The following is a 72,089-nucleotide window of genomic DNA, read 5'->3' on the forward strand; positions in this document are numbered from 1 at the left end:
TCAAGAAGACAATGATGGATTTCTATACAATCAATGTAATTAATTCCACCTCCTTTGGAGGTATTGTTACGCTTTTAATCCTTTGGCCTTTCTACTGTCTCTCCAATTTTCATGCACTATCGTTCTTTTCACTGGCATTTGTAGATCATATCATAGATTTTCTCATCTTTAAACTGACTGCAAACTATAAAACACACAAATGCTTGCTTTATAATCACCAACATTTCTGTTTTTTTTATCTTAACCTGTTGCACGTTTTGCAAAATCGCATCCGTCCCATTTTATTTAGAACTACAAAGTAACTTATGTTCTCTAGTTGGGGTAATTCTTCAATATTTTGCTGCCAGAAAGTCACTTCACCTGTGACTTTTATCAGCAATCCTTTTCTAAAAGGTGAAATAAAATGTTCATTGAATGAAACATATTTTGCTGCTATTTATTTCAAACTGCAATAAAAGTTTTAGTGCTTATTCATAACTTGTCTGTCTATAAAGCATCCTGCCTAGAGAATGGCTAAGACTGTTTATGGTTTGATTTTATTTCTGAATAATGAGAGTCACTTCAAAATCTTTCCCATCTTTACCTTTTCAGGCGCTCCTTTTTCTGACTTACTTTTGCTTCAATTACAGCAGATTACGGGACCAACTTAAGTCCCCATCATAAGTACCACAAACCCGTCTCAGACCTAGAAATTAAGGACATGTACAGCTTCTTTCATATGTGGTGACTACACAGCAGCCTCCAAATTCCATGGCCTCATTTCTCAATTTGATGCTTTGCTTCAAGACACCTTTACAGATTCTCTAGATACAGGCTCTCGCAATCATGGCAGACAATGCTTTCTTGATTGTCTATAATTCATGTATTGACCATTAGCAGTGTGGAGAGCTTGACTGCAGATTGTTATTATTGCCTGAAAATCTAATTTTTGAAATTTGGGTTTGCATTGTTTTTGTTGTGTGTTCCTTTCAACCTTTAATTGTATTCCCTGTCACTGGTTTGATTCACAGAGCATTATTTACACCAGCTTTGTGTGTGCGCGGCTAGGTACTTGAGCAACATTGTTGCAGATGTTTTCACAGCTCATCAATTATTCATTATTCTGACAGCCCAACCTTGTGCATCCCAGCTTTCACAAAGCAAATGGACTAAAATTGTATACTTCTGCTACTACATAAAAAAAACAATAACTTAAATCCTATTCATTGCACTTTTCGTGGAATTGAAATTTGAATCCATCAATTTTATATCTGAGATCAGCTCCCTTAAATTTGAATAACACCCATTCGGCAACTTAACTGCATTTAAGATCACAGCAACTCTTCATCCAACTTCTAATACCAATACTATGTGGCTGAAATGAAAACTGCACATCCACAAATATGTATTCACTAATTCTATGGGTTCACTCAAGTAGTCAGTTATAAAAAGACATTCACAGGAATGAAATAGCAATCAAGCCTGATTTACTAGTCACTAATATCTTCTGGGTTTGGATCTTTTGGCAGAATCAATGTAAACACTATAGCTTAATGACTAGAGAAAGATAGATTTTGTTGTCAACAAAATTGAGTTTTTTGCTTCCAGTGGGCCCTAATGCTCTTTGTGCAGGTGTTCACCATATTGGCTTCGCATTCAGTTTTCTTTAATCACAGCTGAGCAAAGGTTGACCTTTTTGACCTTAGATTGTTTCATCAATCATTGCATCAGTGCACTTAAGTTTCCTTTAGTACAATAATTTGTAGAATTTATTAAAAAATAATCCCCTGATTCCCAATGGACAAATGAAAATTTACTCCACTCATTAGTCAGAACTGTATCAGCCACTCCTGCCTTGTGAGATAATCATCAAGCATCAGTAGCTGCTTTAAGCTATTCACCATGTATTGTACAGCAATCAGTGAAAGGACAAAAATCAATGCTAACATAAAACCAATTTCTTTACTTATAATATGTGTTCCTGTTACCCATACATTGTAAACTACACGTTCTTTTTGTTTATCTCCAAAAAAGAGACAATAAGCTGTCAGTGTACTATATGTGCAGGAAGTGAAGAATTGAAAGGAAAACAAATGTTTGGTAACCTGATTCTGAAGCATATTGTATTCTTGATGTGTTGTGGGAATTACTTTTTCTACTGATGGTGGAAAACATGTTATTTTTGGCAGCTACAGTTTTGTGACTTAACTGAAGAATAGATATACCACAAATTGTTATCTTTTGCTGGCATAACTGGCATTTTATTAAATTTTTAAAGAAAAAGGATATGTGTAAATGTTAACTTATTTCTTCATTTTTCTACTCTTTACCTAAGATTTTGTGCCTAGGCACCTTGTACCTAAGACAGAGAGTGAGTTTGTATGAGTGAGACCGTGAGTGGTGACATTTTAACCTTTTTACTGTACTCCTGTAACCCTGCACTTGAGTACACATGACAATAAAACCTAACTTCAAGTCTAAACTCCAAGCAATATGTATAGCTTTTGTATAAAGGTTGCATTTACCTTGGGGCAATGGTGATGGCTATGGCTTAGATCTGAAGTTCAGTAACATGGCCACTATTCTTCATTTTCTGAAGTGACATGAATAATGGTGAGCATGATAACTTAATCAGTTTTGACTCCAAAAATCAGATTCTCACTGTGAGAAAAATTGTTGTAGCTAAGCCCTTTCTCCTTGGATGGCAAGGTCAATTTTTTGCTGCCAGGTAGCAAAATGCCTTTTTGCATTTCATTAAATACACCGTTCAATGCACTTAATTCCCCTTCCCAATTAACCCTCTTCCGCACCATCCCCATCAAGAAATTTCATGCTTCAAAAACTCAACATTAAAAACCAAGTGCACATCTGTTGAGTTGTTTGCCCTGGCTTGGATACAGGTAAATTCTTATCCGTCTTGGCCATCTTCCTTCTCCTTACTATAGATGGGATCACTACAACTATAGCATGTACCTACATAGTCAATCAGCATGGTGTCTTCTTGGACACTCCATCCACATAACTGGGTAATGGACATGAGCCTGACAACATCAGGTTGCTTGTTATGGGTAGGCTCAGGTAGCATTTGTTTTCTCAAAGCTAGCCTTTGTAGGAAGGCCCAGGCAGCAGTCTCTGGCTATGAGGTAGAAATTTAGTGGGGAAAGAAAGGAAACCAGTTTGTGGCCAGTGGAAATACTGATGTGGATGTGTGATAGTAGTGGGGCGAGGGTGTTAGAGGAATTTGTCGTTGTGCATCATGGTGCTGCATCAATGTTAGAGCTGCAGCCTGAGCCAGCAGCTTATGTGCAGATATAGTGCATGAACTTGACGATGTGTGAAAGTTAATAAGTCAATGGGGGCAGCGGTCCATTGGTCAAAGGTGAGCTCCAGTCAATCAGGGTATACTGCTACACTTAGTCCAGGGATCCAGGGGTTGATGGAAAGATGGCCGTAATCAGTCAGGTGATTGGTCCAATACAAGTCCACATAACCATGAGTTACAATAAGAGATTGAACCATATTCAGTTCCACTAATCCAGTAAAAACAGTCCGAGACTTGCAGTTTAGTAACCCAGGGGGTATTATTGCAAACTCAGTCTGTGGGCCGAGAGACAGTTTATGAGGGGATCTAGAGGTGTGTTACACATGATTCAGGGATTAGCTCATAGCAGTAGGCAGTTCGAGTCTGGAGACTGGCCTCATCATATTCAGTGTAAAGTGATCTGGCTGTCCTCATGCACCAGGGAAGATGCTGGCCTGCTGGTGTTATCGCTGGACAATTAACACAGACACCTTAATAATATTCTAGGGTCTCAGGTTCAAATCCTGCCACAGCAGATGATAGAGTTTTGAATTCATTAACTATATGGAACTCAGGGTCTAATGATGACCATGAATCCATGTGGCTTGTCAGAAATTGATTCACTAATATCCCTTATGGGAGGAAATCTGCTGTCCTTAACCAGTCTGGCCTACATGTGACTCTTGGCCCACTAAAATGTGGTTGGCTCTTAACTGCCCTCTGGGAGATTAGGGATGGACAATAAATGCTGCCTAGCCAGTGACGCCCTCATCCTGTGAATGAACAAAGGTAAGAAATGAATCGCAGCAAGCTAGTCTGCAGGTCCACCAGGTATTATGGAAGGTGAAGAGATTTTTGGCATTTATTAGTAAATGGTTAGTGTATAAAAGTACAGAAGCGTTGCTGCAGCTGGCAAAGACATTAATGAGACTGCACCTAGAATAGTGCGTCAGTTTTGGTCCCCTTACTTGAGGAAGAATGAAGTTGTATTGGAGGCATTTCAGAGGAGGTTCACTGGCTTAATTCCAGAGATAAGGGATTCATTTTGTGAAGAATCATTAACCAGGTTATACCCAGATTCTCCGGAATTTGGAAGAATGAGAGGAAATCTAAATGCACTATATATGATGCTAAGGGAGCTGACAAAATAGACTCAGAAAGTATGTTTCCCCATGTATGGCAATCTAAAACAAGAGGTCATAGGTTTAGGATAAGACATAACACATTTAAAACAGAGATGAGGAGAAATTATTTCCCTCAAAGGGTCATAAATCAGTGGAATTTGATTGTCCAGACTGTGGTGGATGCTGAGACATTGAATAAATTTAAGCAGAAGGCAGAGTTTAATTAGTAACAGTTTGAAGGGTTATGGAAAATGCGTAGGAAAATGGACTTGTGGCTGAGATGAGATCAGCCATGATCACACGAAATGGTAAAGCAGGCTCAAGGGGTTGAGTTGTCTACTCCTGCTCCTAGTTATTATGCTTGTGTGAGTGGACACTTTCTATATTGTTAGTTATAATTCACTTTGTGCAGTGGGCAGACGGCATTGTGCCTGGCCTACTCCACATTGAATACTGATTTACTTGCTTTCATTGTTTCTTATTCAATGCAATAAAATTATCGGTTCATCTTTCAAATGTGAATGTCTCTCTAAGCGAGTGAGCCTAAGCAAACCTTACCCTAGACCATTGTTAGTCGATAAATGAGCCATGAAACAATGACCAAATCCAACATACCATGGCTCTGGATGTTTGCTCTAAATAATCCTATTCCAAAGACATCAGAGAGATTTCCCTCAAAAGGACCACCAAGTTGTCCCTCAACCTGAAAATGCTTCATCTGAGCTTTCAATATCACATCACTCCAATATTTCAGAATGTTATGAGCCTTGTGAAGACAGTTTTTTGTTTATTCTTCTGTATTTTTAATTGCAGACTGAAATGAGAAGAGGACTGTTTAAAAACAGCGTTGCGAAAAGGGATGCTAGACTTTTTAAAGACAGAGTACCTGGCACTCATTGCATGTGCTGTTTACAGAGCTATTTGTTCAAGGTGAGGGGCAAGTCCAGATACAGGTGACCTGGAGTCAAGGGGAGATTCAGGCAACTGCAAAAAGCGACATAAAAACCCAAAGAACAGCAGATGCTATAAATTAGGAGCAAAAACAAAGTTGTGGGAAAAGCCCAGCAGGTCTGGCAGCATCTGTGAAGGAAAAGCAACACTTCACCCTTCCCCACAATCTAGTCTACTGCATTCACTGCTCACAATGCGGTCTCCTCCACATTGGGGAAACAAAGCACAGACTTGACATCCTCTTTGTAGAACATCTACCTTTTGCTTGTAAGAAAGACCCTGAACGACCTGTTGCTAGCCATTTTAATGCACTGCCCTGCTCCCTGGCCAACATTTCTGTGTCTGGCTAGCTGTAGTGTCCTAGCGAAGCTCAATGCAAGCTGGAGGAACAACACATCATTTTCTGGTTGGGGACCCTACAGTCCTCCAGACTCAATATTGAGTTCAATAATTTTAGGGCCTAAACTCTCCCATGTCCCAGCCCCTAACCCACACACCAGGCTTTGTTATCACATAGCCAGCCAGTACACACCCGCTGTTGTTAGCCACTAACAGTCCCAATTAACAACTATTCACCCTCCCAGCCTGATCGGTAGCAACTCCTTTGTCTGTCCAACTGTCTTTCTCTCTCTTTGAGCTCTAATCTATCGTTTACTCCCCACCCACACACCTCCCTATTTTCTGCACATAAACTGACGTTTTCCCAGCTACTGACACAGTATATAGATAGGCCAAGAAGAGGTGAGGCAACATTGGATTTGGTACTGGGTAATGAACCAGGCCAGGGGTTAGAATTGGAGGTAGGTGAGCACTTCAGTGATAGTGACCACAATTCGGTTATGTTTATTTTAGCAATGGAAAGGGAAATACCGCAGGGCAAGAGTTATAGCGAAAAGCAATTATGAGGTGATCAGGCAAGATTTAGGATGCATAGGATGGGGATGGAAACTGCAGGGTCTGGGTACAATTGAAATGTAGAGCTTGTCCAAGGAACAGCTACTGTGTGTCCTTGATAAGTATGTACCTGTCGGGCAGGGATGAAGTAGTCGAGTGAGGGAACTGTGGTTTACTAAAGAAGTTGAACCTCTTGTCAAGATGAAGAAGGAAGCTTATGTGTAAAGATGAGGCATAAAGGCTCAGTTAGGGCACTTGAGAGTTACAAATTAACCAGGGAGGACCTAAAGGGAGATCTAAGAAGAGGCAGGATCAAGGAAAAGCCTAAAGCTTTCTATAGATATGAGATATGTCAGGAACAAAAGAATGACTAGAGTAAGGTTAGCGCCAGTCAAGGACAGTAGTGGGAAGTTGTGCATGGAGTCCGAAGCAATAGGAGAGGTGCTAAATGAATATTTTTCATCAGTATTCACACATGAAAAAGACAATGTTGTCGAGGAGGATACTGAGAAACAGGCGATTAGACTAGACGGGATTAAGGTTCAGAAGGTGGAGGTGTTAGCAATTCTGGAAAGTGTGAAAATAGATAAGTCACCTGGGCCGGATGGGATTTATCCTAGGATTCTCTGGGAGGCTAGGGATGAGATTGCAGAGCCTTTGGCTTTGATCTTTATGTCACCATTGTCGACAGGAATAGTGCCAGAAGACTGAAGGATAGGAAATGTTGTCCCCTTGTTCAAGAAAGGGAGTACAGACAACCCTGGTAATTATAGACCAGTGAGTCCTACTTCTGTTGTGGGTAAAATGTTGGAGACGATTCTACGAGATAGGGTTTATAATAATCTAGAAAGGAATAATTTGGTTATGGATAGTCAACACAGTTTTCTGAAGGGTAGCTTATGCCTCACAAACCTTCTTGAGTTCTTTGAGAAGGTGACTAAACAAGAGGATGAGGGTAAAGCAGTTGATGTGGTGTATTTGGATTTCAGTAAAGCGTTTGATAAGGTTCCCCATGGTAGGCTATTACAGAAAACAGAGAAGCATGGGATTGAGGATGATTTAGCAGTTTGGATCAGAAATTGGTTAACAGTAAGAAGACAGAGGGTGGTGGTTGATGGGAAATGTTTACTAGTGGTGTACTGCAAGTATCTGTTTTGGGGCCACTGCTGTTGTCATTTTTTTATAAATGACCTGGATGAGAGCGTAGAAGGATGTGTTAGTAAATTTGCAGATGGCACTAAAGTCAGTGGAGCTGTGGACAGTGTGGAAGGATGTTGCAGGTTACAGAGGGACATAGATAAGCTGCAGAAGTGGGCTGAGAGGTGGCAAATGGAGTTTAATGCGGAAACGTGTGAAGTGATTCACTTTGGATGGAGTTACAGAAATACAGAGTACTGGGCTAATGGTAAGATTCTTGGTAGTGTGAATGAGCAGAGAGATCTCAGTGTCCATGTGCATAGATCCCTGAAAGTTGCCACCCAGGTTGATAGGGTTGTTAAGAAGGCATACAGTGTGTTAGGTAGAACGATTGGTAGAGGGATTGTGTTTCGGAGCCATGAGGTCATGTTGCAGCTGTACAAAACTCTGGTGCAGCCGCAATTGAAGTATTGCGTACAGTTCTGGTCGCCGCAGTTTAGGAAGGATGTGGAAGCATAGGAAAGGGTGCAGAGGAGATTTACCAGGATGTTGCCTGACATGGAAGGAAGGTCTTATGAGGAAAGGCTGAGGGGCTTGAGGCTGTTTTCGTTAGATTGAAGAAGGTTAAGAGGTGACCTAATAGAGACATACAAGATGATCAGAGGATTAGATGGGGTGGAAAGTGAGAGCCTTTTTCCTCGGATGGTGATAGCCAGCACGAGGGAACATAGCTTTAAATTGAGGGGTGATTGATATCGGACAGATGTCAGAGGTAGGTTCTTTACGCAGAGAGTAGTAAGGGCGTGGAATGCCTTGCCTGCAACAATAGTAGACTCGCCAAGTTTAAGGGCATTTAAATGGTTATTGGATAAACATACGGGTGATAATGGAATAGTGTAGGTTAGATGGGCTTCTGATTGGTTTCACAGGTCGGCCCAACATGGAGGGCCGAAGGGCCTGTACTGCGTTGTAATGTTCTATGTTCTATCAGTCTTGAGGATGGGTCACCAGATCTAAAATATCAATTCTGTTTTTTACTTCACAGATACTGCCAGACCTGCTGGACTTTTCAAGCAACTTTGTTTTTTTGTCACAGCAAATAGCTGATTGACCTGGAGATGCTGTCCAGTTAACGATTACAAAGGCCTTCTGCCTGCCAACGGCAATATGATTGGCTCCCAGGTTGCTGACCACCTCAAAGTGGAAGAAAGCCAGGTTATTCCCTCTCATTAGTTGGTGTAAGCTGTTGCATTTACCCAACAAGTCAGTGATGTAATCAGTCTAAACAAGTCATCCTGTACCTACTGCAAATGAAGGAAAGTATCTAGAGAAAGAAAATCAAGGAGACGCAGGCCCTGAAAAATCAAAAAGATCATTTCAGTAAACACTATAGGCAGGGACCACTGACCTGTCTAACCAATCTTTCCCTCTACCGTTTTCTTTTATTGTGCCTCCCTGTTTGTGTGTCTGTTTATGTGTGAAGATTGAGTTTTAACTGGTAGAGTTATACATCATAATTATTAATTTGTAGCTTGAGCCAATTTGTTTGTTATAATCAAAAATTATTGTTAAGTACAGAAACCTTGTCCATTCTTTCTGTTAAACTAGGGAGAAAGCAGGAACAAGGTACTGGGTTGGATGATCAGTCATGATCACATTGAATGGTGGTGCTGACTTGAAGGGCTGAATGGCCCACCCATGCTCCCATTTTCCATGTTTTCTAAAAGATAGGTAAATTGGGGAATTGTGAACATTTTTATAAAATCTTTAACTTCTGTGATGTTTCTAGGAATAGTGGGGTTTGATTTCTTGGATCAAGTGACAGCCATCCTCTCGCAGCATCTGAGAATTGGAGAAAGTGATGGCCTAGTGATATGATCACTGGACTGTTGATCCAGAAACCCAGATAAAGTTCAGGGGACCTGGGTTTGAATCCCGCCACAGCAGATGGTGGAACTGAATTCAATAAAATATCAAATTAAGAATCTAACGATGACCATGAATCCATTGTTGATTGTTTGGGGAAAAACTCATCTGGTTCACTAATGTCCTTTAGGGAAGGAAATCTGCCATCCCTGTCTGGCCTGCATCTAACTCCAGACCCACAGCAATGTGGTTGACTCTGAACTGCCCTCCAGGCAATAAATGCTGGACTGGCCAGCAATGTCCTCATCCTATTAATGAATGAAAAAAAAACCTCAGTGGCAATGCTTAAAGTACAATGGGCTGTATCTTCTGAATCTGTCTTCTCCAGAGCTTTGTGAAATGACAGAAATGTTCCTCAATCAAAACAAAACCAAAAATAGCTAGAGAACCTCAGCATTCTGGTAGCCTCTGTGGATAGAAAGCAGAGTTAACAGTTCAGGTTGAGTGACCTTTCTTTGGAACACTCTGGAAGCATGGATATGGTGGAATATTGGGGAGTCTTTTTCTCAGGGTGAAAATGTCAAATAATAATGGGAATAGGTTTAACATGAGGGGGTAAAGTTTAAAGGAGATGTGGGAGGCAAGTTTTTTTACACAGAGGGTGATAGGTCCCTGGCTGCCAGGGGAGATGGTATAAGCAGACAATAGCAATGTTTCAGAGGCATTTAGGCAGACACATGAGCAAGCAGGAAATAGAGGGCAACAAAATGTGAGGCTGGATGAACACAGCAGGCCAAGCAGCATCTCAGGAGCCCAAAAGCTGACGTTTCGGGCCTAGACCCTTCATCAGAGAGGCGGATGGGGAGAGGGTTCTGGAATAAATAGGGAGAGAGGGGGAGGCGGACAAAAGATGGAGAGAAAAGAAGATAGGTGGAGAGAGTGTAGGTGGGGAGGTAGGGAGGGGATAAGTCAGTCCAGGGAAGATGGACAGGTCAAGGAGGTGGGATGAGGTTAGTAGGTAGATGGGGGTGCGGCTTGGGGTGGGAGGAAGGGATGGGTGAGGGGAAGAACAGGTTAGGGAGGCGGAGACAGGTTGGACTGGTTTTGGGATGCAGCGGGTGGAGGGGAAGAGCTGGGCTGGTTGTGTGGTGCAGTGGGGGGAGGGGACGAACTGGGCTGGTTTAGGGATGCAGTTGGGGAAAGGGAGATTTTGAAACTGGTGAAGTCCACATTGATACCATTAGGCTGCAGGGTTCCCAGGCGGAATATGAGTTGCTGTTCCTGCAACCTTTGGGTGGCATCATTGTGGCACTGCAGGAGGCCCATGATGGACATGTCATCTAGAGAATGGGAGGAGGAGTGGAAATGGTTTGCGACTGGAAGGTGCAGTAGTTTGTTGCGAACTGAGCGGAGGTGTTCTGCAAAGCGGTCTCCAAGCCTCCGCTTGGTTTCCCCAATGTAGAGGAAGCCACACCGGGTACAGTGGATGCAGTATACCACATTGGCAGATGTGAAGGTGAACCTCTGCTTAATGTAGAATGTCATCTTGGGGCCTGGGATAGGGGTGAGGGGGGAGGTGTGGGGGCAAGTGTAGCATTTCCTGCGGTTGCAGGGGAAGGTGCCGGGTGTGGTGGGGTTGGAGGGCAGTGTGGAGCGAACAAGGGAGTCACGGAGAGAGCGGTCTCTCCGGAAAGCAGACAGGGGTGGGGATGGAAAAATGTCTTGGGTGGTGGGGTCGGATTGTAGATGACAGAAGTGTCGGAGGATGATGCGTTGTATCTGGAGGTTGGTAGGGTGGTGTGTGAGAACGAGGGGGATTCTCTTTGGGCGGTTGTGGCGGGGGCGGGGTGTGAGGGACGTGTTGCGGGAAATACAGGAGACGCGGTCAAGGGCGTTCTCGATCACTGTGGGGGGAAAGTTGGGGTCTTTGAAGAACTTGGACATCTGGGATGTGCGGGAGTGGAATGTCTTGTTGTGGGAGCAGATGCGGTGGAGGCTGAGGAATTGGGAATAGGGGATGGAATTTTTGCAGGAAGGAGGGTGGGTGGGTGGAGGTGCATTCTAGGTAGCTGTGGGAGTCGGTGGGCTTGAAATGGACATCAGTTACAAGCTGGTTGCCTGAGATGGAGTCAGTTACAAGCTGGTTGCCTGAGATGGTTCACCTGCACATCTGCCAATGTGGTATACTGCATCCACTGTACCCGGTGTGGCTTCCTCTACATTGCGGAAACCAAGCGGAGGCTTGGAGACTGCTTTGCAGAACACCTCCGCTCAGTTCGCAACAAACTGCTGCACCTCCCAGTCGCAAACCATTTCCACTCCCCCTCCCATTCTTTAGATGACATGTCCATCATGGGCCTCCTGCAGTGCCACAATGATGCCACCCGAAGGTAGCAGGAACAGCAACTCATATTCCGCCTGGGAACCCTGAATCCTAATGGTATCAATGTGGACTTCACAAGCTTCAAAATCTCCCCTTCCCCAACTGCAACCCTAAACCAGCCCAGTTCGTCCCCTCCCCCCACTGCACCACACAACCAGCCCAGCTCTTCCCCTCCACCCACTGCATCCCAAAACCAGTCCAACCTGTCTCCGCCTCCCTAACCTGTTCTTCCTCTCACCCATCCCTTCCTCCCACCTCAAGCCGCACCCTCATCTACCTACTAACCTCATCGCACCTCCTTGACCTGTCCGTCTTCCCTGGACTGACCTATCCCCTCCCTACCTCCCCACCTATACTCTCTCCACCTATCTTCTTTTCTCTCCATCTTCGGTCCACCTCCCCCTCTCTCCCTATTTATTCCAGAACCCTCACCCCATCCGCCTCTCTGATGAAGGGTGTAGGCCCGAAACGTCAGCTTTTGTGCTCCTGAGATGCTGCTTGGCCTGCTGTGTTCATCCAGCCTCACATTTTGTTGTCTTGGATTCTCCAGCATCTGCAGTTCCCTTTATCTCAGGAAATAGAGAGATATGGACCATATGCAGGGAGAAGTGATTAGTTTAGAATGGCATCATCGCTGGCGCAGACATGGTGGGCTGAAGGCCCTCTTCCTGTGCTGTGCTGTTTCATGTTCTCATTGTTTAATTCACAATTCTCCACCTGCTTTATTTTCAGCAATGTGATAGAGGATTCTCAAGAATAGCAATAATACAGGGAAGGCTCACGGCACTCAGAAGCCTTGAAAAGATGTGAGGCAGTAATGGCTCAGAAGGAACATTTTGAAAATTAGTGATAACTTGGAGGTCTCCATGTCACAGTGCACTCCCTAATCTGATTCATACATCTTTGTCATGCGGTCATTCTAGTGCAAAGCTCCAGAAGCATGATGAAGTGGAAGTGCTGACTGTATCATGGCGTCCTAATCACTAATACTGCTCATTGGCAAGGCTGGCATGGGCATCTTCACTTCAGGGGTGAGGAAATCAGATACACATTTCATTGCACAGTGCAATGAATACTGAAAACAAGTAAATCAGTTAACAATGTGGTAAACACCAGGCACAGGGCTTTCTGCCAACCGCTCAAATGAAATTATCATTAGCAAACACAAAATCTTCATCAGGCTCAGACATCCCAGGAGTGGGGGATTGGAAAGTTCTCTCTGGCTGCTTCGGTCCTCTGTCCTTGTGACTGTGTGCCTCGGTCAATTCAGAAGATGAGATTGTAACTGAGAGTGCTTTGTTCAATTGAATCTTCTTGATCTCAGAGATCACTAGGCTGTAATCAGTGGGTACAATCTACCCATAATATTTAGTTCATGAATATATTTCATGAAATGTTTTAATGAATGTTGACTTTCAGATGACTGTAAATTGAAGGTAGCTGAATAGCAGTGTTTATTTAGTGCAGTCATGATGAGAGCCTCATGTTACAGTGTTCCACTCTATACCAATGGAATAAACAGTAATTTACAGCTGCCACTTCGGGGGCACAGTTTTCCACATTGAGACCTGATTTGCATAGTTGATTTTATGATCAATAATGTGAAGTTCTAACACTCCATTTGAGTGAGGGCCCTATCGGTTCTGCCCATGACCCACAAATTACCATTCAATCTTTGTATTCGATCTTGTAATGCAATCTTGTGGTTCCATATCACTTCCTTGCTCACACTGCTGGGCTGAGCTTCTTGACACAACTATTAATGTCCCTGTTTTACACTGGAGCCCATGTCTGTAAAGGTGCCAGACCATGGATGGCTTTGATTCTCCATCCCCCGACATCGATTCTTCTCAGACCTCTCTGATACAACACCAGGTCCCAACCTACTATCTACAATTGCCCTCTAAATCTGTGACCATTCCCTCAGTGACTGGATACTTATGAGGTTAAACCCGAGCCTCAAACAAATGACCAACTTCGACACCATTATTGTCTGAGTCCTGAAAAATCTCTTGATTATGTATGATCCACAGCCATGACTGACCATGGCCCACCCTCTGTTTGCAATATAACTCCAAGTTAGCAAACTGCATGGCCCAGTTCCCTGAGACTAGAATTGTCCAGCCGTCAGACTCCCCATGGCAATACCTGCTGGCTACGTCAATTCCAGAGCCAGCCCCACTTAATAGTTCTTCTCTTTGACATTTACACATCATCATTCTCTTCAAGCACATGCTGTGAGTTTGGCATATTTGCTGCAATCACATGCTGCCTCTCTGATATTGACGCAGCACAGTGCTCTACATTGACATGTTCCCTCTTCTCCATGACTGTTACACGTCCTCTTCCCTGTTTCCCACTGCCACAATATTCCTTTCTCTCTTTCTCTGCTAGATTTCTATCTCTGAGCCATTGGCTCCCCCCTGAACTTGCCCACAAAACCTAACTATAAGAGGATAAATGCCAGCCTGAGCCTACCGAGTAACAAGCAATGTGATGTTCTGAGGCTATAGCATTGCTGTTACCCAGTTGACAGGACAGTGGGTACAATGAGACATGGTGTCCATTTATTATGGAGGTGTCTGTTGCTGCTGCTGGAGTGGTATCATCTAAAATAAAGGAAGATGGCCACGCAGCCATGGATTCTCAATGGCATGCACCAGAGCAGCCAACTCAACAGCCATCTACTCAGTTTTTACCGTCAAGGTTTTGAAGCTCAAGGTTCTGGATTGGGGTAACAGTATGATGAGTTTAGTCACTAATAGGATAAAAATATGTCCAAGTAAGCCTCTCATTACCTAATAGCAAGAATTTGATCTTGCCATCTAAAGAAGGGGATTTAGCCTTGGCAAGTTTTTACAGGGGTGATTATTGTTTAAACTGTCATTATTCTTGCCACAACAGGAAGGCAATCTTTTTTTATTACTCATTCACATAACGTGGGTATTGTTGGCTGGGTCAGCAATTATTGTGCATCCCTAGATCCCCCTGAGAAATTGGTGGTGAGCTGTCTTCTTGAACCACTGCACAGAGTCACAGAGTCATAAACATCTATATCACAGAAAAGGTCCTTCAGCCCATATTGATCAGTCAAAAGCAACCTCAACTATTCTAATCTCACTTCGAGGGCACTTGGCCCGTTGTCTTTTATAGTATCACATGTGCAGGTCTAAATACTTCTTTAGTGTTCTCATAGTTTCTGCTCCTACCACCCTTACAGGCAATGAGCTCCAGATTCCCACCACCTCTGGGTAAACAAATGTTTCCTCACAGTCATGCCTCTTTCCTTAAATCTATGCTCCCTGGTCATTTATTCCTCCACCAAATGGGAAGTTCCTTCCTCTCTATCTTTTCTATCCCCTTCATAATCATATACTTCGTAATCATTTCCCTATTCAATCTCCTCTGCTCTAAGGAAAACAATTCCAACTGTCCAAACTCTCTTCATAACTGAATTTCTCCAGCCCAGGCAGCATTCTGGTAAATCTCACATCCCTCCTCTAATGGGGACTCCAGAACTGCTCACAATACTCCACCTGTCTAACCAATGTTTTATACAGTTCCAGCATAACATCACTGCTCTCAAACTCTATGCCCTGACTAATAAAGGTATATGTCATATATGCCTATTTCGTAATTTTATCCACTGCTCTGCTACCTTAAGGGAACTGTGTATATGCGTAGCAAGGTTCTTCTGATCCATGTTATTTCCCAGGGTCTGAGTATTCTTATGTATTTCTTTATCCTTTTGTCCTGATGAAATGTATCACCTCACATTTGACAGCATTGAATTCCATTTACCACTGATTAACCCATCTACATCCTCATGTAGTCTAAGGCTTTTCTCATCATTATTTACTTCCCCACCAATTTGTGCATCGTCTGCGAACTTACTGATCAAACTTCCTACATTCGAATCTAAATCATTTATATGAACGACAAACAGCAAGAGCCCCATCACTGATCCCTGTGGGTCCCTACTGGTCAGTGACTTCTAGTCAGAAAAAACACCCCTGAAACATCACCCTTTGCTTCATGCCTCACAGATTATTATGGATCCAATTTTCCAATTTCCTTCATTTCCATTGACTCCTACTTTTGTTATCAGTCTACCATGCAGGACCTTACCCATGTACCAGGCATCTTACCATGTGCTCTAAATTGAATCTGGAATTATGTAATTTGTTTGGAATGGGTTGCTGAGTAGTAATGATGCGTGTTTAATTTTGCTGATTCGTTGGAATACTTCTTGTACCTTTTGATTGGATTACTGATGGTAGATATCTTGCTTTGGGAAGGACTGTCATATTTGGTGTCTGGAAAGCAGTCATTTTGTTTCTACATATTGCTTCAATCTGAAGCAAAAGGGCCATTTGACTTTGTGTGATAATGTAGATGGAAATTAATACAGAAAGAGATGGAAATTCGGCTGCCACTTACTCCCACCATTGAGACAGTGTGTTATGGCTATCAGCAGCACTGGATAAATTCAGAATGCACGACCTAGAAACCCAAAACCAAAACTGATTTGGTTGAAGAAACTCAGCGGGTCTGATAGCATCTGTGAAAGAAAGCAGAGTTAACATTTCGAGTCTAGTGACCTTTCTTCAGAACTCAATTTGAAATCCTATTTAGTATGAATACGTTGATATGTAATTATTTCCAGTGTGTGATATCAATGTCATAAATATCTAGATTAAATGCATTGCTCCTCAATTAAGTTTACCCGTGGTCATGATTAGCAAACATTGATTGATCAAGACAAATAATCTTTGAGAAAATATTGCCGGTTACTTTCTTAGTTTCTTTATTTTGGCTTCTATAATTTTGACATTCTAATCAGTATTTTCTGCATTAGAAGAAAATAAATAGTAAGAAAAGAATTTTGGCCAAATAAACCCATGAAGACAATATCATATTGTCACTGTGATAGATGCTCCATGATTAAGTTCTGTTGGCAGCATGACTTTTTATAGGCTCATTTCGGTTATGTCGCCTCCGAAATATACAGAAACTAAAGAAGAATCATTTTTTTCTTTCATCAATTCCCTTCATGTGTTTTTCTTAACAGGCAGATTCATTTTTGGGAGTATTAAATAGGCTGCAGACATTGTTCATAGTAAATATGCCATTCATGTGGGAGGAAATGATCGGCAAAATGCAATTAAACTCTGTAGCTGGGTTTTATAATTATAATGTTAATTACTGACATGTAAATGACTACAATGAGGTCATATAGGTAACCAATTTTGCACAAAAATCACACAAAGGTTGTGTACTAAGGCACTGTACAATCTATGGTGAAGCATATTTCGGTTTGGGTTTTACATTTGAAAGGCATTTCGTGCAAATCGACTGGACTTAATGTTCATGCATAATTACTAATGTAACAATCAGCCTGTGAAGCTGCATCAGCACACCCTTCATCTCCTTGGCATTGTGAATCTTTTATGGTGTTTCAATGATTTTTCTCCACCCTGTGCCAGACAATTAAAATTCTAATCACTGCCACAGCCGTTGTGAAAGAGAGAGAAAAAAAATCCTTTATTTCTCTGCACTATGGAAGGTGGTCTCAAGGTGTTCTTTGCTGCCAAGGGAACAAAAGAGAATTAGTCTAAGAATGTAGCATAATATGTAATTCACATTTCGATTTGTTTGGTGGGGGTGGTGCAGAGAGATGAAGTCATGTTACAAATTTGCAGTTACTGATTGATGACCCAAAGCAATAAGATGTGATTTCGGCTCTAATGCTCTGTTTTCTTTTCTCTCTCACAGTTTCAGAGTTCTCCCTCATCCAATTTCCTCTCACAGCAGCCAGTAGAATGTTTGACACTAGGAAAATGTCTGCCAACGAACTTTAGCAGGAGGCAGTTTTTAATTAACAGGGGCCTGGAAAGGTGATAGCCTGAAGGGACTTGAAGAAATGAACAAGGGGAGGTTGTTCCAGGGTTTTGCAGCCTCTGAAAAGCCAGCCAGATTACTGTTGTCTGTTCTTATTGAACTTTCTCTGTGTTTTTATTGATCCACTTGTCAGGACCTGACAAAAGAACTGCAGGCTGGCAGTTGTTTGTTCATGATGACAGTTCGGGTTCAGACTGTCCCCAGCAACAGTCATCCATTGTTGAATGATTTGGCTAAAAGACTTTCTAATCTGGGTAGATTTATTCATGCACACAAGCATTCATAAACGAAAGGTGATAACCATTTTTCTTTTTCAAAAACCCTTTCATGTTATTCATCTTGATGTTTTTTCTTAAAAGAGATGCTGTAATCTTAAAACTACAAAAGGAAAGCATCACAAGAATGTATTATATTGAACAGATGAAAATCATGGAAATGTGGTGAGCAAAATAAAAATGAATTATTTTATCAATTATTTTTCAATCTTACTCAGAAAAAAAGTGGGCTGATTTACATTCTTTTCTCTGAGCCTGACGCTGAGCAATCAGTAGTTGAAAGCGATACGCTGATGAAAAATTTATTTTGCTGAATAAAATATGCCAGACAGATTAACACCTCTCTGAGCAGCATACATTTCTTTTCTCTTTGTGCACTCAGTAAAATGATTAAATAATCGTGACAGAATATTTACAGGAAATTACTGTTTAACCAATGATGAAACGTTTCTTTTTAAATTCTGTTTGCTGCAGAATTTTATACTGACAGAATTAATTTTCTGCATCAACTACACCCTCATGCCCTATTTTACTAGCTCTGCAATGACTGCATTTCCTGAAGGACCCTTTGACTACTGCGAGTTTGCAGTTCCCCTGTACCTAGTGACACTTACCCCAGCCACATCCGTCTATTACAAGTGAGAGTGGATTAATATTGATTTTTTGCCTTTGAAGATTGAAGGTTCTTCTTAACACCCATAAATTACACAGCAGCAATGACAAAGATAAGAAGATACTTGTTTCTCCTTGTTCATAAAAGAAATACTTATCTTGCGCTCTGTGCTGTGTTTCAAAATTTACCTCAGTGTCCATTGTTACTTAACAAGCAAGGATGAAAGGTAACAGAAAAAATCTCACAGAGTAACAGATTAAAGATTTTGTTACAGTCATGATGGGAATAACAAAAACTCAAATTTCAAACACTAGTATAACTCTGTCATTTCATTTCTATGTGAAATGTTCATTGTCCACTGTGAGCAAAATATTTCTTAGATAGTTGGGGTTGATATGTTTGTTATTTGAAGAACAGACAATCTTCCGATGGCTACACATTATCCCAGACATTTTACATCTTAATTAACTTTTAATGGATATGTCTGCGTACTCTTCCGTCAAATTGAGGATAATATAGAGAGTTGAAGGCTATGATCAAAGTTCAACACCGTCAGTCGTCCAGTTGATCCTTAGCATGTCAAGGTAAAACAGGCATAACCTATTGTTATCAATCACACCAGTGACTTCATTTCACATTCATTACTCTTTAAAACTGTTGTACACGTGATAGGTTTCTTCTCTCCTTGCTGAACATAATGCAACATAATAATAGAAACAACTCAGAAATGGACTCTTCTCAAACAACAGCTATTCTCAAAGATAACAAAGTGTGCAGCTGGATGAACACAGCAGGCGAAGCAGCATCTCAGGAACACAAAAGCTGACGATTGCAAAAGCAAATGTCAGCTTTTGTGCTCCTGAGATGCTGCTTGGCCTGCCGTGTTCATCCAGCTTCACACTTTGTTATCTTGGATTCTCCAGCATCTGCAGTTCCCATTATCTCTGATAACTATTCTCAAAGAGATTGTTTTGTGTATCTTCCTTGTTTGGAGAACCAGAAATGCGCAGGGCAATTGATTCAGGATTGGAAGCACGTGGTTCTGAAAGTGGTAGTCGCTGGGATTAGGCCAGGTGACAGATAGGTGGAATGGTGATTCACCTTCTTTGAATGTGGGGTGTCTTCTGTGTTATACTGAGATATGCCTACTTTTAAAATGTATCTTGGTTGCTTCTTGGTTCCCTCACATGTAAGCCTAGGGATGAATTTACAAGGAGGTGGCATATTAATCACTTGCCCCATCCTCCCAATTGGAAACTTGGCTGGTGCCACATCAACTTTAAACCTGGCTGCCTTGCAGCGATAATGTGCAGGTGACTGCCTTAATAATTTGAGAGGAGAACTCTGGAAGCAGATGCATAATAAAAACTTTAGCTGCCTTTAGATGCCAACATTGAGTGCCTCAAAAGACCTAAGGACCAACAGGCTAGGGGTCATATTCATCCCTGGAATGTTGAGGATAGCAGTAGAGGCCCCAGCCAGGAGTTACACCTCTTAACTACATGTGTGTAACGACTTATATTTCAACTAAGAAGACAATATGCTGAGTTTTTTCTGGGTTTAACTAATACATTACTGATGCTCTGAACTTGAATGCATGCCTCCAGCCACTATATTGGAAAGTCAAAGGCCATTTAGCTGAAAAATGAACACTATTGTTAAATTTCTTCTGCTATGATTTTACTCTCCTTTATGTTATCCAGCTACAAGTTCTCGATGAAGCCACACCGCATTCTGATTTGATTCTATTTTGCTGTTCCTTTGCTGCGGCTGGGTTAAAATTCTGGGATCCCTCCCTAATTAAACTGTGCGTGTAGTTACACACCAAGGACTGCATTGTTCAAGGTGGGAGCTCACTATTACCTTCTCAGGGACAATAAAGAATGGACAATAAATATCCCTGAACAAATAATATGGTAAGCCCATATGCTGCATTTGATTGAATGTCCTCTGTCTGTGTTGTACATTATTTTTTCTTAATTCTATTTGACCCCATACATTACCTTCATATCTCCTATTTATTTTTGTTCCTTTAGCTTCAATATATTTTTCTGTTTGTGTTTGTCTCATGTCACCCTTCTTTTACCCAATAGCCTGAGGGAGGGGCCTCACATTATTGAGTAGCTGGGTGCCCACAGGGAACAAGGATAGCGGTCTGCTTTTCTCAATCCATCCTTCTTAAAGAGAAGCTACACTGAATGCAATGAAAGGCTGCTGTTTAATGCAATTGATGCAGTTCTGAAGAAGACAAAGGGACTGCCAGGCTAGAGAGGTTTTGTAAGTTTATGGATGGGTTCTGTTGGTTTAAGGTGTTGTTTCACAGTGAAGAGTTTGAACGAGTTAATGTTGAGGAGTGCCTTAGTAGAATGATGGCATATGGCCTTGGTAGGAGAACAACTTAGGAGATCAAAGAAGTAAAAGCTACTATCTGCGTTTTGTTTGCAGTTCCTATTCTGATATTTATCACATCAGTGTAGCTCATACACAGTTGCTATATTGCAATTAAGTACATCTTGTTTAAGACAAGAGCTCCTTCCCATTAGAGGACCAAGTAATTTTCCTCCATCACATCAGGCCAAGCTATCCTTACACATCCCTACCCTAAAAGTGGCACAGAGAGCTCATAAAATGAGCAGCAGTAAGGAATGCTTTTCTTAACATAAGCTGCCTCCTAAATGCCAGCTTTTGTAGAAGTCTGAAAATTTCTCAAGGCCATTTATGTAGACAATCAGCAGCTAAGAGAGCTGAACATTCACAAACCTACTAAAGACAATATTGTGATAAGATTCAAAAAAGCAGGGATGATAATCAATTGTAAAAATATATCAGACCTGGCAAGAGGCACACAGCAGCTGGAGAGGGTTAGCAGCTTCTTGGAGATGGGAGTATTTGTCATTGCAAGGCAGCGACAGAAAGAATCAGGCTGAATCTTGCCAAAAATCGGTTCACTGTTATTTTGGTGAGTTTAGTGGAGAGTTTCTCTCCATGAGCCATATTGAGATTCTTCATGTTATCTTACTAAATCTCATTACTTATGTGCCAAACATCTATGGTGCCCTGCTTGCTGTATCCTCCAACTTGTCACAGTTGGAAGTATTGGCTACAAGTCATGGCCTCTCAGGATTTCTGGCATTGGCATCATCTTTAAAACCCAGCTGTGTGTCCGGTCAAGCCCTGGCAGTCCGCAGATGGCGTGTCAGTTTTCTTTGTTTGGCCCAGGCAAGTTAGTCAGAGAGTAATTGGCACCCTTGCTCTATTGATGCAGACTGAAGTTCCTAATGGAGTGAGTATGTGAGTGAGTGAGAGAGACAGAGAGTGTTTGTGTGTGTGTGTGTGTGTGTGTGTGTGTGTGTGTGTACGCGCGCGCGTGTGTGGAGTCACTGCCATGGAGCGTGCTCTGAAATGTCAGGAACTGATGGAAGTCCCGAATTGCCAGGTGCCCGCTCTGAATTTCATGAAGGAATTGTTGTCATCGAGTTTCTATCCATCACAGGGAAAAAGGGAAGCTGCATATCAATGAGGTGAGATGATGTAGGGATGAGATGTTAATACGTACAAGTAGGACTTGCCACTCACTAGTGAGACTCTCCTCTCGCCATTCAACACTTGAGTAGAAAATGGGACTTTTCTGCCCTCATCGTTGAGAAGCTGGCCATCTCAAGTAATTTTCTCAGCTTTCTTGCCGGAGTTGATATTCAGTGCCTGGGAAATCTTTGCCTTGTTAGTGTTCCAATCAAGTCTGAATGGAATGTATTCTAAATAATAATGAAACCTGAAAATCATCTGAATTTGTAAAGTCAGAGACTTGAGAGAGATAAGCTGGTGAAGTAATTACGTACACAAATGCATAAATGTTCAATATGGATAAAAGCTTGGGGTGAGATGTTATACATGGGTGAGAAGTTCTAAAAATGGTTAATACCGAGAAGTGCTTTAAGCACAATTCACTATGCTAATGGTTATATGGGCATAATGGAAAAACAGCCTAGGATCTCAAGGGAGGAATACAGACCAGGTGCACCTTCTTCATTGTCTCTGTGCACTTGTAACCATGCAGGAAATTATATCTTCTTTAACACTAGAGCCTCTTTTTGTGAGTCTACAAATGGTTCTCCTTTACTACACTAGCCAGAACAAGCCATGGATATTCCTTTCCTGAAAGAGGATGATGGCAACAAATCTATTGTAATTTCTTCAGATAAACAACATCGCAAAATATATTTCATTCCTCCCTTATGCGTTAGCCCACATAACATGTGGCATTCAGACTGGTTTCTTGTTTAGACAAATGACTTGAAGTTTATTGATAACACTAATTATTTATCCTATTATAAGGTATCAGACTTAAAAATAGCCTGTGTTCTCTGCTTACTGATGTTATAATTATATTGTGTTACTGCAACACTAACACATTGCTGATTGACTGACTATACATTTCACTGACGCTATTGCACTGAGTCTGCCAAAGGTGAGACCAGGACCTATATACGGGAATGCCACTTGTTGTGATGTCTCCAAACTGCTTTAAAGCTATACTGCCTTTCTGAGACCTAGGTAATAATGCAACAAAATCCACCTCACACAGAGCAAGAGTGCAGAGAGCTCATGTAAGATGGTGAGCTCTGGTATGTGCTGCTCATACACATTAATCATGATGACATTAATCACCATGAGGAATCCAAAAAGAGATTGTATTGTTCCATAGGGGATCAGGAGGCCTGGAAGGACTGCAGTCAGCAGGGATTAGGAATAGATAGCTGGGGAAGTCAATTCCAGAGTCTAATCAGTGGATCAGTGTCACGAAATATCGAATGACTTGAAGTCGGTAGTGAAGGTCAGTGATCTACACATTGCAACTCCAACCCACCAAACTAGTCATAACCCCCCACCAGTCATTCACCCATTACCACTCGACCGGCACTCAGGATTCAAATCTAATAACCAAATATTGCTGTGAGGACACTATAGCTTTAAGCGGTGTATTTTGTCTTTTTGTTTTATGAAGAGAGGTTCAAACAGAGATGTCTGCTCAAAGCCAAGAGAGTAAACAACTCGTCAGGTCTTGATTTTATTTTTAAAGTTGGAACAAGAGAAGTAGTGAGAATGGGTGGGTCAAGCTCGCACAGAACCATGATTTTTAAGTTTTAGCTTTCGGCAGTGGCTGGGATATTGAAGTTAGACATGGAAGTTCTTATTCCACTCTCTTTTACAGCTAAAAACTGGGGTTCTGTTCCTGCTGCTAGACTTGCATGTGAGACAATCTATTTTACTGAATTGGCCATTGCCAAAGGTCTGTTTATGGGATTATACTATATTGGAATAGTTAATTAGTAGTAGTTAATATATAGATTATTTTGTTCAGCACTTTGATAGATGTAGTTAAGTCAATTCTTTTCATTTATTTTTGTGTTGTCTATATTGAAACTGTAGCGTAAAATGAAATGTGTGTTGCATAAAGTCGAAAGTTTGATCAATCAAATTGCATCTGGATTACAATACCTTACATTTCCTTTTAAAATAAAAAAAAAGCCAGTATCTACACTCATCACCTCAGGGGACCTCCCACCCACAGCCTCCAACCTCATTGTTCCCCAACCCCGCACGGCCCGTTTCTATCTCCTTCCCAAAATCCACAAACCTGCCTGCCCTGGTCGACCCATCGTCTCAGCCTGCTCCTGCCCCACCGAACTCATCTCCACCTATCTGGACTCCATTTTCTCCCCTTTGGTCCAGGAACTCCCCACCTACGTCCGTGACACCACCCACGCCCTCCACCTCCTCCAGGACAACCAATTCCCTGGCCCCCAACACCTCATATTCACCATGGACGTCCAGTCCCTGTACACCTGCATTCCGCATGGAGATGGCCTCAAGGCCCTCCGCTTCTTCCTGTCCCGCAGGCCCGACCAGTCCCCCTCCACCGACACTCTCATCCGCCTAGCTGAACTCGTCCTCACACTCAACAACTTCTCTTTTGACTCCTCCCACTTCCTACAGATTAAGGGGGTGGCCATGGGCACCCGCATGGGCCCCAGCTATGCCTGCCTCTTTATAGGTTACGTGGAACAGTCCCTCTTCCGCACCCACACAGGCCCCAAACCCCACCTCTTCCTCCGGTACATTGATGACTGTATCGGCGCCGCCTCTTGCTCCCCAGAGGAGCTCGAACAGTTCATCCACTTCACCAACACCTTCCACCCCAACCTTCAGTTCACCTGGGCCATCTCCAGCACATCCCTCACCTTCCTGGACCTCTCAGTCTCCATCTCAGGCAACCAGCTTGTAACTGATGTCCATTTCAAGCCCACCGACTCCCACAGCTACCTAGAATACACCTCCTCCTACCCACCCTCCTGCAAAAATTCCATCCCCTATTCCCAATTCCTCCGCCTCCGCCGCATCTGCTCCCACGACAAGACATTCCACTCCCGCACATCCCAGATGTCCAAGTTCTTTAAGGACCGCAACTTTCCCCCCACGGTGATCGAGAACGCCCTTGACCGCGACTCCCGCATTTCCCGCGACACATCCCTCACACCCCGCCCCCGCCACAACCACCCCAAGAGGATACCCCTCGTTCTCACACACCACCCTACCAACCTCCGGATACAACGCATTATCCTCCGACACTTCCGCCATTTACAATCCGACCCCACCACCCAAGACATTTTTCCATCCCCTCCCCTGTCTGCTTTCCGGAGAGACCACTCTCTCCGTGACTCCCTTGTTCGCTCCACACTGCCCTCCAACCCCACCACACCCGGCACCTTCCCCTGCAACCGCAGGAAATGCTACACTTGTCCCCACACCTCCTCCCTCACCCCCATCCCATTCCCCAAGATGACATTCCACATCAAGCAGAGGTTCACCTGCACATCTGCCAATGTGGTATACTGCATCCACTGTACCCGGTGCGGCTTCCTCTACATTGGGGAAACCAAGCGGAGGCTTGGGGACCGCTTTGCAGAACACCTCCGCTCAGTTCGCAACAAACAACTGCACCTCCCAGTCGCAAACCATTTCCACTCCCCCTCCCATTCTCTTGATGACATGTCCATCATGGGCCTCCTGCACTGCCACAATGATGCCACCCGAAGGTTGCAGGAACAGCAACTCATATTCCGCCTGGGAACCCTGCAGCCATATGGTATCAATGTGGACTTCACCAGTTTCAAAATCTCCCCTTCCCCTACTGCATCCCTCAACCAGCCCAGTTCGTCCCCTCCCCCCACTGCACCACACAACCAGCCCAGCTCTTCCCCCCCACCCACTGCATCCCAAAACCAGTCCAACCTGTCTCTGCCCCCCTAACCGGTTCTTCCTCTCACCCATCCCTTTCTCCCACCCCAAGCCGCACCCCCCGCTACCTACTAACCTCATCCCACCTCCTTGACCTGTCCGTCTTCCCAGGACTGACCTATCCCCTCCCTACCTCCCCACCTACACTCTCTCCACCTATCTTCTTTACTCTCCATCTTCGGTCCGCCTCCCCCTCTCTCCCTATTTATTCCAGTTCCCTCCCCCCATCCCCCTCTCTGATGAAGGGTCGAGGCCCGAAACGTCAGCTTTTGTGCTCCTGAGATGCTGCTTGGCCTGCTGTGTTCGTCCAGCCTCACATTTTATTATCTTGGAATCTCCAGCATCTGCAGTTCCCATTATCTCCAGTATCTACACTATTATCTTCGGATATTTGGAAGGAGTTTGGCCTTGTCCATAATCCGCCTCACTAATATTTCAATGATGCCAGCCCTGCCTCATCTCTCACTGCCTCCACATATCTCACCTTTTAGTTGTGGCAAGATAAGTCCGTCAACCACAATGCTATTCAATCATTGACATTATACCCACTATGAGGTGGCACAAGCTGGCATACAATAACAGGCAACAGAGGGACAAGGGCATCAGCATATGTTGAGTCCTACAACAGTGATCATGGATCTAGTTGGGGCAGAGACCCTGGTATCTGCCAAGCTGACACCACAAAGAATGATTGTGTGTTCTGACTTGATGTTTCTTCTCATCTCCCAGATTACCCTCATCTGACAAAATGTGCAGATGGTAAAGTCATAAATCGCTTATATTTTTATTACTGGCCACGATTTCCACCTTAAATCTCCTTGTTCTGATTTTTTGCTTTCAGACACCAAGACCGGTTGCCTGTCCATTCAGCTTGAAGATGGAAAGGAAGCAACAGCTCAGTGCTTCTGACGAGGCCCCATCATTTTGTGTTACACTCACAGTCATCAAGTCAATTACTGGCTACTGTACTTACTTTGGAACCAACAATGTGCAGGGAACAGCCCCATCTGAGTAACAAGGTGTGAGCGGGCTGCAAGAAAAAAGATATTTCATATGCCAACTCACTGGAAGACAAAATCACAGATAAGTTCTATTATGAGGACCATGATAAGATGACAAACAGGACAATACTGAGAGTGATGCGTAGTGGAACTTTGAATGCATTGGTTGGCCTGATGTCAGCCTCCCAGCACTCTCAAAAATTTTGGAGTTACTTGCTTCAATTGGCAGAGATTTTCTGAGAAAATGTTTGCATGACGTGCTTGTCACTGGGAAAGCCTGGATTTCCTGCCCATCGTCTCCATAACACTTGCAGCTAATTTGCAATGGCAGTGTCCTTAAATGTTGCCCTAAATACAGGTTGTATTCCTATCCATTTAAAAAACAATAATGTTGGACCTCTGCTCCCCTCTTATAGCTGCACACAAATTTTAGTGAGTGGAAAATGATTATGTCGAATGAATACTTGTGATCATAATTCTCAAGTTGAGTGTCAAATCAGGTGGTTGAAATAAGTGAAATCACGATGGATCAATTCGGTGGTTTCCCAGGAAACAACTGCATAGGCAGTTTTCCCAGAATGGGACACCTCACAGGTTACATTGGAAACAGATGGAAGTACAGCACTTGCCTCCTGAAAAGACTTGTAATTTCCTGGTGTCATTTCCCACTACTCCACAGACTAATTGTATCTTTCACCTTTTTCTCTGTCTAACTGATCTTATTACAGTTTCAAAATACCCCATGAAATTATCAGACATAACGTGCAGGAAAATTTTTAGAGGCTGTGTCCCAAAAAAAACTGTACAAAATGAACAGCAAAATTTCAATGCACATTTTTTTGTGCTTTATCCTCTTCAAAGGGATTGCAGAGTTATATTCCTGTCAAACATTGGAATTCCCTGAAGTATGGACTTTCGACTGATGCGAAGGTGGGTCGAGTTGTGAATAGTGCGGAGGGGTGTTCTAGGTTACAAAGGGACATTGATAGGATGCAGAGCTGGGCTAAGAAGTGGAAGATGGAGTTTAACCCTGAAAAGTGTGAGGTGATTCATTTTGGAAGGACAAATTTGAAAGCAGAATACAGGGTTAACGGAAAGATTCTTAGTGGTGTGGAGGAGCAGAGGGATCTTGGGGTTCATGTTGCCCAGGTGGATAGAGTTGTTAAGAAGGCGTATAGTGCATTAGCTTTCAGTAATAGAGGGATTGAGCTCAAGAGCCATGAAGTTATACCACAGATAACAAAGTCTGGAGCTGGGTGAACACAGCAGGCCAAGCAGCATCTTAGGAGCACAAAAGCTGACGTTTCGTGCCTAGACCCTTCATTACAAAAGGGGGATTGGGAGAGGATTCTGAAATAAATTCAGAAAGACAAGGAGGTGGACCGAGGATGGATAGAGGAGAAGATAGGTGGAGAGGAAAGTATAGGTGGGGAGGCAGGGAGGGGATAGGTCAGTCCAGGGAGGATGGACAGGTCAAGGGAGCAGGATGAGGTTCGTAAGTAGGAAATAGAGGTGCGGCTTGAGGTGGGAGGAGGGGATAGGTGAGAGGAAGAACAGGTTAGGGAGGCGAGGATGATCTGGACTGGTTTTGGGATGCAGTGGGGGGAGGGGAGATTTTGAAGCTTGTGAAATCTACATTGATACAATTTTGCTGCAGGGTTCCCAAGCGAAATATGAGCTGCTATTCCTGCAACCTTCGGGTGGCATCATTGTGGCACTGCAGGAGGCCCAGGATGGACATGTCGTCTAAAGAATGGGAGAGGGAGTTAAAATGGTTAGCAGCTGGGTGGTGCAGTTGTTTATTGCAAACCGAGCGTAGATGTTCTGCAAAGCGATCCCCAAGCCTCCACTTGGTTTCCCCAATGTAGAGGAAGCCACACCATGTACAGCGGATGCAGTATACCACATTGGCGGATGTGCAGGTGAACATCTGCTTGATGTGGAAAAGTCATCTTGGGGCCTGGGATGGGGGTGAAGGAGGAGGTGTGGGGTCAGATGTAACACTTCCTGCGGTTGAAGGAGAAAGTGTGGGGTATGGTGGGGTTGGAGGGAAGTGTGGAACGGACCAGGGAGTCCCGGTGCGTGTGGTCTCTGAGAAGGCAGACAAGGGTGGAGATGGGAAAATGCCTTTAGTGGTGGGGTCGGATTGTAGATGGCGGAAGTGTCGGAGGATGATGCGTTGTATGCGGAGGTTGGTGGGGTGGTATGTGAGGACTCAGGGGGTTCTCCTTTGTTGGTTGTTGCAGGGGCGGGGTGTGAGGGATGAGGTGCAGGAAATTCGGGAGACTTGGTCGAGGGCATTCTCGACCACTGCAGGGGGGGATGTTGCGGTCCTTGAAGAACAAGGACACCTGGGATGTGCGGGAGTGGAATGCCTCATCCTGGAAGTAGATGCGGCGGTAGAGAAGGAATTGGGAATAGGGGATGGAATTTTTGCAGGAAGGTGGGTGGGAGGAGGTGTATTCTAGGTAGCTGTGGGAGTCGGTGGGCTTGAAATGGACATCGGTTTGTGCGTGATTATCTGAGATGGAGACAGAGAGGCCCAGGAAGGTGAGGGATGTGTTGGAGATGGTCCAGGTGAATCTGAGGTTGGGGTGGAAGGTGTTGGTGAAGTGGATGAACTGTTCAAGCTCCTCTTGGGAGCACGAGGCAGTGCTGATACAGTCATCAATGTAACGGAGGAAGAGGTGGGGTTTGGGTCCAGTGTAGGTATGGAAGAGGGACTGTTCCACGTAACCTACAAAGAGGCAGGCATAGCTTGGGCCCATGCACGTACCCATGGCCACCTGCTTTGTCTGTAGGAAGTGAAAGGAATCAAAAGATAAGTTGTTTACAGTGAGGACGAGTTTGGCTAGGCAGATGAGGGTGTCAGTGGAGGGGGATTGGTTGGATCTGCGGGACAGGAAGAAGCGGAGGGCCTTGAGGCCATCTGCATGAGGAATACAGGTGTATAGGGACTGTACGTCCATGGTGAAAATCAAGTGTTGGGGGCCAGGGAATTGGAAGTTCTGGAGAAAGTGGAGGGTGTGGGTGGTGTCACAGACATAGGTAATGAGTTCCTGGACCAAGGAAGAGAAAATGGAGTCCAGATCACTGGAGATGATTTTGGTGGGGCAGGACCAGGCAGAGACAATGGATCGATCAGGGCAGGGGGGTTGTGGATTTTGGGAAGGAGATAGGAGCCAACAGTGCGGGGTTAGAGAACAATGAGGTTGGAGGCTATGGGTGGGAGGTCACCTGAGGTGATGATGTAGTGGATGATTTGGGAGGTGATGGTTTGGTGCTCGGGTTGGGGTCATGATCCAGGGGGCGGTAGGAGGAGGTGTCAGAGAGTTGGCATCTGGCCTCCGCGATGTAGAGGTCAGTCCGCCATACTACACCTGCGCCTCCCTTGTCTGCGGGTTTGATGGTGAGGTTGGGATTGCAGCCGAGGGAGCGGAGGGCTGCACGTTCTGCAGGGGAGAGGTTGGAGTGGGTGAGAGGGTTGGAGATGTTGAGGCGATTGATATCTCGATGGCAGTTAGAGATGAAGTGGTTGAAGGAGGGTAGGAGGCCTGGGGGTGGTGTCCAGGAGGAGGGCTTGTGTTGGAGGTGAGTGAAGGGGTCAGTGGAGGGAGGGTTGGTCTCCTGGTTAGAGAAGAAGGCGTGGAGGCGGAGGCAGTGGAAAAACTGCTCGATGTCCAGACGTGACTGGTATTCGTTGATGTGTGGGTGGAGGGGGTCAAAGGTGAGCCCCTTGCTGAGGATTCAAAACCCTGGTTCGACCACAACTGAAGTATTATGTCAAGTTCTGGTCACCTCATTACAGGAAAGATGTGGAAGCGTTAGAAAAGGTTCAGAGGAGATTTACCAGGGTGTTGCCTGGAATGGAGGGAAGGCTTTACGAGGAAAGGTTGAGAGAGCGAGGGCTTTTCTCTTCAGAATGATGGAGGATGAAAGGTGACTTGATAGAGGTGCACAAAATGATTGGAGGCATAGATAGAATGAGAGATATTCCCAATTCCTTTGCCTCTGCCGCATCTGCTCCCAGGATGAGACATTCTACTCCTGTACATCTCAGAAGCCCTCGTTTTTCAAGGACTGCAACATCCACCCCACCCCCCCCCGCTGCAGTAGTTGTGAATGCCCTCAACCATCTCTCCCGCAACTCATCCCTCACAGCCCCTCCCCGCAATAACAACCAAAAAAAATCCCCCTCTTCCTCACATACCACCCCACCAACCTTCAGATCCAACACATCATCCTCCGACACGTCCACCAACTGCAATCCGAACCCACCACCAAAGATATTTTTCCCTCCCCATCCTTGCCTGCCTTCCGGAGGGATCACTCTCCCCATGACTCCCTTGTCTGCTCCACACTCCCCTTCAGCTCCACCACACCCAGCACTTTTCCCTGCAACTGCAGGAATTGCTACACCTGCCCTCACACCTCCTCCATCATCCCTATCCCAGTCCCCAAGAAGATTTTCCACACTAAGTATATGTTCATCTGCACATCTGCCAATGTGGTATACTGCATCTACTGTACCCGGTGTGGCCTCCTCTCCATCAAGGAAACCAAACGGAGGCTTGGGGACCGCTTTGCAGAACACCTCCACTCAGTTCGCAATAAACAATTGCACCTCCCAGTCGTGAAAGAATTCAACTCCCTCACCCATTTCTTAGACAACATGCCCATCCTGGGCCTCCTGCAGTGCCACAACGATGCCATCCGAAGGTTGCAGGAACAGCAACTCATATTCTGCTTGGGAACTCTGCAGCCCAACGGTATCAATGTGGATTTCACAAGCTTCAAAATCTCCCCTCCCCTCACCACATCCCAAAACCAGTCCAGTTCCTTCCTGCCTACCTAACCTGTTCTTCCTCCCACCTATTGCCTCTCCCACCTCAAACCGCACACCCATTTCCTACCTACTAACATCATCCCGCCCCCTTGACCTGCCCATCCTCCCTGGACTGACCTATCTCCTCCCTACCTCCCCACCTGCCCTCATCTTTACTGGCTCCATACCCTCCTCTTTAACTAGTCTATTTCCTCTCCACCTATCCTGTCCTCTATCCATCTTCGATCCACCTCCTTCTCTCTCGCTATTTATTTCAGAACCTCCTTCCCCTCCCCCATTTCCGTTGAAGGGTGTAGGCCTGAAACATCAGCCTTCCTGCTCCTTCATCCAGCTCTATATCTTGTTATCTATAGATAGAATGGACAGCCAGAGATTTTTCCTCAGGTTGGGGCTATCTATTGCAAAGGGATGTTGTTTTAAAGTGAGTGGAGGTAGATATAGGGGATACGTCAGAGGTAGGTTCTTTACTCAGAGAGTGGTAGGGGTGTAGAATGCATTACCGGAGAGGGTAGTGGAGTCGGCCTCATTAGGGGCATTTAAGTGTCAATTAGATAGGCATGTGGATGTTAGTATAAGGTAGGGGTGGAGGTTAGATAGACCTTAGGTTAAGGGTAGAAGTTTGGCACAACATCATGGGCCGAAGGGCCTGTACTGTGCTGATCTGTTCTATGTTCTATGTTCTCTGTTCTATCTTCTATGAGCCAGGATGCTGACTGAATGCCACCTTGAACAGTAGATAGCTGATGCTTTTTTTCTTCAAGAATTAATGGTTGCTGGCCATAATGCTTATTTTTGATAAAATTAATATCTACTGAGAAAACGTTTTTTAAAGAATGTGTGCTTGTTTGTGGGTTTTGGGGCAAACCTTAATACTTTCCTATTTCAAACTGGATGTTACTCTGCTTTATATCTATCTTGACAATTATTTTTCACAATAAATCAATAATTTTGTTCCTAATTCAAGAAACATTTTTTAAAATATGAGGAAAATATGCATTTGGTCATATTGGTAACTAAGTGAAACATTTTTATGATTCGTGGTGTAACGTGGCCGAGAGCGACAGAGCATTTTCCAGTATCAGTTGTAACTCTGAGCATGTGCAGTTTTCAGAATTTGCTGGCTGATTAATAGCTTTATCATAATGTTGGCAATCACACCATTTTTTTAATCACAAAATCAGGCGGATTTGATCTGTAGAGGGGAGAGATAATGGGAACTGCAGATGCTGGAGATTCCAAGATAATAAAATGTGAGGCTGGATGAACACAGCAGGCCAAGCAGCATCTCAGGAGCACAAAAGCTGACGTTTCGGGCCTAGACCCTTCATCAGAGAGGGGGATGGGGGGAGGGAACTGGAATAAATTGGGAGAGAGGGGGAGGCGGACCGAAGATGGAGAGTAAAGAAGATAGGTGGAGAGAGTGTAGGTGGGGAGGTAGGGAGGGGATAGGTCAGTCCAGGGAAGACGGACAGGTCAAGGAGGTGGGATGAGGTTAGTAGGTAGCTGGGGGTGCGGCTTGGGGTGGGAGGAAGGGATGGGTGAGAGGAAGAACCGGTTAGGGAGGCAGAGACAGGTTGGACTGGTTTTGGGATGCAGTGGGTGGGGGGGAAGAGCTGGGCTGGTTGTGTGGTGCAGTGGGGGGAGGGGATGAGCTGGGCTGGTTTAGGGATGCAGTAGGGGAAGGGGAGATTTTGAAACTGGTGAAGTCCACATTGATACCATATGGCTGCAGGGTTCCCAGGCGGAATATGAGTTGCTGTTCCTGCAACCTTCGGGTGGCATCATTGTGGCAGTGCAGGAGGCCCATGATGGACATGTCATCAAGAGAATGGGAGGGGGAGTGGAAATGGTTTGCGACTGGGAGGTGCAGTTGTTTGTTGCGAACTGAGCGGAGGTGTTCTGCAAAGCGGTCCCCAAGCCTCCGCTTGGTTTCCCCAATGTAGAGGAAGCCGCACCGGGTACAGTGGATGCAGTATACCACATTGGCAGATGTGCAGGTGAACCTCTGCTTGATGTGGAATGTCATCTTGGGGCCTGGGATGGGGGTGAGGGAGGAGGTGTGGGGACAAGTGTAGCATTTCCTGCGGTTGCAGGGGAAGGTGCCGGGTGTGGTGGGGTTGGAGGGCAGTGTGGAGCGAACAAGGGAGTCACGGAGAGAGCGGTCTCTCCGGAAAGCAGACAGGGGAGGGGATGGAAAAATGTCTTGGGTGGTGGGGTCGGATTGTAAATGGCGGAAGTGTCGGAGGATAATGCGTTGTATCCGGAGGTTGGTAGGGTGGTGTGTGAGAACGAGGGGGATCCTCTTGGGGCGGTTGTGGCGGGGGTGGGGTGTGAGGGATGTGTCGCGGGAAATGCGGGAGACGCGGTCAAGGGCGTTCTCGATCACCGTGGGGGGAAAGTTGCGGTCCTTAAAGAACTTGGACATCTGGGATGTGCGGGAGTGGAATGTCTTATCGTGGGAGCAGATGCAGCGGAGGCGGAGGAATTGGGAATAGGGGATGGAATTTTTGCAGGAGGGTGGGTGGGAGGAGGTGTATTCTAGGTAGCTGTGGGAGTCGGTGGGCTCGAAATGGACATCAATTACAAGCTGGTTGCCTGAGATGGAGACTGAGAGGTCCAGGAAGGTGAGGGATGTGCTGGAGATGGCCCAGGTGAACTGAAGGTTGGGGTGGAAGGTGTTGGTGAAGTGGATGAACTGTTCGAGCTCCTCTGGGGAGCAAGAGGCGGCGCCGATACAGTCATCAATGTACCGGAGGAAGAGGTGGGGTTTGGGGCCTGTGTAGGTGCGGAAGAGGGACTGTTCCACGTAACCTACAAAGAGGCAGGCATAGCTGGGGCCCATGCGGGTGCCCATGGCCACCCCCTTAGTCTGTAGGAAGTGGGAGGAGTCAAAAGAGAAGTTGTTGAGTGTGAGGACGAGTTCAGCTAGGCGGATGAGAGTGTCGGTGGAGGGGGCCTGGTCGGGCCTGCGGGACAGGAAGAAGCGGAGGGCCTTGAGGCCATCTCCATGCGGAATGCAGGTGTACAGGGACTGGACGTCCATGGTGAATATGAGGTGTTGGGGGCCAGGGAATTGGAAGTCCTGGAGGAGGTGGAGGGCGTGGGTGGTGTCACGGACGTAGGTGGGGAGTTCCTGGACCAAAGGGGAGAAAATGGAGTCCAGATAGGTGGAGATGAGTTTGGTGGGGCAGGAGCAGGCTGAGACGATGGGTCGACCAGGGCAGGCAGGTTTGTGGATTTTGGGAAGGAGATAGAAACGGGCCGTGCGGGGTTGGGGAACAATGAGGTTGGAGGCTGTGGGTGGGAGGTCCCCTGAGGTGATGAGGTCGTGAATGGTGTTGGAGATGATGGTTTGGTGCTCGGGTGTGGGGTCATGATCGAGGAGGCGGTAGGAGGTGGTGTCGGAGAGTTGGCGTCTGGCCTCGGCGATGTAGAGGTCAGTGCGCCATACTACCACTGCGCCACCCTTGTCTGCGGGTTTGATGGTGAGGTTGGGGTTGGAACGGAGGGAGCGGAGGGCTGCCCGTTCTGCGGGGGAGAGGTTGGAGTGGGTGAGAGGGGTGGAGAGGTTGAGGCGGTTAATGTCTCGACGGCAGTTGGAGATGAAGAGGTCGAGGGAGGTTAGGAGGCCTGGGGGTGGTGTCCAGGAGGAGGACTTGTGTTGGAAGCGGATGAAGGGGTCAGTGGAAGGAGGGTTGGGTTCCCGGTTGAAGAAGTTGGCATGGAGGCGAAGACGGCGGAAAAACTGCTCTATGTCCGACCGTGACTGATATTCGTTGATGTGTGGTTGTAATGGGACAAAGGTGAGCCCCTTGCTAAGGACTGACCGTTCGTCCTCAGTCAGTGGGAGGTCTGGGCGTTTGATCTGTATGTGTCCAATGATTAAAATAATCAACCTAGCCTTAACACTAGCTGTCAGACCAAATAACAGTGAAAGTAATGCCTATTAAGATTAGAATTTTGTATCGTAGAGGTTAAGAAAATTCTACACAAATCTATCAACTAAACTTGGTTGTTAAAGTATCTAGTTAGCTTTGCCACTTACTGGAGGTTTTACTGTTTTTTTTCTGAGTCTTGTCAGAAAAAAGATTTTTTTTGAAGATCTTTGTCTTCCTCTTATGGGAACAATTCATAGAAATACCAATTGCAAAGGAAACTCTGACATTTGTGCTGCAGAGAGGAGTGTTCTGATTGGTAGAGGCATGACGGATGTTGAGAATGGAGAATGATCAATGGAGAATGTACCAAATAATGATGCCTGATTGTTAACTGCCAGGCTTTGTTTAAATTTGATATATGCATTTCAGTACTACTATGATACCAGGTACATAAACAGTATGTTGCAAAGACTCTCTGATGAAGGGTCTAGGCCCGAAACGTCAGCTTTTGTGCTCCTGAGATGCTGCTTGGCCTGCTGTGTTCATCCAGCCTCACATTTTATTATCTTGGAATTCTCCAGCATCTGCAGTTCCCATTATCTCTGATACTATGTTGCAAAGACTGGTGGATCACACTGTAGCCCTTTTGATATTTGCAGCAAGCATAGTGGTGACTTTAAGCAACCAGTCTACATTTCAAAACTCGCAATACACTGCCTAACATTAGATTGGGCTCTGCAATTGAGCAACATTTGTTGTACAATCCTAAGTGTATGAAGAATTATGCTGAAAATCAATTTAGGGGTTGCGCTTGCAGGGTGTCACACTCCTGTGCACTGGAAGCTATGTATGTTAATACAAAGGCCCAGTTGTTTCCAGAAAGAACATGTACATGCACTATACCTGTTTCACAGAATTATAGAATCCACCAGTGAGGAAAGAGGACATTCAGCTCATCGAGAGTGCACAAAACCCTCTAAGGAGCATCCCTCCCAGACCCAGTCCCCTTCCCTATCCCCATTATCCTGCATTCCCCTTGGCTATTCCCCCCTAGCTTGCACATCCCCAGGCACTATGAACAATTTACCTGTCCAATCCATCTAACTTGAACATTTTTGGATTGCGGGAGGAAATGGAGCACCCAGTGGAAATCCATGCACAGAATGTGCAAACTCCGCACAGACAGTCACACAGGCCTGAATTGAGCACGGGTCCCACATGTTGTTGGTGAGGCAGCAGTGCTAACCCCTATGCCACCATACCAGCTAACTCAATAAATTAGATGACAGTCATTTATCGATTTATTTTTCAGGCAATTACCTGGCCAATCTTGGTTTAAAATTTAAACAAATCTTGGCAGTTAACTTCCAAATGTCATTAATTGGTGCATTCTCCATAGCTACATTTCTACTAATCAGAATCCACTTTTCAACCAATCAGTATTCTCCACTCATGCACAATTAGCGTTCCCCTTGAATTGGCATTCTTATGAATCCCTCTGATGAATGTAAGACAAAATGCTTTAACAAAATATGTCTTTTTGACAGCCATACTCGAGTGTGTACTACAAAATGACAATTGGTTTTGTTAGATATATCTGGCATCTAATCCAATAATGGTGTATTCAGTGAAAGGGTTATTTTGCAGTGAAGTTAAAACTTATTAAACCCCACCTCCCCATCTCTTACAACTGTGTCAAACCAGTATGTCACTCCTAATGTACAGAAGTGAACGCTATATTCTAAATGAGCTCCTCTGATCAGGATCTAATGTATCTGTAACATAACCTCCAACCCTTTGCATTCCAGCCCCCTTGAGAAGAAAGTTAACATTTCATTGGCCGTTTAAAATTATTTTTGTACACATTCACAAGCTTGCTAAGGAAATAAAATAACGTTTAAAAAAAATTTCTTCAAAACATAGCAGAACAGCATGGCAGGTCGATATTTAAACCATTTCACAGTGTGACAGAGTAGGAATTTTATATCTGTAATCCCTCATGTCCAAGTACCTAATCTCAGCGGTGTTGTTAAGAGTGTAGGGGAAATTGTAGAACAAGAAGGGAGAGAAGTACAGAAAGCAGATTAGCAGCATTGCCAGAGTTCATTAAGTCCAAGATTAGAAAAGAGACAAGATTAAGGAGAGGAGAAAGAGGCTTTGCATTGAGCACTGACGTTTGTTTTGCAAAATATTAAGATGTAGGATTCACCAGATAACTCACCTCAACACATTCTGTCCAACTTGAAAGCATAACTGATGGCAAAGTTACAGGGCAGGGCAAGCTGGTGCTGTACAATATATAACCACAATCCACAACAGTATAATCAGATTGCTTATGCACGATGAATACAGAAAGAAATGAAAAAAAGGAACAAGTATTTCTGAGACAATAAAATGTGAGGCTGGATGAACACAGCAGGCCCAGCAGCATCTCAGGAGCTCATGTTTCAGGATACTCTTGGCAGTTTTAAAGTAAAGTGTGTTTGCACAAATCTTGAAAAGGTGCAAAGTAAAAACAAAATAGGCAAACACCAGTTGACTAGTTTTCTCCAAAAATTGTAAACAGGAAGCAATCTGTTATAAGGTAAGAATATGCTGGAAATGCTCAGGTTAGGCAGCATCTGTGGAGAGCGGAACCAATCTGGAGTGGAATTTAGTTCTGGCAACACATCTCCATCATCACTTAGAGAACTTGCAAGAACCTTGCGCCGTCTTTCTTCAGGAGGCTCAACACTGTCACAGGGTAAGTGGACCCTTATCTGGCCAACTTCAGGTCTTCAGTGCAACTAAGTCCCTTAGGATGGTAACATTTCTGTGAGATGGGACACAATTGTGAATCTTGTTTGATTTTTGGGCCACCATTAAATCCCAACTGTGTGAGATGTAATTGTATTTAAGTGATTCATTAACATTTCAAACTGTGTCCTGCCACTTGTGTGTGGGTTTCAGCCCCTACCTACCTCCCACTAAGTACAGGACATTTTTCCTGCCTCTAAGAGGTAGACCCAGCTGTTTCACGCAACTCTCCCACTTTCCTGTCATCTTGCCTGCTCTAACAGACACAACCTAAATTCTGTCCATGGCTGGAGGTCAAGCAATCCATTTGCCTACCTTGACAATCAACACACGGCTCATATGAGTTTCTGGACCCAAATACTTGGCAGCAGCTGCCTGATGCAGAGAGATGAAAAAAAGAGACATTGGCAGTTAGTCAGGTTTTTTCAGTAGAAAGCTTCATGTTGTCAGTGTCAGAAGCTTATTATGCAGAAGGGTAGTTAAACATTATTGGCCCTGAAATTCCACAGAGCCACGGTAATACCTCAGCTGCATCAAGTTTCACCGGTAACTTGTTGCCAGGAGCTACTTTGTTAACTGCTTTGGTCTAGGATCTATTTGGAAGCTTTACAACAATTCAATTTATGGCTAGTTTCTCGAAACTAAAACTTATCACACACTGCACCTTCTAACCATTTTGCAAATTTGATGCATTCCTGTTTTAAGATTAACCAGCATTGCTTTAGGAGGCGCAGGCACTGGTTAATATGTTTCAAGTCCTTTTGGTACTCCTTTTGCATCAAATATACACTGGAAGATCGGGATATTTAATTAAATATGCCGGGCTTGCATTATAAAGAAGTGAAAAAGGCTTGTGATCCTAAACCATATTATCAGCCACAAGGTCTGCTAAATAAGCCAAATGAATAGTTTTAGATAAAGCTTGATTTGTACTAAATTTTCTAAAAACTGTTAATTATAAGGATACATTGATTCTTTAGCCTACAATCAATAATTTCTGCCTCTGTGATATTTATTCAATGATCCAGTGTCTGCCGATAAGCACTTCCATGATAGATTAAAAATAAGAAGCCCTATCTTGTCCATAATTAACTTAAGCATTCAGAGGATAAGAGATTGTAAAAATATCCACTTATGCAACATGTTTCTTGAGAAGGTATAAATAGAGATGCACTTGGGCTCTATTTCTGTTTTCTTTGAACAAGTGACAAAGTTGTTTTTCAATGTACACAGCAATGAATTGGGTGGGTATACATTGTCAGAGTATTGGTCTTGAATATTAATTCATAATGAAGTAATTAAATAATAATATTAATCAAATTAGTCCTGACACAAACACTTCAACACTTGCAGTTGTATGGCTTGTGTGGAACATGACTAGTGGTATTTGAAAAGAAAATGTTGAGTAATGAGTGTTGAATGAAAGCATGGGCCAGAATTGAAGCCTAGAACTCAGACAGTGTTGCAATAATATAGAAGTTTTTGCAACCAGAATGGCACACAAGTCAAAACAGACTGTCTGAAATTCTGCTGAGAGTGCATCTGTGGCATTAATTCATTTGCTCTATATATTTCACATTTCTATTTCGCAGAAGGATACATCATTGCCCCTCATTTACAAATTGTTGATTTGTTCTTGGCGTAATTTGTGCCCCAGTCCTGGAGTACAGGTTGAATTTCCCATGGGATGCATTATATCTGCTTCTGCAATTCCTGTAGCCTGCACATGTTCTAATAATTTTTTTACAGCACAGTGCAGCACAAGAACTGACCTTTCAGCCTACCAGGCGTTCCCCAATTCCTTATTCTTATTTAGATCTGCTACTTACTCCCCTTACATAGTTTCAATCCCTCTGTTTGCATCACATTCATTTAACTATCAAGATACACCTTAAGTATTGCTAACTTGTCTGCTTCCACCGCCTCCACAGGCAGCATTCAAGGCACCTACAATCCTCTGTGCATCTCCCCTAAACTTTCCTTCTCTCACTTTGAACCTGTGCTCTCTTGTAGTTGACCTTTCCACCTGGGTAAAAGCCTCTGACTAATCACCCTGTCTATGCCTCTCATAATTTTGTGGGCATCTATTGGGTCGCCCATCAGCATCCATCTTTCCAGTGAAAAAAATCCGAGTTGATCCAACCTCTCCTAATAACTAAAAGTCTCCAGCTCTAGCAATAGCCTGGTAAACATCCTCTGCTCTCCAAAACATCCACATCCTTCTGGTAGTATGGTGACCAGAACCACATGCAACATTCCAAATGTGGCTTAACTAAAGTTTGGTACAGCTGTAACATAACTTACTAACTTTTATATTCGATGCCCTGGCCATTCAATGCAAGCATGCTGTATACCTACTTGACCACCTTATCCACCTGTGTTGCCACTTTCAGGGACCTGTGGACCTGCACACCCAGATCCCTCTGCATATCAGTGCCACTAAGAGCTCTGCCATTTATTGTATAAGTCACAACTGAATTTGACCTTCCAAATCACCTCACATTTGTCCGGATTAAGCTCCATCTGCCATTTCTCTGTCCAAATCTGCAATGTATCATATATCTTGCTGTATCCCTTTGACAATCCTCCTCACTAATATGCAACTCCACCAATTTGGGAGTCATTTACAACCATACCAATCAGACCACCTACATTTTCCTCCAGATGAAGTAGGAACTGCAGATTCTGGAGAATTTAAAATACAAGGTGTAGAGTTGGATGAACACAGCAGGCCAAGCAGCATCAGAGGAGCAGGTAGGCTGACATTTCGAACCTAGACGCTTCTTCAAAAAATGGATCGTTTTCTGTAGAAGGGTGTAGGCCCGAAACGTCAGCCTTCCTGCTCCTCTGATGTTGCTTGGCCTGCCATGTTCATCCAGCTCTACACATTGTTATCTTACATTTTCTTCCACCTCATTTATATATATAAAACAAACAGGTAATGCCCCTCCTTCCATTAACAGCTTCTGATGAAAGGATACTCTCACCCAGTTCTGCCAATACCTGAGGTATAACGAGTGATAATTAATAATGGGAACAGATCATTATAACTGGGATATTGGAACTGTTGTTAACTGTACACTCCAGAGGATAGATTCTGAGCTCAGTGTCTCTCTCCCTCCCTGTGATCACTAAAGACTGGCTCATACAGTTCAACACTGAGATTTCAGACTGATCTTCTTAAGATGGCTGTCCCTGTACAGGTCAGAACATCAAGATAGCTTTGAGAAGTGGGGTTTAGGCTATAGGAACATCTGAAAACATCTCATCCTGGATGTGGTGCTTTGTCAACTGCTCAACCTCCATAAGGGATTCAATATTCAAAGAATTCTCACTGAAATTGTTTCCTGGAGATTGGTATTGCTTCCCAGGATTCTGAATTACTAAGAATGGTGTTTGGTGGGCAGGGTCTGGATGTGACGGAGAACTCAGAGCAGTTCGGGAGACCAGACTGTGAGGAGATTTATGATCTTGGAGGGAGTGCAGTGTAGACATGCCTCACAGATAGTCTGTCAGCACAGCTTTGGAAACATGCCCATAGCACCCTCATTGTATCTGATTGCATGTGATCTGAAGTTTTGAAGGTCTCTGACTTCTTCTTAACTTGAACCACTCAAACCACGATTCACTGACAAAAATAAGCTACTATTTGTAGCTGAATAGCTTAATACTATCCCATTCATTAACACGCTTGTGACTGTTATATCAGTAAATGTCAGGACCTGTAACAAACATCTATTGAATACTTCAGAACAATGTTACCCATGTCTAGTTCTTATCTTCTGAAGAAGAGTCACCAGACTTTCTTCCCAGAGATGCTGCCAAACCTGCTGAGTTTTACCAGCATCTGTGTTTTTTTTTGTTTTCAACTAATTCTCATATTATGGGACCTATCATAAGCATTGTCTTATAATGGTATGAGCACCCTGATGAAGGCAAAACACACACAGCATAGACTGATCACCATTTCCCTAAAATAAACTATGAAGGACTAGAAATCCACCCATTCCTAATGTCTGTTGCAGAAACAGCTTCCTCGTCTTTCTCATTTTTTCACCCATTACCTTAAATGCGTATCCTGCGGTTACTGACTTGTCTGCCAAACACTTGAGTCATATTTGACATACAAGACACATGTTTATTCATTACGTGGCCTAACTTTTTGACTGTCAACCTACAAACGCTGCCAGCATCCTCCCAATAGCAGGCAGTAAGATCGGAGATTTTCCAGGTTAGTCATGTGATGGAAAGGAAGTTCAACCCTCTGTCACTATCAATAGATCTAGACTACTACATTCATGTCAAAGTGTATGTTGCCACATCAACTTGGACTTTCTAAGTGGCCTTCCATACAGTGATTACACCCTGAAGAGGTGAATATAATGAGTCATTATTTTGCATTTTCCATTGGGGAAAAGTAGCAAATTTATGTGTTGCTACCATTTCTTGCTACTTTTTCTTTGCTCAGTTAATTAGTCCCTCATTCATACATTCTGGCATTTGGAAACATACCCAGCATCTTTACATCATATCGATAGTTTTAAAATGTACCTCAAATATTGTCACAGACTTAAAAATAACTTTGTTTTCCTATTGTCTTTGTAAAAGGAGGGTTCACGTGAGGGGAGATTTAAAAGAACATAGAACATAGAACATTACAGCACAGTACAGGCCCTTCGGCCCTCGATGTTGTGCCGACCTGTCATACCGATCTCAAGCCCATCTAACCTACACTATTCCATGTACGTCCATATGCTTGTCCAATGACGACTTAAATGTACCTAAAGTTGGCGAATCTACTACTGTTGCAGGCAAAGCGTTCCATTCCCTTACTACTCTCTGAGTAAAGAAACTACCTCAACCATCTGTCCTGTATCTTTCACCCCTCAGTTTAAAGCTGTGCCCCCTCGTGCTCGCCGTCACCATCCTAGGAAAAAGGCTCTCCCTATCCACCCTATCCAACCCTCTGATAATTTAATATGTTTCAATTAAGTCACCTCTCAGCCTTCTTCTCTCTAATGAAAACAGCCTCAAGTCCCTCAGCATTTCCTCATAAGACCTTCCCTTCATACCAGGCAACATCCTAGTAAATCTCCTCTGCACCCTTTCCAAAGCTTCCACATCCTTCTTATAATGCAGTGACCAGAACTGTACACAATACTCCAAGTGCGGCCACACCAGAGTTTTGTACAGCTGCAGCATAACCTCTTGGTTCCAGAACTCGATCCCTGTATTAACAAAAGCTAAAACACTGTATGCCTTCTTAACAGCCCTGTCAACCTGGGTGGCAACTTTCAAGGATCTGTGTACATGGACACCAAGATCTCTCTGTTCAGCTACACTACCAAGAATCTTACCATTAGCCCAGTACTTTGCATTCCGGTTACTTCTACCAAAGTGCATCACCTCACACTTGTCTGCATTAAACTCCATTTGCCACCTCTCAGCCCAGCTCTGCAACTTATCTATGTCTCTCTGCAACCTATAGCATCCTTCGTCACTATCCACAACTCCACCGACCTTAGTGTCATCTGCAAATTTACTAACTCATCCTTCTACGCCCTCATCCAGGTCATTTATAAAAATGACAAACAGCAGTGGACCCAACACCGACCGTTGCGGTACACCACTAGTAACTGGTCTCCAGCATGAAAAGGTTGAAGAAAGAAGGTAAGACATTACAAAGCATCGTGATTCAGCTAATTGTAATCGGAGGGTGAGGATGAGGTTCAAACCACTCAAACATAACAACAAACTAGCAAATAAGGTCACATTAAGAATTAAAATAAGATCAAAAATGATAAACATACAGAATTAAACAACTGAAAGTACAAATCAAAGTACCTGTGTATGATACAATAGCTGTTACAGAGTTTTTGCAAGGTGACCAAGGCTGTGATCTGAATATTCAAAGGTATTTGGTATTTCAGAAGGACAGGAGGAAAAGAAAAGGAGATGAAGTAGCCCTGTTACTCAAGGATGAAATCAGTACAGTAGTGAGAAATTGTCTTGGTTCAGGGCATCAAGAATTAGGATCAGCTTGAGTGGAGATAAGAAATAGGAAAGAAAATAAGACACCGCTGTTGGAAATTGGGTCCCTTTAAAATGGAATTTTCTGAATATTTTCTAAGTAGCATGAGATTTCACATAACTGCTACTATAGCAGTAACTTTCCAAATTTCCAGCATATTGAAACGAAAGAGTAGAATAACTAAGGTCACAATGCCCTATTGAACTATCACCAATAGATTATCTGGTACCATATTTGCTCTATAACCAGTGTATAGTTTGGGGAAGTAAAATGATTTTGTTCTGAGAATGAATGTTAAACTATTGCTCAGATGAAGGCAGCAAGGTGACAACAGTCATCCTGGCATCATGAGTACATGGTCATTGGCCGAGAGAGTTCAAACAAGTGATTGACACAAAATAGATCGCCAGCTCCCAAATTAAGTCATATCACCATGGAAGGGTAGGAAGAGAGAGATGATCCAGTGCCACAAGCCACTATCTTCTGGGGACAAGATCAAGCATTCCCCAACATTGGCCCAAGGGGAAGACAACTGCTGTTATTATCAAAAATTACAAGGTATCAAGAATGAACACTCCACCATTGCTGACCCAGCTTCTCCAATCTACACGATTGATTTAGGGATCAGTAAAGTGTTTGCAGATTTCACATGTAGTATATTTCTTTACATTATTTAATCGAATAAAATCTAAACCGCTGCATCTTAATAAATTTAATTAAGTATTTGAAAATTGCTGACAAGCAGTCAACTGCTTATATTCGGTAACTGTGATCACATGTCCCCAAATCCAACACCCGTATGAGTAATTTATATTCCCCTGAACAGTACCTACACTGTAGGACAGAATATATATTGAGAAATAATAGTGCCTTCCAAGAAAACCACTGCAATAATCATGGATAACTGTAATCTTCACATGAAATTAAATTGGCAAAGATAGTCTGGTGTTTCTCAGAACACATTCTGAATCTGATCAGAGGCCAACCAGTTTTAGACCTTGTAATATGTTATGAGACAGGTGCAGTAAGAAGGGGTGTAGAAAGCTTAAGTGAATGAGCAAAATATTGCCACAAAATATAATGTTATAAAATATGAAGCCCACATTGAAAAGAAGAGTGGAAAAGCATAATGTTATTTAAATAGAGGGAGACTGCAGACTACTTCTGTGCAGAATGATACGGTGTCCTTGCACATTAATCACAAATTGTTAGCATTCAGGAGTAGCAAATAATTAAGAAGGCAAATTGAACCTTGAGCTTTATTGCAATGCAAAAGGATAATAAAACAAAAACAAACAGAAAATGCCCAAGAAATTCATCAGGTCTGGCAGCATCTGTGGAGAGAAAACAGAGTTAACATTTGATCCCAGTGACTTATCTTCAGAATTAGTGGAGTATAAATATAAAGAAATCTTGTTAAAATTATACAGGGCTTGTTAAAACAATACCTAGAAGATTCATGTACAGTTTTTGTCACTTAAGGAGGAAAATACTTGTACTGGAAGCAGCTCAGAGAAGTTTCATTACACTGATTCCAGAGCTGAAGGGGTGACCGTATGATGAAAAGTAGAGGAGGCTTAGTCTATATTTATTAGAGTTTGGAAGAATGGGAGGTATTGAAGCACAAAAGATTCTAAGGGGATTTAACAAGGTAAATGTTTGAAGGATGTGTACTCAAACAAGTAGATCTAGATCTGGGAGCAAAGTTTGAAAATAAGGGGCTTTTTATTTAAAATAGAGATGAAGAGAAATTTCCTCTCTTGGAAGGACATTAATAACTGCAATTCTCTTGCAAAGCAGGCAGCATTAGAGGCTGGGTCAATGCTCAAGGCTGAGTTTGACAGATTTTGGATTGACGAGAGCAGGGTTATGGAGGGCAGGCAGTAAGTGGAGTTATAGCTGCAATCAGATAGGATATGATCTTAATGAATTGTGAAACAGGTTCAAGGGGCCAAATAGTTTACTCATGCTCCTATTTATTGAGTTCTTATGCATTGAAATTGAATTAACTATGGGTGAGGTGTATTAGCAGAATAATCAAGTTTATGGTGTTGTTTTAATGGTTTGTGGAGTGACTAATGCGTAAACATTGAGACAGAGGAACTTGCAAGTCTTAAGCAAATTAATTCTCAATTAACCTCTTAATTCACAAAAATGTTGCTAATGGAATTCGGCCTCATTATTTCCATCTTCTCTGGCCTTCCTTGACTGTCCCGTCTCTGATTATAAAATTAGGGATATGCTGTATATCTCTGACACACTCCAGGCAATGGACCGATTGTTTAAATTGACTAATAATGTACTCTGTTTAGTTCTTAGCAGAAGTGCATTTTGTTATATTCATTTATTTATTCATTCATCCATGGGATATTGGTATTATTGCTGATCCCTAATTGCACAGAAAACAGTTGAGAGTGGTTCACATTGGTGTGACTCCTGAGTCAGATGTAGGTAAGGCCCGGTAAGGATGACAGATTTCTTTCACAAAAGGATGTTATTGAACCACATCAGTTGTTTATGCAATTGGCAGTGGTGACATGGTTGCCAATTGACAAGTTTTTAACCCCTGGTTTTTTTTTAATTGAGTACAAATTTCACTTTCTGCCAATGCTGCTCTTGCATTCCACGTTGGTGTCATCATCCAAAGCTTCATATGGAATTTGTGGTCTACCAGATTCCACCCTTTTCAGCCAGCAGCGCTCCATAACAAGTGTGTGACAGTAGACTGTTCCATAGCAAATGCACTATGATTGATTATATGATTATGTGATTCCCTTCATCACATGCTCCAATGCTCATGTATAAACTGTACAACAATGGACTTTAACTCCAGCCTCTGCATTAATGGTGAACCATTGTTAATGATCCCATACAGGACACTGAACACTGCCTCTTTCCGGCTTATATTTCTCAACGTTCAGAAGAGTGAGAAAATTGTTGGCCGTTCCAATTCATTGAGCTGCATAGTGAAATGTTCAGTAGACATAACTCACGTGAGGCAATCTAAAAGAAACCAAAAGCATAAAATAGGAATCTCTTTGTGATTTCTAGCCCTCTGAGCAAAGTTGTACCAGTTGAGGGGCAGGTGTTGAGGTCCTACTGCAAGAGATGTCAAAGTTCAACAATTGCCTTCCTGGTAAAGGAAAAGCCTCTAAGACACACCTTCTCTGTTGCATTTAGTAAACTGTGACATTGACTCTAAACACTTCAATTTTCTCAAAAAAATTGCACTATTCCCAGAGAAATACATTGGGGTATCATGTGATCAACTTATGGTAGCTAAAGAGTTGAGAACACCAATTTAAATCAAGCAAAAATTCTGTAATTCAAGAGTGAATTAAGAGGAAATAACAATAGTTCAAAGCAGAGAAGCAATGCCAGAATGAGGCCTCATCTGTTTATGCCTCAGCAGCAATGGTGCAGTGTCAATGAATGATACAGCAAGAAGGAGGTGATTTAGCCTATCTGACATAAAGATTCTTTTAAAGGGGTATCCAATTAGTCTCACTCCCCCGGTCTTCTCTTATATGCTGAAATGTATTTTTGTCTGTAAGTATACATTCAAATCTCTTTTGGAAATTGCTGTTGAACGCACTTCCATTACCCTTTCAGCCAGTGCACACCAGATCATGGAAACTATTTATGCTCATAAAAGAAAGATTTTCATATCAGTGGGCACTGAATTGCTTGTAGGAACAGTGACACCATCTGATGACCATAGCAGAGATGTACCCAAATAGCTGACAGAGACAGTTATAGTGGTGACCACTCCCTGCTGAGCGACTGGGGAAGGTACTGCAATGCTCATCTTCATGCTGTCTTAAGCGCCATCAACAAAACAGTAGTTGCATTGGAACTCCCAAACACTCTGTTACGTGTGCTCCAGTAATAGAAAAGTCCATTTAGGCCTGAGTACTGCTGTATCTCTAGCCTTTGTGCAAACCTCTTTCAAGAAAGTTATAAACTTCATGAAAAACTATGTTCAGCAACACTCAACGGATGAAAGAGCTGAGCATTGATCTGAATGCAGTTACCTCTTTCATGAGATTTGGAGCAATGTTAGTGGAGAAGGGTGATGGGGTGTGTGTGTATGGGTGCCATGAGATGTTTGGGGGCTCTCACCAGGTGATCGGATTCCTTGGGTGAATAGGAAAGACAAGGGTACCCTGATGAAAGAGTGGCTGCTTGATGATCTGAGGGAATCCTTTCCAAATCTTCCATAAGTCCCTGAAGACAGCAGAGCAGGTAGTTAAGGTGGCAACAAAGGCATATAGAATGCTTTCCTTCATTTGAGAAGGTAATGGATACAAGAGCAGGGAGAAAATGTTGTAATTAAATAAGACACTGGTTAGACTACAGCTGCTGTTTTGTATACATTACTGGTCACCATATTACGGGAAAGAACAGATTTGATCAGGTGCTAAGTTAATAAATGAAGGAGTACAATATACTGAAGGATTTGGACAGAGTGGACAGGGAAGACCTATCTCCCTGAGCAGGGTGATGCCAATGACCAGGATGGTGATTTGTAGAAGAATTAAAGCAGGCATGAGGAAAGTCTTTGTCACCCAGAGAGTGGGGCATATCTGGAATTCACTGCCTAGTTTGGTGGTTGACACAGAAACCCTCAACTCATTTAAAATTTGGATTGTAACTGAAGCACTACAACCAGCAAGGCTGCAGACCAGGTGCTGGTAAGTGGGATTAGAATGGGTCCCCAGTTTATTCAGCTGGTGCAGACTGCATGAGCCAAATGACCTGGTACTGAGCCGTCGTTTTTCAATGATTATTTCTATTATTCTAGACATCCATGCTTCTCGTGGCTTTAAAGTCAATTTCTGCAGTTGTAGGAGGCCAGCCCTCTCAGGTTTCACACAACCTGGCAACAACATGCATAGGCATCAAAAGCAACAGTGCAGAAAGGTGAGCAGCCTGCCTCCACTGCATTGCTGCATTGTGGGACCAACACCTAGGAGCACTCAAAGCTTAATGATAAATTACCCAGCTGCACTTTGGTATCCTGGGTGATAATTTATTGTCTTGTGTCACATCGCTGTCTAATGTGCAATAAAACTTGTAGCCTGTTGCAGCACCTAATGATTCCCGAATGATATTCCTTACTGCCTGCTCAATCCTTACAACTGAACTGTTGTTTGGAAGAATGTAGTGAATGGGTCCAGACCGCATCATACTAATGCCTCATCTGTGACTTGCCTGATAATAACAGCAGGTTCAATGATAGCTTCAGAAAATATCAGGATATGGCCGACAGGGTTATAACAGGTGGAAGGAGGACTCATATGAAATGCATTGGTCATTGATGAGCCTTTCATTGTTCCTTACATGCATTCCCCTGGATGCACTGTTGTTGTCTACTTGGCCTGCAGCATCTCCCCACTCCCCACTCCCCCCCAATCCCCAAACATCTTTATCTTCCTTCTCAGCTGTGGAGAGAAACATTGTGCGTTAGGAAGCCTTGACTCCCCAAGACTCTCCCTTTTATTGAAAAGGACCTCAATGATTCACAAGACCAGACCACAATTAAGCACATCTACCAGATCTATCCAAGCTCCCGGAGTTCATTTTCAGAAACCTTTCAGCCTACTCAGTGGTTATTTTGCGTCACATGGCAGCTATTGTGTAATGTTTTCTGGGGTTCTCTACAGATGTAAGGTACCACATTTTCAACACGCAGTCTTTTTCACTTTACATCCATTCCTGAAGGAATATGGACACTCCAAGTGCTTGGGGAACTCAGCAAGTTTTACAATGACAGAGTAGTGACCACTTCCCAGAAATCTTGCACACACATGAAGGGTCTATTTGCAGCACCAGGTATTCATTGAGTGGGTGGAAGCCCTTCCTGTTGATTAAGGATGCTTCCTTGTCTGTAGCCATTGCTTCTCGATGCCTCTCACTCCCCTTTATCTGTATACATACTTTGTATCTTACGGAGAACAATAAATCTGTATGCCTTCGCTGTGCTCTCCGAGTTACTTCTGTGATTTATTCACTCTCATCTTCACTGTACTGTAATACTGCTACTGGAAATACTGATGCGCTGCTGAGCACCTACCTCCTCACAGATGACAAAGCTTGGAACTGCTGGTCTTCTTGTGCACTCTGGAAAAATATCAAATGTTCCAGCTAGGGTCTCAAGTTAACAAGGTATGGAGCTGAATGAACACAGCAGGCCAAGCATCTTAGGAGCAGGAAAGCTGATATTTTGTGCCTAGACCCTTCATCAGAAAGGGCCTCAAGTTAAACTTGCTACAGTCCTACCAGATCAAAAGGCTGCTCTCTCTCATTGGAGGTCGATTAACCTGAGGGTCACCATGCCTCAGGCACGGGGAGAGGTTGAAAGGGAGAGCCCTTCAAGGTAACCTCAGTCGGTGTTGGAATTGAACTCATACCATTGCAATTATTCCGTGTCACAAACCAGCCATCCAGCCAACTGAATGAATAGTTGAACCAGTGATTTATAAAGTATTAGCATAATTTGCTTCCTATAGACTCTAATCTAAAGTCAAGAAAGCATGAAATTATTTAACAGGTTTCTCCATTAGTTCTGCCTCTTCAAAGTTTTCTGTACATAGACTCCTATCTCAGTTCCAGAAATTCCATTCACATTGCACCTTTTGACTCCCATTGCCTCTCATGACTCTTCCGACCAAAATGCACCAATTCACCCTTTGCTGTGTTAAATTTTATTTGACATATATCTGTTTATTTCAACTGTTTATATCCTCCTGACATATATTAGTATTCACCTCATTGATTTTTTTTCTAAATTTCATGCAATCTACAAACTTTAACAAAATATCCTATGTACCCAAGTTCAGGAATTGCTGAAAAAACTCAGCAGGCTTGGCAGCATCTGTGGAGAGAAATCAGAGATAATGTTTCAGGCCGAGTGACTCTTCCTTAGTTCTGGTGCACGCTTTAAGGAGTATTAAAAGATTATGATCAGACCTTTCAAAATTTCCACCCGCATTTCTCTCAGTTATCTGGAAGAAATCGTTTTACTTTGAGAGCCAGCAGTCTTTTTAAGCTCAGTTATAAAGTAACATTAAATATTTGATAGTGTTTTGAAGACTTACATTTTGAAGAATTATGGACAAAGGAATTTATTTGAAGTTTTCTGGATATGTTGGAGGGAAGAAGTCTTTGAATGCTCACTGTGAATATTAGAGGCTGTTTAAACAATGTTCCCTCTAAATCACAAGACAATATTTGCTTTGCTACAGACCTTGCTTGAGCTGTTTTTGAACTGTGACTGACTTGAAGAGTTTTTTTTTAAAACCTTGTTCTGTTGAAGGAAAACCTATTATGGATAAGTTGAGTTGGAGGAAAGTTTGTTATGAACAAGCTGCCCAGCTGATTGTGCTACTTTCTGAAAATAAAGCCCTTCACAACAGCTCAGGGTAAAATTCATTTGCAATTTTAAAACAATGATTTAAAAAAGCATTTATCAAGATTGCATTTCCTGAGCAAAGTTATATCTATAAGATGTTTGAGACAACATTGTATGATTAGTGACATGACTATATAGGCCAGAACATCACAACAACAAATCCTAGAATATCTTGAAGTTTATCCTTTTGTCTTCAAGAATAACTCATTGTCAAAATTATGATTTATTTTCAGAAATCCAGTCTTTGCAGAGAAGTGTGTTTTATTTCTCATTTCCTGAGCAATGTGTGCATTCATCAGTCTTTTTTTGTGTGTATATTGAGGATAATTAGAGGGAAAGCAATTATTCTTCTCTATTACTGATTGTGCAAGGCATTATTACATTTTTATTGAATTCGTTTTATTGATAATAAACCCTGAATTGTGTTCAATAAGAAATCTGATTGATAGATCCTTTGACTGCAGCCTAAGTTAGATAATACAATTAATTAACCATCTTGGTAACTGAAAACAGCATTTTTATTTTATGTTGTGTCCTATGGGTAATGTGATGTGAGTAATGGTGCTGTCCTCCAATCTCAGTTACAGCAGTGTTGACTCTTTCTCTATTTATACCGAAACAATTATTGCTCCTGTCTCCTCCTGTCTTGCTATAATGTAAGACCCTCTTCTCCAGTAAAGACAGATTGTAGTCCTTCCATTTAATGCATCAGACACGTACCCCGTCTCCATAACAACCTTTTTGATTCCTAATTAGCCATACTCTTACTTTGACTAACCTTTTAGTCAATTTGTAATTTGATTATAAAACTTTTGTATTCCCTGTTGTGTTAGTTGCCAGTCTGTACTCATACTCTCTCTTTGACCCATTTCTTCCTTTTTAAAATTTCCTTTCTATTTTCTGTATTTCTGGGAAAGCAATAACCTCCTTCTGAAATATGAACAACCAATTATCATCTGGGTCATTTCATCTGGACTTAATGCATACTGAGTCAATGATCATCAAGGTGACATGGAGATTCTGGAGGTGGTATGGAGGCCATGAAAAGAACATCAGAATGTGGAGATGGCATGGAAACGGCATAGGATGTCTTGGTTCAAATCTTTAAAACTTACCTCTCAAAGTCTTTCTGCATGCATGTCACTGTTTATGACTCCTCTGACTGGCCTCATACTGCAAAAGACCCAGAAATGAACCTACCTCTAGGAAAATTGGAAGTACCATGAGATACATGCCCCCTCTAATGGAACTGGCCAAGGCAAGTGTGCAGAGTGTGAAGACCAAGGCGTGGTGCTTGGAATGAAGCAGAGAATAGAGGAATTAGTTCCCATTTGTCATTTTTAAATAGTCTTGAAGTTATGCTATGGCACTGTTTTATTCGAGAACTGTCGCTGAACTCTGCTGCTAGTCAATAAGTCATCATAAACATAGACAAAAGACAATTTCAGTGGATGCTGAAAATCTGAAATAAACACAGAGAATGCTGGAAATCCTCAATATGCCTTGCAGAATCTGTGGAGGGAGAAACAGGGGTAATATTTCAGGTCTGGAGGAAATGTTGTTGGCCCGAAATCTTAAAGTTGTTTCTCTTAAACTTGCACATGTATTGAATCTGCTCAGCACAGCCTCAAATACGATATATTGGTGCAGATATCTTTGTCTTTTGTGCCATAAGTTCTCTGTAAGTCCTGTCGGTTATGCCTATGATTACTTATCATCAACTGTCACATTCCATGTCAGAAATAGTGTTGTCAATAACAGGCCAATATTTCTTAGCTTTGATTTAAGTCATTTAATCACTGCATGCTGCAGTTTAGTTGCTTCAAGTAGTCTGGTGTTAGACCTGGAAAGGGGAATGATAAGACGAATCACATGATCATTGCAGGAGATTGTACACATATGGATGGAGAACAGATTGAGCTTGACTGTGACAACCCCATGACTGAATCACCTACTGACAGTCATTATGTAAAATGCCTATTTGGGTGAATTTCCAGAGTGTTACTAGCATCTGTGAAACAACAAGGAGCCAAGAGATGAGAAGAGGAGAAAACAACCAACAAAAAAAGCAACTTCAATATATTTTCTGTATTTGTTCCCAGACTGTGAGTGATAGAAACAGCTCTTATTGCTCATCTTTATGGTGATGGGTCTGCATGTTGAACCAGTGCAATGCCTGTGGAGAGGTTTCCCCCGATAATATTATTTAAGGAATTGTACAATTTTGGTTCAACAATGATGGAAGAGTCATTGTGGAATGTGTGCAATTTAGGACAGAGTGTGACTTGGAGCAAAATGTTAAGGTGATATTGTCCCTAGCGTGTTGTTGCAGTTGAAAGACATTATAGTACTAGAATCTGCAGCAAAAGCAAACCTTTTTATTGTGCCTGATTTCAAAGTTTCTATCATTGTGCTTTCTCTGCACTGTCAACAATTCTTGAGGGAAGAATCTTCCATTATAGAGTCATAGTCATAGAGGTCTAAAGCACAGAGGTCCACAGGCGTGGCTTCGTCTGGAGACCTGTGTCTGCTTCTGTTTGCCCTATTACATGAAGCATATTATTAAACTGGACGAGTTCAGAAATTATTTACCAGGATGTTGTCGGTATTGGAGGGTTTGAGATATAAAAATAGACCGGAAAGGCTGGGACTTATTTCGCTGGAGGGTGGGAGGTTGAGGTGTGACCTTGTTGATGTTTATGAAATCATGGGGAACATAGATAAGATGAATGAAAAGGGTCTATGGTGGTGGAGTTTAAGACTATAGGCCATATTTTTAAGGTGAAAGAAGAGTTTAAAAAGGACATGGGGCAAATTATTTTACACAGAGAGTGGTTTGTTTATGGAATGAACTGGCAGAGAAAGTGACTGATGCAGGTACAGTTACAACACTTAAAAGACATTTAGATAAGTTCTTGAGATAATGGGAACTGCAGATGCTGGAGAATCCAAGATAATAAAATGTGAGGCTGGATGAACACAGCAGGCCAAGTAGCATCTCAGGAGCACAAAAGCTGACGTTTCGGGCCTAGACCCTTCATCAGAGAGGGGGATGGGGTGAAGGTTCTGGAATAAATAGGGAGAGAGGGGGAGGCGGACCGAAGATGGAGAGAAAAGAAGATAGGTGGAGAGAGTATAGGTGGGGAGGTAGGGAGGGGATAGGTCAGTCCAGGGAAGACAGACAGGTCAAGGATGTGGGATGAGGTTAGTAGGTAGATGGGGGTGCGGCTTGGGGTGGGAGGAAGGGAGGGGCTCCCCAGAGGAGCTCGAACAGTTCATCTACTTCACCAACACCTTCCACCCCTACCTTCAGTTCACCTGGGCCATCCCCAGCACATCCCTCACCTTCCTGGACCTCTCAGTCTCCATCTCAGGCAACCAGCTTGGAATTGATGTCCATTTCAAGCCCACCGATTCCCACAGCTACCTAGAATACACCTCCTCCCACCCACCCTCCTTCCTGCAAAAATTCCATCCCCTATTCCCAATTCCTCCGCCTCCGCCGCATCTGCTACCACGACAAGACATTCCACTCCCGCACATCCCAGATGTCCAAGTTCTTCAAGGACCGCAACTTTCCCCCCGCAGTGATCAAGAACGCCCTTGACCGCGTCTCCCGTATTTCCCGCAACACATTCCTCACACCCCGCCCCCGCCACAACCGCCCAAAGAGGACACCACTCGTTCTCACACACCACCCCACCAACCTCCGGATACAACGCATCATCTTCCGACACTTCCGCCATCTACAATCCGACCCCACCACCCAAGACATTTTTCCATCCCCACCCCTGTCTGCTTTCCGGAGAGACCGCTCTCTCCGTGACTCCCTTGTTCGCTCCACACTGCCCTCCAACCCCACCACACCCGGCACCTTCCCCTGCAACCGCAGGAAATGCTACACTTGCCCCCACACCTCCCCCCTCACCCCTATCCCAGGCCCCAAGATGACATTCCACATTAAGCAGAGGTTCACCTGCACATCTGCCAATGTGGTATACTGCATCCACTGTACCCGGTGTGGCTTCCTCTACATTGGGGAAACCAAGCGGAGGCTTGGGGACCGCTTTGCAGAACACCTCCACTTTGCAGAACACCTCTGCTCAGTTCGCAACAAACAATTGCACCTCCCAGTCGCAAACCATTTCCACTCCCCCTCCCATTCTTTAGATGACATGTCCATCATGGGCCTCCTGCAGTGCCACAATGATGCCACCCGAAGGTTGCAAGAACAGTAACTCATATTCCACCTGGGAACCCTGCAGCCTAATGGTATCAATGTGGACTTCACCAGTTTCAAAATCTCCCCTTCCCCCACCGCATCCCTAAACCAGCCCAGTTCGTCCCCTCCCCCCACTGCACCACACAACCAGCCCAGCTCTTCGCCTCCACCCACTGCATCCCAAAACCAGTCCAACCTGTCTCTGCCTCACTAACCTGTTCTTCCTCTCACCCATCCCTTCCTCCCACCCCAAGCTGCACCCCCATCTCCTACCTACTAACCTCATCCCACCTCCTTGACCTGTCCGTCTTCCCTGGGCTGACCTATTCCCTCCCTACCTCCCCACCCATCCTCTCCACCTATCTTCTTTTCTCTCCATCTTCGGTCCGCCTCCCCCTCTCTCCCTATTTATTCCAGAACCCTCACCCCATCCCCCTCTCTAATGTAGGGTCTAGGCCCGAAACGTCAGCTTTTGTGCTCCTGAGATGCTGCTGGGCCTGCTGTGTTCATCCAGCCTCACATTTTATTATCTTAGATAAGTTTTTGAACAGGATTTGGTTTGGAGGAATAAGAGCCAAGTGCAGGCAGGCGAGAATAGTGTAGTTCGGAAACGTGTTCGGCATGGGCTGGATAGACCGGAGAAACTCTTTCCATGCTATCTGACTCATTGTCTCCCTCCAGCCTCTTCTGCTCTAAGGAAAACACTCCCAATCTATGCAATCTCTCTTTATAACTGAAACACTCCAGCCCAACAAACATCTTGGTAAATCTCCATTGTACCACTTTGGTAGGTAAGGTTAAGGAGAATCCAAAGCAATTCTACAAGTATACTGAGGGTAACAGAGTAACTAGGGACAGAATAGGACCCCCAAAAGATCAATGAGGTCATCCACATGTGGAATCTCAGGAGATGGGTGGGATCCAAAAAACATATTTCACTTCAGTATTTACTATGGAGAAAAACATGAAAGCTTTGGAACATGGGAAATAAATAGTGTTGTCTTGAAAAGAGCACACATTACAAAAGAGGGGGTGCGGGAGGTCTTAAAAGGTAGATAAATCCCTAGGAGATGATCAGGTGCATCCTTGGACATTGTGGGAATCTAGGGAAGAAATTGTAGTGCCCTATGATAGAGATATTTATGTCATTGACATCCACAGTGAGGTGCCAGTTGTCAAATGTTGTGTCATTATTTAAGAAAGGCTGCAAGAAAAAACCAGAGAACTATAGACCGGGTAGCCTTACGTCAGTGATGGTAAGTTATTGGAGGGGATTCTGAGAGACAGGATTTACATGCATTTGGAAAAGCAAGGACTGATTAGGGATAGTCAGCGTGGCTTCGTGCATGAGAAATCATGTCTCACGAAATTAATGAGGTTTTTTTGAAGAAGTGGCCAAGAAGATAAATGAATGCACATCAGTAGATACTGTCTACGTGGACTCTAGCAAGGCCCTCAATACACTTCTGCATGGAAGATTGGCTGTTAAGGTTAGGTTACATGGGATCAAATGAGAGACTAACTATTTGATACTAAATTGGCTGATGTAGCAGACAAAGGGTGATGGTAGAGAGTTGGTATTTGGGCTGGCGGCCTGTGACCAGTGGTAGGGTGCAAGGAACAGTACAAGGTCCACTGCTGTTTATCATTTATATAAACGATTTGGATGAGAATGTAGGAGGCATGGTTATTAAGTTTGCGAATGACGCTGAAATTGGTGATATAGTTGATAGTGAAGAAGGCTGCAATGAGATTTCGATCAGCTGGGCCAATGGGTCAAGGAATGGCAGCTGGAGTTTAGTTTGGATAAATGATAGGTATTGCATTTTAATAAGACAAACTAGACTAGAACTTACACAGTTAATGATAGGGCCCTGGGGAATGTTGATGAACAGAGAAACCTCAGGGTACAGGTAACTGAACATGGTGTCACAAGTAGACAGGGTGATGAAGAATGTATTTACCATTCTTGCCCTTATTGCTCGGACCACTGTATGCAGGATTTGGTTTGTCATGTTGTGGTTGCATAGGACATTGGTGAGGCCACTTTTGGGGCATCATGTACAATTCTGATTGACCTGCTGTAGGAAGAATGCCATTAAACTGGAGACGGTTCAGAAAAGATTTACCAGGATATGGCTAGGACTGGAGTGTCGGAGTAATAAGGAGAGGCTGCATAGACTAGGATGTTTTTTTTCCCATGGAGGGAAGGAGGCTGAGAAGTAACCTTATAGAAGTTATCATAAATCATGAAAGGCATAAATAAGGTAAGTAAGAAAGGTCTTTTCTCCAGTGTAAGGGTGTCCAAAACTAAAGAGCATAGGTTTAAGGTGAGAAGAGAATGATTTAAAAGGGACCTGCGGGGCAAAGTGTTAACACAGAGGGTGGTGTTTTGGAATTAACTGCCAGGGGAAGTGATAGACGTGAGTACCATTACAGCATTTAAAAGACATTTGGACAGTTACATGAATAGGAAAGGTTTGAAATCCCTACAGTGTGGAAGCCGACCATTTGGTTGAATTAATCCACACTGACTCTCCAAAGAGCAGAGAATGTGCAAAGTCCACATAGATAGTTACCCTAGGCGAGAATTGAACCTAGGTTCCTGGCACTATGAGGCACCAATGCTAACTACTGAGCCAACAAGCCACCCCACAGGCTATGGGCCGAATGTAGGCAAAAATGGGACTAGTTTAGTTTAGGAGGTTTTGTCAGAATGGGCAAGTTAAACTGAATTGCCTGTTTCCATGCTGTATGACTATGATTCCAGTGCTATCACATCCTTCCTGCAGACAATACCTTAGCTGTGGCCTTATCAACATTTTACACAGTTCCAGTATAACCTCCCTGTTCTTAAACACCATGCCTTGATTAATGAAAGCAAGTAACCCATGCATCTTCATAAGTAATTTATCTATCTATCTGTAGAGCCTATGCTTGGAAGGAGACCTGAAATTGGTGTCACTTTTGTTAGAGGCAGGTTTGGATTTCACACATGATCACATTTTTTCAGCTTATTAAATATGCATGCAGCATTCTGTGTGAGTTGGACAGTAAATCTTATTGTGTAGGCACCGACAGGAAGTTCTCACCTCCCGAAGCGACCTCAGCGGATCAATGGTATGAGCACTGTTTTTAAAGAGCAGCTAGGCACCACTTTATTCATTCCAAGCCAGGAGCATCACTCAGGCTTGTGTCTATCGTCCCATCCTCTCTGACCCCAGAGCCTCGGACTCTGACCTTCTGCTTCAGGTCTTCCTGGGAAAAGACAGAATCCCAAAGGGTTTCAGTAGGAGGCTTGCCCACCTGGCCAATGTGGTGGTACAGTGCCTTTCAGAACATGTGGGCCACTTGGATCCAGGCTAGGAAAATGGTGAATGATCCACTGTGCTTCACAGTGTTCCTGCCACTGACTACTCACTGGAAACTGACACTCATAGGGCAGCATTCATCGTGCAGAAGCATGTCAGCTCAGGTGATCAATCTCACTTTGACATGGAATATGTGCACTGAATGGGTGACAGCTATCTCACGTCATCAATGTTCTATCAATTCGCGGACTGTATGTTTCTTAGGCACTTACTGGGAAGTCTCAGGGTCTGGCAAGACTGCTAGCTCATGAAGTGCTCATGCATCCATTGCAGTGAGATTCAATCCTTCTTGCTCTGTCTGCAAGATAAGAATGCCCACAACAGGTTGGACTATGCCCAGATTGTCAGAGGGATAGTAGATATTTGAATCCTCACCCCTTTTGAAGAAGAGCTGGCAGTAGAGCACAGTAATTGTCCCTATGTAGATGGACAAACATGACAGGAAGCCAGTGAAAATATCTCCAATGTGCTGCTGTCAGATGCACAGGTTGTGTTAGAGATTGTTTAAGTATACACTGTGCATGCTCAGCCATGAACTCCTTCTCTTCTTCATTCCATTACTAGCAAACTGCAGATGAAAGAGAAGAGGAGACAGGCCTACCACCTCACCCTACACCTCCTCCTCAGCCTCTAGATAAACCACCACCGTCACCTCTGAAGATGAAGCAGCCTAAACTTCAGAGGATGTGCTGACGGGACATTCACATGCACCCTCCACTAGTTCAGAGACATTCCACCTTGATGGATCCACTAAATGGATTAGACTCAAAGGTGAGTTCATCACTAACACAGACCTAGAGCTGTTGGAGAAAGGCACATCCAAGATCTCTGACACGCAGAGGACTGTTGGAGTCCAGACCCCTGTTCAGCCCTGTGCAAGTGATGTTTTCTAGAGACCCTCAATTGACGGCAGCACAAGCTTGAGGAAATATTGAAAGTTTTATCTATTGTTATAGCTCCAATATGCTGGCACTTAATGCCTGCATGGAAATTGGCAGCTTGAATATTGAGGTCCAGCAGAACATGCAGTGGCTGCAAGATATGCACTCAGAGTTGCACTCCATGCTTTAATCATGGATGCAATGCAGCAGTGGCAATGTAAGATGGAGAAAAGGCACCTCAGTCTCCTTCCAGGTGCCTATTTTCCACAAGAAGTCAGGGAGATACAAGGAGTGCACAGGAAGTAGGACTACCAGCAGTCAGGTGTCAGCAGACAAGTCTTTTTTGATTGGGTGGAACTTAGTTGGAACTGAGTGCTTAAATCCAGTGAGTTATACTTTTAGTAAGATTGCAAATGCATGAAACTTGGCTTCCTGATATCTGCATTGAAAGGATCAAACATCCTTTCATGGTGGGTGAATGTAGCATGGATAAGACACATAAGTAAGTTGAGGCCTTTAAGTTGCCAATCAATGGCCACTTAAGGACCCCAAACCCACGACCGCTGCAACCCTATATACCTGTGGCTCAAGAATAAGAAATGAAGGTCCACAACATTTGCAGCTCAGGTTAAAAGACTGGAAGAAATCCTCTTCAGGGGTATTCCTGGGCCAATTGGTGGCAATCTACACCCTATGATCATTTCCCCATCTTTGGTGTATTTCCTTTCATCTTAATGTTCAAACCATCATTGGCCCGATCCACTCGCCAGTAGGATAATGGTTACAGTTCGGGTTAGGGCTAGGAATTGCCATCCTATCAAATTTACCAGCAGCTCACAATATCCTGTCCTTGAGGGGTGAATGTCCCATTCTTACCTTGCTAAGGACAACCCAGGGTACTTGTGCCTCAGCTCTGTTAGATTTGAAATCAGCCAAGAGCTGACTGGCCTTTTAACCATTGAGTTTGAGAAATATAGTGGAACAGATTCCTCACACCCACTGTAACATTCTCCACTATTTCTCCAACCTAGCTGCATTGTAAATCAAACAATTTCTTATCCACTTCCAACATTTGTGTTGATTGAGTTTGACAATAAATCTATCATTTGGAAATCTAGTTATGCAACATTTGCTTTTACCATGCTCAGATCCACTAAAAAAAATGAGCAAAATCATTATGCAGTGTCTTCCCGTGCTGAATCTGTATTGGCTGCTGTTTACTAGGTTAGTGTACTAAACTCAAGTTTTGACCTGATAATCAAATCTATTCAGTTTTTGCAGAAGTTAATCAATTATTGACTAATGGCTTTGCATGTCGCCATCTCTGTTTTATTTACATAGTTTGAATGTAGGCTTCATGTTCACCAATTTGTACACTGTTGGTAGTCCCCAAGTGACCATTGACTCCCTCATCATGACTGTCAATGCTCTACAAACCTCTTTGATCTCTCTCAACACTTTGTTAAGTAAAAACTACATATTCCTGGGGTTCTGATTGTTTTGAGTTGAATTAGCTTGCCCAGGGCTTCTAAATCATTGATATTGAAGATTTTGCCTTGGGTAGCTGTTTAAGGAAACAGCATGCTACCACTGGCCTCCCTTTTGAATACTTTGCAGAATAAATTGTTCAGAATTCTTACTATTCTGTGATCATTCTTGATTTATGTCTTTTAAAAGGTTCTTTGGTAATCCTTAGACTACTAGAAAACTGAACAAAAAATATTTGAATGGTTTGTTCCTGAGCAGTACTTCAAGATTTTTAATTTTTGTCTCTGATTCTTTTGTCCTGTTCCCACATGTTCTGAGATTCACCCAGTGTATCCGAAGACCATCTGTTTTCACATCTGTAACATTCCCTGATTTCACCCTTGTCTTAGCACTTCTGCTTTTAAAACCCACATCCATACCTTTGTTACTTCTAGATTTGGCTATACCAATGCTTTCCGGTGGTATTCCCACATTCTATCCTTCATTAACCTGAGGCCATCCAAAAACTCTGCTTTCCGTCTCTTAATGTGCAGAAAATTTCGTTCTCCTTTCACCTTGTGTTTGCTACCCACATTGACTCAGACAAATAGCAAGTTGATTTCGAAAATCCGAAACAGACTGAAACAGAAATTCCTGGACAAACTCAGCAGGTCTGGCTGAATCAGTGGAGATAAAAAAAAACAAAGCCAACATTTTGAGTCCAGTGACCTTTTGTTAGAACTCAGGATGAGAGATATGGGTAGATGGTGCCGGTGTTTGGTTGTACACAACTTGGAGATCCATCAGAGCAAGCAGTGAGCTGAAGACGTTTGAAACCCACATTGATTTCCTTGTTGTGCTTTCTTCATGTTTCTAGCTGCTTTGGTACATCTGGTAAGCCAGGAAGCCGAATGCAAATAGATCGTGTTGGGTTGTCAGTGAGGTGTTTAAGAAGAAATAACTTTTTCTAATCAGAATCTCGACACAAATTAGCAAGAATCTTGCCACGCCACTTGTGGAAAACATTAAGGGCAGCGTGAAATTTTTTTTAATCAAGTAATAGGCCTCACTGGATTTCGAGTCCAAAATATGCCACTAATTACACCATAGAATACAGTGCTCAGACATTTGTAAACATCTGACCTTAGTCTTTTTATTTTGTGTCTTTTTAATTTTTCAATTGTTCTCTCTAATTATTATCTGCTAGGTAACATTTAATGTCTATTTTCTGAACTGAGAATTTGATACAATCTCATGATTTATCTACAGAATTTTACATTTTCTAATCAATGCGCTCAGAGATGTTATTATACACCTGCAGAGCAGATGGGGCTTGAATCCACACCAATACAATGTTAATCTTTCTATTTTTGTTATTCTACTGAAAACTTTGGATCTCCTACTTAAATGCTTCCCATTAATAGCTGTAATTTTTGTTAATAATTTTTATTTTTATATTATCCAAATAATGTTTCTCCTATCTTGAAGAAAATTGGACGTCCTTGTCCTCAAACTTTCATTTTCTTTTTCTATTCTCCTGTTGAACCAAATTAAGTTATGGTAACTGTTTCCCAATCTGTCAAAACATGCACCAATATAAAGACAGCAATTTTTACAAAGAAAATAATCCACATGAGGCTGCACGTTGCTATACTATGGATGTGTAATATTCAAATCCCTGTCTGTTTTGTTTTTCATTTTCCAGTATTATGCAGAGACAAAATAAATTTTGCCACATTTTGTCTGTATTTCAAATGTGCTGGAAAGGTTTAACACTTGGAATACTCAATGTTCCTGCTGTTGCCAATTTGCTCATGTGATTGGACTGGAAATTGGCTAATTAGTCTATTAATAAGGTGTAATAAGTGGTGTGAACACTGAATTAGCCACTGTCGGAGTTCATAACTAAAATACATAGGCACTTTTGATCAGAAAAATAGTCAAGTATTTGTCCAAAGTTAATCTGTGCAAGAAATATGATCCTTTAATGTTAGAAAGCTTGCCAGATGCAACTGATTGTGATAAAAATGTCTTTATTATATCAATCTGATGTGCATTAACTTTGCTCAATTTTATTAGCCAGAATATTCCTCCATAACAGTAAATCCAAACTGCATTTCTTTGTATTGCTGATGGCAGCCAATGGATTTGCGTGTGAACGATTATTTGCTCATGCTTTAGACAATGACAGACAAGTTCCACAGCCCTACAACTCTTGACACTCCTCTATTTCTATTATCTTCTCAATCCTGAGTTTATGTTCTGCTTAGAAAAAGACCCTGGATTAAATTTTATGTTCCATTGCAGTGAGCAGGAGGTCAAGCCACAGTACATGGTTTACCAACTCCCACCCCTGCTTTGCATAGACTCATAATAATACTCTAATTGCGATAATAGAGCTTGTGGAGCATGTTATCAGCCATCAGTATTTTTTTGAAAAAGGGGTGGTGACCCAATGGATGGATATTCAGGAGCTATCCTGATAGGCTATGACCTGGAAGGAGGTCACTTAAGGGGGCTGTTGGCAGAGGATCATGGTAAATCCTCCAGAGTTGAGGATGCTTGAGCACAGGGAACATTTTATTGTTGCTGATAAGAGTTTTGGATTATTCGCACCTTGCTATACCAACTTTTATGTTTTTGAGTGTCTAGTTACCCAGGAGTAGGATAATGGAATCATGGCAGGCTGGAAAAAAACTGAACTTGCATCACACATTGACCCTGGATAACTGCAGCGATGTCTTGAGCAACAGGATTTAACCTCTTTGTGTCTCCACAGATGGCTTGCAGGAAGTCCAGTGCTAATGACAATCACAAGAGGAAAAAGAGACCCTCAAATTTCAATGATGCCTCTCCCTGTGAGCTCTCCTCGGGCATGAAGCACCTGGTAGGAGCTCCTGATGCCATCTGACAGTCAGAATAGACTCACTAGCCTGACCAATGCAGACAGAATGGTAGTCACAGTGGAGATCAACTGCTTTATGGCGGTCAATGAATTGCTTAGAGTGCAGGAAGCACTTCAACAGCATTATACAAATTGCAGGCCTTGAGTGAGTGTCCAGTCTGGGAATGTTCAAGCATGGAGAGATTTGGAAAGGCTTAATGTACTTTAATCAAAAGTGCAGGGTGGTTGTTGCAATGGTGTTACTGTAACTTGTCCCAGGCCTTTTCAGGAATTTCCTTGGAAATGGGAAACAAATGTGAAGAATCCATTGCTAACTTGGTGCTACAGATTCCCAGGCACTTGCGTTCTGTGAGGCCAGAGAATGGAGTAATTATTGTACAGTATTTTCAAAATCATTGCTATTTTGTATTTTCTCTGCAGGACAAGGAAACATACAATATCTTTGAAAGAATGCAGAAGGAACAGGGTGTGCCTTATCTGATGATCCTCACACCAAAGGAGGTGGAGATCTTGGAGTGCTTTTATGGAACAATTCCTCTAGGGAACAAAAGGTCGGAGGAAGGCCTGGGGTTAGTAAGATTGCAAAGGGAATCATGTTCAAATGTAGGATTAAGCAAAACTCCCCATCATCTAAAATAATGGGCAAGACCCTAGACTTTTCTAACATCTGAAGCACTGGACAAAAGCCTGAGGTCAGTCTGCAACAAATACATACAGGGCCAGCAAGATTTCTTTCTGAGATTATTGTTCAGCCTGGAATTCCAATTTACACCTCCACTCATAGAGAATCAAACAACCAAACCCAACACTAGACCGGAACTAACTCTTACACCTTGGGCAATCCATCACAGACAGTAGGGGAGCTATGTAGATACCAAAAACTCAACTTCAATCAAAATCCATTCAGAGGCATTGGACATTCAACATGCGTCAAAATGCATTCCCACATACTCTTAACTATCGGGAAACCAATTGACTTCAAAAGGAAACATTAGAAACACAGACTTGAGGGAAGATAATGGGGGACACAGTCTGAATAACTGCTAGCCCCGATCTCACCTGAGGAAGAGCCTTTTCAACAACAAGCTTCTGCACAGCTTCCCACAGGCTTCCAGCCCCAACAAGCAGCTTCAGAAACAAGAATCACAAAGGCAGAACAGAGAAGCTGAATCAGGAAGCCAAACCAAGGGCATCATCACAACAAAAGACAGCTGAGAGGGGTGGAAGCCAACCACGCACTATCCAAACCATAACTTCCAGACATGGGCCTGTTCCATTGTAAGAGAACTGATGGCAAGAACCTTAGCAACAAAACTTTAAAGCCATGTTTTCCTCTGTGGTGATCTTAAACTCCTGAGACCCCAAAGTTCTGACCTATTAGCAGGGAGGGGAAGGTGGGTGGTAACAGTGCATTGGGACCCCAAATACATGAAGCCAGATTAAAGAACTATGTGATTAAAATTGTTGTTTTATGTTCTAATAGTGCATAATCTTTGTTTAATGTAATAGTGTATTCAATAGTATTCCTGTCCTCTGTATAGTTGATTGTGTCAGTTTTCCTGTCTATTTCATTTACCTTTATTTCTTGTGTTATATTTACCTTTCGTATTGTAAATAAATGTAGAGATTCTTTTGCCTGAAACACTGTGAGCTGAGTTCTTCATTTCCTATTCCTTAAATAAATCCAGTGTCTAGAACCAGGGGTCCAGCAGTGATTCAAACCACCTAAAAGAAGCAAATTATTGAGTGCAAACCAAAACCTTACACAGCCAAGAAAGACAAGAATCATGAAATTGTAGCTTGCATGTGCAGCAAGTGATTATGAAGGCAAATGGAATAGAGACCTTTATTGAAAGGCAGACAGAATGTAAAAGTGGTTTTGTGCCAGTTGTACCGGGCTTTAGTGACCCCATGGGTGGAATTTTCACCTCCCTAGAGTGGCCAGAAAGATGGTGAGGAAGATGGGCCAGCCTATTCATTTGAACTTAGCAGAAGTGTCAAAGTTTGGGATTCTGTCTCTTTTTTTGTTCCATGATGAAGACTTTGACCTAAGTGATTTTATTTATGTTTTGGGAAGCCCACCTGATGAAGATAGTAACACCACCAGACAAGCCAGGCTAATTTGGCCATCCATTAACAGAGGATGATAACTTACAAGGTGGATGGAAAGTTGTTTTGCACAGATCTTAAAATCGGCCATTGGCAAAGCCTGATCATTCTGAAGCGATCCATTAAATTGCATTTTGTGTTGACAAACTTCTTTGACTGCATGAATTTGAGGAGATGCTTTTTCAAAAAAAAAACAGTACCTGAATTAGTTCTCCAAAGTAGACATCTGGTGAGGTCAGTGAACCTTCTCTGTAGTATTGAGCTGCACAGGGTTTAACTGAGGTGGCACTCTTTATCAAACCAACAGACTTCCCTTGGGCATTCACAATACACACGGTGGATCTCCTTCCCTTGGTGTCGATGTGTGAGTTCTCAATTGCTGAAATTTAGACAAGAATATCTTGGCTGGAATTGAAACTTAGGGCAATGGTGTAGAACAGGCACTATCAAACTGACAATCCATATTCAACACAACTTATTTTACACTCTCTTGAGATCAATTACATTGGGTTGATCCAATTTCTCTGTAAATTTGGAGGCTCAATGTACTGAAGAATAACAGATTGATGCAGAAAATTACTAGTCTAATTATTTTAAATTTCTGCTTCTATTTTATTGCTTTTGCAGCGTTGCATTTCCTCTTCCTAATGGTGAGATTCCTATAAATGAAACAAAAGTCATTAGGAAATCCCTATGTCTCAGGGTGAGAAGGGTATTCTTGATTTGAGAGACAGAAGTATAGCCCCAGTGAGCATCTGTAGTTGCCCTTGCAGACAGGCACTAAAGCATGAGGCTTTCCATCAATGTCTTTCCCTGGTATGGGAGATTTCAAGATTAGGGGGCACATTTTTAAGGTGAGAAGAGAAAGATTTAAAGAAGACATTGGGAGCAAATTTTTTTACACAGAAGGTGGCTCACATGTGAAATGAACTTGCTAAGGAAGTGGTGGATGTGAGTACGGTTACAATGGTTAAAAAATATTTGGAAAGTTATGTGAATAGAAAAGGTTTGGAGGGATATGGGCCAAGAGCAGGCAGGTGGGACTAGTTTGGCACAAGATTATGTTTGGCACGGACTGGTTGGACTGAAGGGACTTTGTCTTTTCTGTACGTTTATCCCACGTGCAAATTATCTCATTTTTCTCTGAAAATTTTCTTGATTTTAATATAAATATCTAAAGTTACCAAAAATGCACATAACACAAAATGTTTGTTCAAACTTCCATAGAAAAACTGTAAAAATGTACAAATTATTTAACTCATAAACTGCAAACAGATTTTCAGTCACAAATTAAGATGTAACTGTATTTAGAGTGCAGTGAAGTATACAATCAGAATAGATATAAAGCATTTTCATTATGAAAGTGGTGATTATGTTCAACTTAGAATATAGCTTTATGGCTGTAAATGGAAACCATGAAGGGACAAAACTTCTTAAATGTTTTCAATATAAAATTATAATAACTATGCCATGTGCACTTATTACAACAATACAGATACTGTGTGATTGCAATTTGATGTGGGACTGTTTTCAATTGATTCGCTCTTGGGAAATGATGGTAGTTGCTGAAAATTATAATTGACTTTGGCTTGCAATTTTCCACTATTATTCCATAAATATTTGTTCACTTTAGCAAAAACACTTATTTCATCATTAATAGGCTACTTTGATGTTTAAAATGTTGAAACCAACAGAAATTTTAAAATGATAGACCTGTTAACAGAATGCCAAATGAGCCTTATGTGAGATTTTAAAATTGTAGACATACTTCACACATAAGGAGTTTGTCTTTTAAAAATCATGGATTAAATAGCCATTCCCAATGTTCTCTGGTAATACTTCTCAAAATAGAGATCACCAGATGCAGAGATAGGTTATTTGGTTATAGTCATAATAAATTCGAGAAGAAAGCTTCAGTAAGGCACAACAAGATGTGTAGTATTATCAACTCAATACAGCGTGGAGCTGGAGGAGCACAGCAGGTCAGGCAGCATCAGAGGAGCAGGAAAGTCATTGTTTCAGGTTTATACCCTTTATCAGCATCCTTGTGAGCCCTGATGATGGGTGTAAACCCCAAAACGTTGACTTTCCTGCTCCTCTGATGCTGCCTGACCTGCTGTGTTTGTCCAGCTCCACATTGTATTGGTTCTGACTCCAGCATCTGCAGTTCTTGCTATCTCCATGTGATTCTTAGCAAATCAGCCAACAATAGAATTCATTGTAATTGGGCTCAAGCTACATAGACTCAGGTCATGTTTTAATCAATGTGATCATTCAGTTTAGTTTCACAGCTCAGCCCTGCTTGTTTTAATGAAGATTCTTTAAGACAGGATTTGTTCTTTGAAAGTCATCTAACACAAACAAACTTTCCATCATGCTCCCTTGAACAGATACATAATTCATTCATAGCTAAGGATTTGAATTTTACACCTTTATCAGGAGGCGACAGCCTGGTAGCTTTGTTGCTGGACTGTTAATCCAAAGGCCCAGGTAATGATCTGCAGAACCAGGTTCAAAGCCCGCTATGGCAGATCGTGGAATTTGAATTCAATTTTAAAAAATCTGGAATTAAAAGTTTAATGAAAACCATGTAAGCCATTGCCAATTTCCAGAAAAACCCATCTGGTTTGCTAATGCCCTTTAGGAAGGAAACTGCCATCTTTACCTGGTCTGACTCTGCATTCACAGTAATGTGGTGGACATTTAACTGTCCCTGGGCAATTAGGGATTGGCAATAAATGCAGGCCTGGCCAGTGATGCCCACATCCCGTGAATGAATAATAATTAAGTACCGCCAGCACCCCTACTCCATGAGTCACTGACAAGCTATGGGTGGCACGGTGGCTCAGTGGTTAGCACTGCTGACTCACAGTGCCAGGGACCCATTCAATTCCACCCTTGGATGACTATCTATGCAGAGTTTGCATGGTGTCCCTCCCTCTGTGTGGGTTTCCTCCGGGTGCTCCATTTCCCTCCCACAGCCCCAAGATGCACAAGTTAAGTGGATTGGCCATAGGGGAGTACAGCGCTATAGGAATGGGGTAAGGGGCTGGGGCTGGGTCTGGGCGGGCTGCTTTTTGGTGGGTCGGTGTAGACTCAATGGGCCAAATGGCCTGTTTCCACTCTGTAGGGATTCTATGATTCCAAGGCATAAATTTCACATCATGATGGCAACATCTGTTGGTGGTGAAAAGCGAAATATTCATGGTTACTCACTGGTATTGGTGTTGCCACATGCGTGCTGTTCTTGTTGCTACAGGAGTAGAGATTGAGGGTCTGGGATGTGCAGTGAAAGGATCCTTGTTGATGCGCTTCAGCCTATTTTGCAGATGGTACTCACTGTTGCCACATGTACTGGTCGGTGGAAGGAGTAAAAGATTAAGAAGATAAATGGTGTGGCAATCAAGTGGGCTAGTTTGTCCTGGATGGTGCCAATGTTCTACATGTTATTAGAACTATACTCATCCAAACAAGTGGAAAATTTTTCACCACAGTCCTTCCTGTCTTCTGCTTTGCAGAAGGTGACAGGCTTTAAGGGGTCAGGTGGTTCTCTACTGAACTCCCAGCTTGCAAATTGTTCTTGCAGCTATAATGTTTATAGCAACATCTGAGTTTCTTAGAACTGCTGGGATGCTGCTCCTAGAGGATTGAGTAATGCCATTGAATGTCAAAGGGCGATGGTTAGATTTTCTCTTGTTGGAGATGGCAATAAGCCAAGACAACCATTATTTTCTTGAAACACACCATCCGCTGCTTGATTGACAGCATTGACTGACTGATGTCCATTAATTTCTCAACATTTATTTACACAAGATGAAATGGTTTCAAAAGCTATTGAAACTTTATAAGGTCTGGAATATTGACATTTTTGTTGATATAAAGGCCACGTTTTTTTTATTTTCATACATTTTTGATTCGGAACTGAAATTGGAAAAGGACTGTCTTAAAAACAAAGGATTGTGGAAGAGAATATTGTACTTTTTAAAAACAAACGACCAGAACATATTGTAAGTACTATTTGTACTGTTGTCTGTTCATCCACTGAAGGAGATTTAGTTGCAGATGATCTGAAACCAGAGTATGCACAAAAGAAGATGCAGCCAGCAACAAGAAGCTGATTGGTTTGTGTAATGATGATCACTTGGCAATGTCCTTCTGCCTGCCAACTATTACCGATTTGCACCCCAGTAGCTGAACAGCTTTTGAATGTGAACAAGAGGGTCAGAAGTCATCAGGCCTCAAAATGAAAGACATTATCTTTCCCTGTGCAGTAAAATGCACCTAAAGCCTGAAGAAAGCCAATTTATTTTCCTTCATCAGTTTGTCTAAGGTTTTAGGTTAGAGACTTTGTACGTTGTGATGTGAACCAGTCAGTCTGTGGATCCTGTGAACAAGTGAAAAGACCTGGAAGGGAGAGAGAATGTTGAACAGCAAGCCTGGCAAGCTAAAAGGAACATCTCAGGGAATTTTGTGGATCAGTATAATTGAACAGCTTTCTAGTTTTGACCTGCTCGTATATTATTTGTTTTGTCTGCCTGCATGTATTTGTAAGGGGAATTTTATAAGGGGGTTTGAGTTTTAACTAGCAAACTATTTGACTGACTATCGTTCATAATATTTGACATGTAGCTAAAATCTCTTTATTTGTAATAAATTGTAATTTTGTTAATTACGGAAACCTGGCCTGTTCTTTTCCCAACTTGGGTCTAAAAGACAGGTAAATTGGGGACTTCTGCATTACTTTACAAAATCTTTAACTTCTGTGATGACTCCAGGAATAGTAAAACTTTATTTCCAGTTCATTGCCTTAGTGAAGCATGACATTATTCTGTAGTAAGAAAGAATTCATTTTAAACGTTGTGGAAACTAGTCAAAAATGTATGTTTTTTAAAGGGGTTTTATAGACATAGCTTTCACTATAAAGGTCATTGCTTTCATCAAGTGTACCATGGGTGAATGGTTGTGGGAATGCCATATCTTGTAGTGGGCACAAGAGGCAATTAGGAATGGGAGGTGATACAAAGTTCATGAGGATCTATGGACGGTATTTAGTGTGCATATCTTAGTGAAGGTAACATGAGGACGAACTTTTGGACTTACCATTCAAAAGATTTTCTCATTCAGACTTTGGTTCATTACAATCTGGATGTGTGTGAACCATGATTTATTAAATGTCTTACTTAGGACCCTGAGAATTTCTGAGGAATTGACTATGCCTATCTCCACATTGGAGCTTGTCAGTTCTTGTCAGACAAGAGAAGTAAGGATCACCACTATGTCCCTGCAGCCGTCACCTGTGAGTAATGCACCCAACTCCAGCTCCTCACAAACCGTGTTAGGGAACCGGAGCCAGATGTACCCCAGATCATTCAGGAAGCTGAGGGGGTGATAGATAGGAGTTATAGGGAGGTAGTCACACCTAAGTTACAGAATAAAGGTAGATGG

This window comes from Stegostoma tigrinum, chromosome 3 (assembly GCF_030684315.1).
Source record: "Stegostoma tigrinum isolate sSteTig4 chromosome 3, sSteTig4.hap1, whole genome shotgun sequence".
Taxonomy (NCBI): domain Eukaryota; kingdom Metazoa; phylum Chordata; class Chondrichthyes; order Orectolobiformes; family Stegostomatidae; genus Stegostoma; species Stegostoma tigrinum.